Source organism: Castor canadensis, chromosome 7 (genome assembly GCF_047511655.1).
Source record: "Castor canadensis chromosome 7, mCasCan1.hap1v2, whole genome shotgun sequence".
NCBI classification, from domain to species: Eukaryota; Metazoa; Chordata; class Mammalia; order Rodentia; family Castoridae; genus Castor; species Castor canadensis.
The window spans coordinates 75,775,542-75,846,811 of NC_133392.1; the positions used below are offsets into that span (position 1 = coordinate 75,775,542).

At 45.7% G+C, this 71,270-nt stretch overlaps 2 protein-coding genes across 2 annotated transcripts in view; both read right to left on the minus strand.

The window, feature by feature from the left end:
• LOC109684767 (annexin A8) overlaps window positions 1–12,242 on the minus strand; it is a 14,012-nt gene extending 1,770 nt beyond the window's left edge. The window contains exons 1-11 of the mRNA XM_020161311.2: window positions 12,085–12,242; window positions 9,662–9,752; window positions 8,454–8,548; window positions 7,091–7,204; window positions 6,384–6,474; window positions 5,848–5,927; window positions 5,302–5,361; window positions 4,666–4,759; window positions 4,353–4,448; window positions 2,987–3,045; window positions 1,667–1,789 (exon numbers count right to left, since the gene is read on the minus strand). Coding sequence (XP_020016900.2) covers window positions 1,667–1,789; window positions 2,987–3,045; window positions 4,353–4,448; window positions 4,666–4,759; window positions 5,302–5,361; window positions 5,848–5,927; window positions 6,384–6,474; window positions 7,091–7,204; window positions 8,454–8,548; window positions 9,662–9,752; window positions 12,085–12,105 — 924 coding nt within the window. The 5' untranslated portion in view covers window positions 12,106–12,242. The remainder of the gene's footprint in view (window positions 1–1,666; window positions 1,790–2,986; window positions 3,046–4,352; window positions 4,449–4,665; window positions 4,760–5,301; window positions 5,362–5,847; window positions 5,928–6,383; window positions 6,475–7,090; window positions 7,205–8,453; window positions 8,549–9,661; window positions 9,753–12,084) is intronic.
• Window positions 12,243–21,639: 9,397 nt separating this feature from the next.
• Window positions 21,640–58,001, minus strand: Antxrl (ANTXR like). The gene is made up of 18 exons (XM_074079552.1): window positions 57,751–58,001; window positions 54,145–54,216; window positions 52,640–52,711; window positions 50,761–50,842; window positions 50,631–50,664; window positions 49,625–49,704; window positions 49,480–49,548; window positions 49,044–49,124; window positions 48,892–48,952; window positions 39,967–40,065; window positions 38,157–38,226; window positions 37,523–37,598; window positions 35,563–35,661; window positions 34,408–34,446; window positions 33,336–33,423; window positions 31,734–31,805; window positions 30,965–31,076; window positions 21,640–21,949 (listed from the first exon to the last, which is right to left on the minus strand). The coding sequence occupies exons 1-18, from the start codon at window positions 57,999–58,001 to the stop codon at window positions 21,640–21,642; spliced, it is 1,767 nt and encodes a 588-aa protein (XP_073935653.1).
• Between the last annotated feature and the right edge of the window lie 13,269 nt (window positions 58,002–71,270).

The following is a 71,270-nucleotide window of genomic DNA, read 5'->3' on the forward strand; positions in this document are numbered from 1 at the left end:
AACGGCTCAGGGAAATTTGCCTGAAATCTTGTTGATTTTTAGATACATCTTAAAATTCCTTTTTTTGTCATTTTAGGAAAACCATTCATCTTGCCTGCTTTATCAAATTTATGAGTTCTATGCAGAGTTGTTATACATTTTCTATTAATTCCTATATAGGAATTTTAATGCTAGTTTCACTATTGATCTTCATTTTTGCTTTGATGGCATCTATGGAGAGTGATAAATATGCAAAAGAAAATGTTTGCCCAACTTCTTCACAACTTTAGCTGAATTTTATAAAGTGAAGACATTAGACAAAAATCTGAGAGGGATGGTTTTATGTGTTGCTGGAAAAGCAGCTTATTTGGATTCTTCAGTCATTAGCCTACCTGCTGGGTCTGTCTCCACAGTGGCTCTGTGTTTTACAGGTTGAAAGAATCATTTTTATCTAACAGTGTTTTTGTTTTCGAGAGTGTGACTGTGGCTCTATCTAGCTGGAATGTTGAGAAGGAATAAAAAACTCTCTGGTGCCTTAAGTCACCAGGTGTGGTTGAAAGAATTCATGACAATGAACCTGTGAGTGACCTGGAAGCAGCCCAGGTTGGCTTATGTTTAGTCCTCCTGTCTCCTGGTTGGGTTGGCTGGGAAGTCTAAAGTAGCACAAATAATTCTATCCCTCCCTCTCAACCCTTCTGCCTCCCTGCTGCCCCATTCCAAAACATCTTAAAGCAGAAGTGATTTTTAATCATACAGTTGCCCTTCGGTATTCAGGGGGGTTGGTTCCAGGACCCAACATACTTGAGCATCCACAGAGTATGCTCTGTATAAAATGGCATAGTGATTGCGGATAACCTACATAATTCTCCCATATACTTTAAATCCTCTCTAGATTACTTATATACCTAAGGTAATGTCAATGCCATGGAATGCTATTTAGGGAACAATGACAAGAAAAAAAGTCCATACGTGTTCAATACAGACACAATTTTTTCCTGAATATTTTGGTCCTCAGTTAATTGAACACACAAATGTAGAGGGCCAACTGTGTTGTATGAACTATGTGATTCTTGGATAATGTAGTTAACATCAGCCTTTGTAGGAAAGCTTAGTGACTTGACTCAGTAAAAGTGAAGACTTTGGGCACATTTGTCATGATTTGGTTTCTGTGACTAAAATTTCAAGGCCTCATTTTGCAGCAATTGCAAATGAGTTATTTCTCTCAGAGTTATAGCGGGGTAATGAGCACTCTGCATTTGAAGACACTAAAACTTTCACTAATTGGAATCTGGTTAGGCAATCCAGTTGAGTTCCTGAAAAGATTGCTTTCAAAATTACTTAAATCTAGATTGAGTGGGGACACTGATTTCCACTAAACTATTCTCATTGTCTCTTCAGATATGCTCCTTTCTGCATGGATGTGATGCATTTTTCAAAGGGGCAACCATAACTCAAATGCAAAGCCAACTTTTGGGCCAGACACAGACAGTCCTCCATACTTTGGTCTCCATGTGCTTCCCATGGGCTCTAGCCACACTACTCTCCTTCCTGTTCCCTGAACATGCTATATGGTAACCAATGCAAGTGTGATGTCCACTGGAAGGGATGGACACTTGTGACAGCATTCAGGTCTCCCAGGAATGTCTATACTACAAATTGGCATTAGAATTGGGAACCCATGACTTACCATGATCATGCTACTGAGAGTCTCACCATACATCTTCTGGAATTGTCTTTTGATAAGATTTAAGTCAATCTCACTCCTTGAAACGATGTTCCTTATCAGAGTTCCATCATGTGTCCCTATTCCCTGGACAAGACAGCAGCGATTAACCATCACAACTGGACGGGCTTTCCTGTCTACCTCTGTAATGACAGACAAACCTGTGTGGTCTGGTTCTGGGGCTTTATAGAGGGAGGGAGATGCAGGACAGGCCTCTGTTTCAGTGGAGGACACACTAGGAGAGTTGATTTTGTGGCACAGGGTTTCCATTCCCTCAGTCTCTTCTCACTCACTGCCCGTCTTTCTCCTTTTCAAAACCAAATGCCCCACACTGGAGTGTGCATCCAGTCTGCCATATTGGATTCTAGACACAAAATACTTACAGTGTCCTTAAAATCAACTTAGCTGGCTATATTTCATGAACAGAGTCTTCCTGCTCTCTATCTCCAATCAGTCTTGTGTCAGATGGATCCACATGGCCAAGGGAATCCCACACCCTCTCATTTCTGGGGCAGATGAGGCCAGAGGACCTGGGGTTTCTGGAGTGGCTCTTATTTTAGGTGGTGTCAGAGAAGGTGGGAACTGACTTTAGTCTTGGGATACTAATTTAACTCTCTTCTAGTTTAGTTCTAGATACCAGAAACTCCATCTGCAATGAATGGCATGTTTTTTTCCACTGGGGCAGCCTTTTTGGATAACAGTGGTGAGAGATTGGTACCCTGGGCACAGGTACAAAAACTGAACTGCGAGATGTGGCAACCTCCCTTGAGCTTATCAATGCCAAGGGTGCCTTGGTTCCCAGGCTGTGACATCCAGCAGCAAATCTGCTGTCAAGGAGATTTACATCTCCTTGCTGTGTAAATACCACAATGTACCTACACCCAGCACGACAATAAAGGAAAAAAAAAGGAGGCCATGTGGTGCAATGAAAAGCACAACTGGACATGTTTCAGTTCAAGTCCCAGATCTGCCACCTGTCAGCTGTGTGACCTTGAACATGAGCCTGTTTCACCATCTCCAGGATGGCAATTAGGACACAGGTTCATAGGGTTGTTGTGCGATGACATTGTTAAGGTACCAGTTCAAATTCACCTTTAGGAGATGTGGCTTCAGCCTTCCCTAGACTCGGTTTGCCCTCTGAGAACTAAAACTGTTCTGACACAGAAGAGGTTAGGACAAGAGGAACCCCATTGTTGAAGGCAGCAGTGGCCCTGAGCTCCTTGGCTGTACAGTTGGTGCTGTGTAGGGCTGGTTGTAAGGGAGGCAGTAGACAAGAATGGTTACCTTCATGGCATAGTAGAGTCTTTCTGCAAAGTAGCTGTGGAGGTTGCAGGTGCACTTCACTGACAAACAGAAAAGCTCTGTTAATGTCTGGAGGTTGTAGGTAGAGCTGCATATATCTTTTATTTATGTCTTGCCACAGGGTTAGCATTGTGCAAGGCTTGGCACACTTCTTTGTACCTTACCCACTTCCAAAATGGAGGCTTTGTGACAGGTGGGGTGGAGCAGGGAAGAAGCCTGAGGCACTGGGCACAGCTCCAAAGGCCCAGATATGAAATGTACTGAGTGCCTGTGGGGCTCTGATAAGTGGAGCTCAGCCCTAGAGTACTAGGGTACCAGGGATCTGGTCCAGATCAGACCCAGTGTTTGTTCTTCTATGGATGCATTGCTCATGGATGTTGATGCAGAGGCTTGGCACCTACACGGGAGGTAGCTGCTGAAGGAGCGTTGGCTTTGAGAGAGGGAAGTAGACATGTGTCTAAACTCTGCCTCGATGGTGCTGTGTGACTTTGTTACTCAACCTTCTGACTTATCTATGATGTGAGAGTGAGTGAGGCTTTAAGAAGAAATGAATAGGAAGTGCCCAGCACAGCAGGGCCTGCACAGCTTCTCTGTTTAGGAGGTGTTATTTTCTAGGATCTAGGGACAGGCTTTGGAAGCTGAGACTGGAGCAGGGGGCATGCCTAGATACTCCAACATAGACTGGATTTTTTCACAGTCATCAAAGTTGGCATGGGAGTCTCAGATGTTAACATCTATTAGGGAGAAAGGGATGCAATGGGGAGCCCCCTGGCTGCTGGGATCATCTCATCTGGGGAGGTGACCTGCAGTGACTCTTTCCATTTTAATCTTAGTTCTGGACCCCAAGATGTGCTCTGGGATGGGTCCTACTGTGTTGGGGAAAGTTCTCAATGTTCCCCAGTATCAGACCATCAACCTTTTGGTTGGGACTCAAATCACACATCATCATTTCTCCAATTGGCAACTGAGGTGGGGTCTGGGTGTTTAGCTCAGGTTCAGAGAGGTGGCTTTGCTCAGAGCTACACAACCGAAACAGAATGCTCCCTATGTGACTGCTGTAGATGGGCTCAGGACCTGGACCTGGTATCATCATGGACATGCATGTTCTCTCTCTCTCTAACACATACTCACACACTTGTGTACATGTGCAGATATTCCTGCAGCACTGGGGACCACGCAAGTAGAACAAAGAACAGTTCCAACAGGACACACTGAGACTAGGGATGGAATAGTCCTGGGGTCCTGGGGTATAGGCTGAGAGCATCAGGGGTGGGGATCTAGTCATTTGCTATCACCTCCTTGGGTCTGCTGACACATGTGTCTCCAAGCACCAAGCCCTGGTTCTTACCCACGGTGAGCATAGCCTCCTCCAGCGAGCCATGAGTCTCACTCTTGATGCTGTCTTCAATGCTCTTGTTGGCGATTTTCTCATACTCCTCAAACACTGTGGGAAGAAGGCCAATTTAGGGGACATGCAGATTACAGATTGCACACCAATGTGCTATCTTCCCTCCCTTTTGGTGGCCAGGGGAAGAGTCCTGGGCTTGCTGGCTCTGTCCCCACCTCCAAGACTGGACAAGACCACACCCTGGATGTCCAGTATGAAGGGAGAGGCTCTGCAGAAGGCCCGGTACCCAGCACAGCCTTGCTGCATCCTGTACCTCTCATCAGGTGAGTGGCACTGCGTGTGCACAGGATGGTGATGAATTTCATCTCGTCAGTTCCGAGAATCTTCTCACCTGCTGCATGCAGATCCTAGGATTGGGACATAGCAAGCCAGCGAATGAGACCATGGAGGTGAGGGCCAAAACCCAGAGCTCTGGAATTGATCAGCTCCTGTCCACTTGGCCAGGCCAGCATTCTCTTTGACAGGGAGTGCACAGTCCCAAGCTCTTTGTCCTCCAACAGCTCTGCTTTCAAAGCTCTTCTCCACACTGAAACCAAAGGTACTTTAGGGGACACACCCCTTCCTACCTCTGGGAGCACTGCACATCAACTCTCTACCAGCAGACGGATACACAGAGGTCTGGATATGCATGTCCCGCCCTAGGCTCAGAGCCCTCAGGTTGGTGGGCTAGTCCTGCCAGCACCAAGCTTTATCTTCCTTCTCTCAGCCTCTCCCATTCCTTCTTTGGAGTCTCTCTGACAACCTCAGTTTCCCCTTAGATACCAGAGGCAGGGAGCTGGCTTGTCGAACCCCAGCCTATGTCAAAAAAAGACCCCTAAGCAGAGGGGTTGGTGAGGCTCCCAACAGTCTGTCCTTGAGTCCAGATGGCAGGGGCAGGGCACAGCCTCACCTGTGCATCTTGGAGGGCCAGTCCTGAGTCCACAAAGCCGCTCACATCATCCCTGCTGCCCTAGGAGTAGAGGAGATAGCTCTGTTAGGTAGGCCAGAGCATAAGAAGCTGAGGGGACAGTGCGGCTCAGAGGATAGGCAGAGCAGTATTGACTGCTGTTTTTTGGTCATGGGGCCTTCAGCAAGCCAGCTATCCTCTCCAAGCCTCAGTTTTCTCATCTGTATGACCGGAGTAAAGGGCTGCCTCATGGGGATTGAGGATTTGGCAAGCTCAGCTAGGCGTAAAGCCTGACATGGGGCTTACATGAAGGACCTTCTCGGTAACAGGGTGCACTCCTCTCATTCCCAAGATGACTCACTTGGCTGAGTCAGGAGAGGTACAAGGGCTCTGAACTCCCACCATGCTGAGATGTACCCAATGAACCCAGACCACTGGGTTATCCCATGGCCCTGCCCTCACCTTAGTGCTCTGCTTGGGGGCTGCTCCCGGGGGTGGAGCTGTTGAGAGCCCCAAGCCACATAGCACTGGGAGCTTAGGTTGTGATACCTGTAGGAGGCACACCAGCATCCGCTCCAGGTAGCCTCTTGTGTCTGCTTGGATGTCTTTCTCCAGGCTGGACCCATAGTCTGCAGGGATACAGCACCAAGAGGCATAGGCCCAGGGTCTGACCAGGGGTTACTTTCCTCCTCCAGACCTGTTTCCCACACTTCTCCCTATAAAAGCCTTCTAGGAAGGACAAGACTTTGCACAGGGTGTGCACACAACATATAGGTGCCAAGAGATCTGTCAGTTGGTTGATCATTCAAAACCAGAAGTGACCTGGCACTCAAGGTACAAGCTCAATGCATAGAGATGGGGTCAGAGAGCAAGTCTAGGAGCTACCGATGGAACTGAATTTCATCTACAGGCTTGGCAAAGTCATAGCCTTCAGGCAAACTCCCCAGTAGGTACACACAGGGAGGACTAGCTGGCTTTTGCCCCAAAGGGTCCTTTCCAGTGTGGCCCAGTTTCCTGCCAGGCTGCCAAAGTTTGTGCCATTTCCAAGCAAGCATTTAAACTCATCCATCTTTACAGCCCCTTACCTTCCTTGTATGCCTTCATTATCTCCTGCAGCTGGTGTTTGGTCCGAGAGGCCAGGATCTCAATGATGACCCCCTCGCTGGTTCCTAAGCCCTGGGGAGAGAAACCTCTGTGTGCTGGAGTGCTCTGCTCGTGGCCCTCCTGTTCTTATCCACACCCTCTCTTCTCTAATTGCCTGAGCTTCAGGAAGCATTGGCCACTGCTCTGCCTCACTCTGAGATCTGATGGGGCCTCTGATGGAGGGTGTTACTGGGGAAATCCTCACATTTGTCTCTAGTGATGGATACTGAGGTCAAGCTCTGCCTCAATTTTCCCTCCTTAGGTGGGTGATCCTGTACAGGCAGCTCCACCTGTGGAACCTAAGCTTCCTAATCGGAAAGTAGGGATAAGTAAGTATCCCCACCCAAATGCAAAGTGCCTGGAACCACTTATACAATAAGTACTCTTTTAGTGGAAATGATCCTTGTACTGGGGCCCCAATCCCTCAATCTTCAAAACAAAAGGGGTGGTGAGAAGTAAAGGGGGCTAGAGAGGCTTGTGCATGGAACTGCACTCCTGGTCTAGCCTTATTTTGAGAAGTAGTGATTTGAGCTTCCTTGTGACCTATCAGTCTTGGTGTTAGGTAGCCTTCTGAGCAGCTGGCTATAAGGTCACTGGACTCAGCCAGGTCCCAGGTGCCCATTCCAAAACGTGGCTCAGGGGGAGTTACCTTCATGGCATCGTGCAGTTCCTTGGCCTCATATCTGTATGGTGGGTACATGAGGGCAACCATGAGTCTCTCAAAATTGCCCCTCAGCTCCAACTTCAAGGTCTCTGTGAGGTCCTAAGGCAGGAGCAAGGGAAGGTGAGATGACCTGTCTTCTAGGGTGCAGGTGGCAACTGTGCCCAGGGGCTTGAGCTGCATTCCCACATGGCCTCTGTCAAGTGCTGACTACAGTCTCTTGGGCCAGCTGCCTAGTCTCTCTGAGCATCAGCGTCCTCACGTGTTAGATGAAGATAGTGGAACTTCTGCTTCATTCCATTGCTTAGGGGGTGATGGAGAGTGCAACTCAAGCAGTGCTGGGCACATGCTAAGCTCATATAAGACAAAGTTGCCATGGCTTCCAAGACTGCAAGCTCTGAGGATGGCAGTGTGTTACTTAGCTAACCATTAAATGCCTGTCATTAGCATACAGACATTCAATGAAGGAAGAGAGGGAGGGTGGGAAGGAGCAAAGGAAGAAGGAAGAAAGGAAGGAAGGAGGGAAGGAGGGAAGGAAAGAAGGAAAGAAAAACTGTGACTCATATGTGTCTTTTTTTCTAAGGACACATGCCACAAAAAGCCAGCAGGACACACCCATCTATCTGCACAGAGCAGCAGAGACCACGGGTTTTGTTAGACCTATTGGCTACAACCTTTGGGACCTTGGGCAACTTACTCAACCTCTCTGAACTTCGGTTTCCCTAAGTGTTGGATGTGGAGAATAATGCATAGCTCTGAAGATTAAGGGAGAGGGACTGTAAAAATGCATGTCGGTTTCTCCAAGGAAATATTTGGGCTTCATCACTGATCTTCCCAAGTTAAATCCCAAAAAAGAAATGGCTTAAGCCAATGGAGACTTCCAAGCATGGTGGCTGTGCATGCATTTCTTACTGCATTCAACATGCACCTCCAAAGGGCTCTGTGCTAGGGGCAGTGGCCGAGTAGAGTGCTTGTAGAGTTTCCTGGTGGCAGAAGAGATGAAGCACAGTACAAGTAGTGCCAACATGAAAAGCATGTGACAGCAGGCAGGGAGGCAGAAAACAGGGCTCAGGATGGACCCTGAGGAGCACCTGTGAAGATCACAAGGAGAGAGAAAACTGAAAAGGAAGTGGGGCTGGGTTGCAGAAGGCCAGCACCAGGGTAGGGCTCAGTAGCTATAACTAGGTCTGCCAGTTAAAACAGAACAATCAGTTAAACTTGAATTTCAGATGGAAAAAACCCCAATAGCTTTAGTGTAAGAATGTCCCATATACACGTTTCCAATGAGTTTCAGTGAAGGATCTCCTCCAGGATGGAGCTGCCCCCATCTGCAGCCCCAGCACCGCCTTACCTTGCCAAACTGAGCCTTGAAGGACTTGGCGATCTGCTGCCGCTGTGCATTGCTTCTCTTGGTGAGCACATCGATGATGGCCTGCTCATTGGTCCCTGCAGGGGTATACAGTATGAGAACCCCTCTACTTCCAGGTGACCAGCGAGGGCTGGTGAGGGCAGCTGCTTCGTGGCTGAGCAGTGGGAACATCACCTGGATAGCTCTAAATGCCTGAATGGCTTTTTTTTTTCATGGTGTAAACAAGACAGAAAATCTACCTCTTTTTCCCCACATCCTACCCACATGATGTTGGGGTATGACTCAGGTTTAGCTTCACAGCAATAGAATCTGAGCACTAAGAGGCTTTGGATATCATTGCCCCTGGGCATTGCAGTTTGGCCAAGTGAGTTTTCCCTACCTGCCTTCCCTTGTGTTGGTCATGGTGGAGAAGGTCATGACCAAGAGTTCAGACCACTGGGTCTGAGATCCACCCCAGTCACTTGTGGACTGTGCAGTGTTGGACAAGCATGCATCCCTTTGTTCATGTGGGAAGTAGGTTTAACAGCAAAGATTTCACAGGAAACAGAAGACATGAGGATGCTCATCTAGGAATGAGCCTAGGAATGGTAGCTCTTCTCAATGCTTACCAGGCAGAGCCAGCTGAGGGGTGAAACCTGGCTGGGGTGAGACCAGGGCTTATACTGTGGGCTGGCCATCCCTTTACCACTCATGGTCATGTGGAGGTTGGCACTGGGCAAATACTGGATACAGGAAGGAAGTGATCTCTTTGGCCAGTCAACGTGGGGTGGAGGCAAGCTGCAGAACCTACATGGCTAATGTGCCACGGACCCTTGGGCAGCCCTGGTGAACTTGGGAATCTATACACCCATGCCGGGCCCTGAGCCAGGACCATCTCATCTAAAAATCACAGTGACACAGGGAGTCCAGAATTCCTAGGGTCTTTTTACAAGTAAGAAGGCTCAGACTGGGGGGGTGAAGCCACCTGGTCAAGGACACAGCAAATATCTCCCCTCACATCCCCGCTACTCAGGAAGGAACAGTCACCCACCCTGGTGCCTATGTGAGGTACTGAGTAAAGGAGTTACTCTTAGAGTAAAACAGGGATACCTTTGGCTATCCCTTGTCATCTACTTTTCAGGGCTGTTAGTAGACATGGAGCCCCAGATAGGTACAGCCATCCAATGGCAAGGCCGAGGATAGTCACTCACCGATTCCCTTCATGGCTTTGTAGAGGATTTCTGCATCAGGGTCTGGGTTGAAGTGGGAGCTCTCCTTCACTGTGATACCCTCCTGTTCAACCTGCAAAAGATCCATGCTTGCCCAATTCAGGATGGGGCAGGGAAGGTGGGGAAGTCTCCTGGCCCACCTTGTAGCCCCCCCGGGCAAGGTAAGTAACTTCCCTTAGCACTGAGCCCAGCTAGGCCAGTGCAGGTCAGTGGCTGAGCCCCGACCAGAGCCTCTGAGGAAAGATCTTGCAGGGAGAAGCCACTAAGTCTCTCCTATCCTCACCTGGGCCACCTGAGGGTAGGCAGCAAGTTTACTGTCTCCAGTGCCATCGCAGCAGGAAGGGTGGGAAAATCAGTGCATAAGGAATGGCTTCCTGGAGCTGAATGACTGTCTTGAGCATGCATCTTGGCATGGTTTTTTGTTTGCAAGGAATGGCTTGAACTCAGCCTGCCCTCTCCTATGCTCAGGGGGTTTACGAGTCCACAGGCTCATGGAGGTCAGAGGAAAAGGTTTAGAAAGAATTGCAGGACACTCTGTGGATTGCAAAAGTAAACTAGACAACCTAAAAATAAACCAGATAACCTGGGCCAGTGTCTTGCAAGCATCCAATTCAGGGTATGCCTGAGGGCTGCTTAGATGTGTGCCCAGCATGGTTTCTCTGATGCTTAAGATGAATGACCTCTAAGGATATGCCTTGTGGGGACAGATGGTAAGGGGTGGAGGGGAGTTGTAGATAGGCATTTAACCTGAGGGAGATTCAGAAATCCTTCAAATGGAAAGGAGCTTAGTCACATTCAATCTGATCTTCCACTTACCTATTCACTGAATTCTTTCATTGCCTCCACCCACCTACCTGCTTTCCCACCCACCCACTCATCCAGTCATCTATTCATCCATTCTCCACTTAGTTATTTAATCACTACATCCACCCAGCTACCCTCCATTCCTTTCCTCTCCTCTGCTCTCCTCCCCTCCCCTCCCCTTCCTTTCCCTTTCCTTTTCCCTTCCCTTCCTTTTCCCCTTCCCTTTCCTTTCCCTTCCCTTCCCCCTTCCCTTCCTCTACCCTCTTTCCTTTCCCTTCTCCTTCACTTTCCCTTTCTTTTCTCTCCCCCCTCACATTGGATACAAAGTGTAGCTTAATTTCCCAGCAATTGCACTAGATAAGTAAGCATTAATGCCTTTTTTACAGGACGGGAACCTGGGCTTGGTGACAAAGCTTCCTGCCCTGCTCCCTTTCCTTTTCTCACTTCCTTCTCCTCCCCTCCCTTTCCTTTTCCCTCCCCATATCTCTTCCTTCTCCCTCTCTCTTCCCCTCCCTTTCCCTTTCCCTCTTCCTTTCCCCTCTGTCAGGTGCATTGGGTACAAAGTATAGCTTAAGGTCTTTCCCAGCAATTGTACTAGATAAGTTAGTGTTAATGTCTCATTTTACAGGCCAGGAACCTGAACTTGGTGACACAGCTAGTAAGTGGTGATGTTGGCACTTTACCCACAGATTGATGCAGAATCTCTGTCCACCTCCCCCTCCACTAATGAGTCAACCTTTTCCAGACTCAGACTCAGACAGAAAGCTCTCGAATATCTGTCAATGCAGCTGGCAATTGCAATGTGTGGCCCCCAAGTCCCTGGTCACCCTAGAAGGTGTGGATTTGAGCCACACAGTTCTTCCAGGCCAAGTTCTCCTGCTTACCACCCTCCCCGCCTGCCATATTGGAAAAGAAATGCCACTGATCCATCCCTGGTGCCTATTTACTCTCCCATGCTCCAAGTCATGGATATTGATTGGCTCCCCAACAGCAGCATATTCCCCCAGGTTACTCTCTAGGTCAAAGCCCTTCAATGGCTCCCCATTGCTGTTAAGATTAAATGCAAACTCTGCAGCTTGACATGTGATTCTAAAGGATCTGCCCTGCTTGCTTCTCCAGATTCATCTCTAACTTACCTAGGGTATTCAAGCCATATTGAGCTAATTCCCCCCAGAGCCTAGCCTCCCGCCCTCCTTCACCTCTCATATACTCTTCTCTGCAAGGAGGAGTGTGCTGGATTCTCTCCAGAAGCAGGCACAAGTACATACACCACACATTCACACAGAAAACTCAAGCAGGAAACCCCTTCTCAAGTGGTCTTACCTCTCAGGGGCCTACCTCTGGACTCCCCCTGTCTCTCAATAACCCCATTGCATGTCAAGGTTTCTTTGTTTGTCCACTTCAATCGCCCCAATCCCCAACCCCTGCCTCCAGTCTCATCTCTGCCAGGAGCTCCTCTAGGCATGGGCAGTTTCTTCCCTGTTTTCTTTCCAGGGCTTGGCGTAGCAGTTTCTGCCTTTACATTCTCTTGGGCCCCCCCAAGTTCCCATCATCACCCAGCTTGGTACAGGAACCTGACTCTCCCACTTGCCCCTACTTACCCAAGCTTTCCACCAGGCCATCTTGTTCACCTCAAGGCCACCTTTCCTGGGGAGATGAACAGACACTAGTCTGCTTCTATACAGCTACTGCCCAAGTCAGCCCCTGTTGCACACTGACCTGCTGATCAGACACGTCAGCGGGTGTGGTGGTTTAAGTAGGCTCAAGCCCCACCCAGGCCCACCCCTACCCACCTCCACTCCCTCTGTGCTCTTCTTGGCTCTGGGCCCCTCCTGAGGCTCCAAGGAACTGCCCAGGCCTGCCCTGAGGATCAGAGGATTCAATGCTGAATGTTTGGGCGGTGGCAATCCCACACACTGGAAATTCTGAGGAAGTCTTTGAAAGCCGACTTAGTAAGCAACCACTGTAGTTTCAGATGAGTTCAGCTAATGTGGAACAAAAAAGTACACATGTGTTCATTCCAAGTATTGCACTTGTCCTACAAAATCAACAGTGCCATGGGAGTTCGGCAAAGGACAAAAGGAGACAACAGCCTCCATTCATGGGGGATGTGCTATGTTTAAACCTCTTTTCAGTTGCTCTGTGAACTCTGTCCTCTCAAAGTGTCAGCTTCTTCACAGCCCTAAGAAGGAGGTCTGAGCTCTGTGTGCTAGAGAGTAGGACTGAGAGGCTCCAGGGCTTCAACAATTTGTCCAAATGACACATCTCATGAGCAGCAGAGGCATGGTCCACCAGGCCTCTTGGATTTCAGGCTTCCATCTCTGCTGGGGTGCTAAGGGAAGGGGGAATCTCCTCGGGAAGAGGTCCATTTTTGCCTCTCTGGGGTTTGCCTATGAAGCTTAGCATGTTCCCCCAACACAGTTTTTCCCACACCAGCCACAGCCCAGCCAACTCCTACTCACTCTTCTGTGTAAACACTCTGCTTGTGTACACCTGGATCCTTCAGTGAAAAATACCTCCTGGTGGAGTGAATTTGTTTCAAGTCCAGTGAAACCTTGCAGGTGACACATGCAATTTGTCTGGTGATACAAAATGCTCAGGTTTCCTGACCTGAGGTCCAGTGCTCTTTGCTCTGCTCAGGCGGCTACTCTTGCTGGTGGAGGCTGGTGTGGGTGGAACGGAACTCAGCCAGCAAGCAGAAGGTGTGGAGGCAGCCATGCCCTGGGTGAGCCACTGCCCAGATTCGCCTGGAAATTTGGGGGAGCCATGATGTGCACAGTACATGGGACATCACCAAAGGGGAAGATTGTGGCTGCATCTGGTCCCATGGGTCAATGGAGGCCCAAACTCTCCTGCCGTCTCCTCAGGAGGAGTTTGTTTCAGGACCAATGTGCCTGCACTGCTCTTCCCAGGATCTCAGCCACCCTGGGAGCAGGTGTACATTGAAGTGTGGCCACACAGGTCCAAAAGTGTGGGTGCCTGGACCCAGTGAGTCTGTGAGCAGACTCCCTCCAGGAGGGTCTGCCCAAAGTCTAGCTATAGATGGCTGAGATGTGCCTCTTGAAGTAGCAGCAGTAAGGAGGACCCTAGGATGAGCCCAGACAGAAATGCCAGCCACTGGGTGCAGGAATGGCTCCAGGGGTGGGTGTAGGGAGTGCACCAGACCTAGTTCTCTCATTAGAGGCCACAGGAGAGGGCTGGTCCCTGCATGGCCTTCTCCCACATGTTTTCATGCCCTCTTCTCAGGCCTGGTCACAGCCAGCACTGGCAGCCAGAGGCCCACTTCCTCAAGCTCTTTCCTTGACTGGCTCTGTGAAGGTCAGCACCTGGGCCCATTCTTTCTGGTCTTTCTCTTGGCAACTTTACTGGTCCCCCAGGACCTGGTCCCTTCGGCCAGCCCTTCTCCCTCTCCACATCTGTAGGTCTGACCCTGCCTACCATTTGGGATCACGTTTTGAAATCTCTCAGCAAAGAGGGCCCTGAGTACCATAAAGGACACCCAGTCCTATAAGAATTCTTGGCCTCAACTCTCCCATCCTCTGTCAAGTCCCATGTCATCATGGGTCTCTGGCATGGTGAGTCATCCTTGCATCCAGTTGGGAGCCCTACACTCACTTACTAATGCCCATATTCTGCTTCATGTCTGTTTCCCCTACTTGGGTGGGCACTGGGGAACTGGGCAGGCCTGACCATGGACCTCTATCCCATCTGTAATGATCCTCTTCCCATGGGTAACCCAGCTGACTATGGCCATGTGATGTTACTAAGCCAGGCCAGATGAGGGCATCTGGAACCTTTCTGTTCCTCTGAGGCCTGGGGTCAGACTGTCTAGGCACGTTGGGCCAGGTCCTCATAAAAAATTAATTAAATCTCGCACTTCCTGCCACTTGGATGTGCCCTAGGAGGACCATACCAGGCTGTGAGAATCTTGCTCAGGGCTTGAGGGTGCTTAGGATTCAGCCTGGCTGAGCTGCTGTGGGTTCCCAGATCCCACTACATGTGTCACTCGGGCCTCAAAGAGTGCTGGGTTATGTGTGCTCCAGGCACTGAGTTGAGTGTAGGTATCTGGTGTAGGCTCTGGGAGCAACCCTGCAAACTGGGGACAAGAGTAGAAGGGAAAGCATGGGATGCATTTGAGCAAAGGGCAAGGGTTTATCTAGCCTGGGACCTAGGGTGCTGGGGAAGGCTGTTCTGACAAAGAGATCTTTGTGGGACCCTGAAGAATCCTAGGAGCTAGCCAGGGAGGGGAACGGAGGCTTGGCCTGGTGCTGGTGTACAGGTGAAGCATGCATGCAACAGGGCAGAGTGTGTTGAGCCTGGGCACGGCATCCAGTCTATACTGCATGGCTCCTTTCCATGTGTATCATCACCAGGAGGGAAAAGCATGCTCTTACTGTTAGAGGATGTGACCCATTGCAGCTTAGAATGGCTGCAAAGTCAGCACTGTAAGACACAGGTGGGGCTGGGAGTACTAGGAGAGGCTTGCAGGCTGGTAAAGGATGTCTGAGTTCAGCCAGAGTTCATGGAGATGGTGTCAGGGCTTGTGTCTAGTGCCCAGTGTCCTCCCAGGACCCATCCAAGGGAAGTGCAGGGTGCAATGAGTTCCTCCATGAAGATCCAGCACAGGGTGCTTAGGTGTCTTCCAATCTCAGTGTGACACAAGGGCTGAGGTTGCTTCTGGCAGTTTAGAGGAAGGGAAGGGAGGTGATAGGATGAGGTAAAGTTGTGAAGCTGGTGGTTGGCAGGTTAGAAACAGTCATGTGGTGTTGGTAGAAATGTTGGACAGAGGCTGACCCCAGTGTACCAGATCTGAGTGAGGACTGCCCAAGTCCCAGGTGACAGGCCGGCTTTCAACCATCCATGCACAGACCAGGAATGTGGTCTTCCCTGTCAGTGAGCCTGTTCTCCACCTTTGACATTTGGAAGGTACACTTGTTTTCCTTCCAAGTGTTGCCCTGGTTCAACACAAGTGTTAGTGCAATGGGAACTAGGCAAAGAACACAGGAGATAACAGCCTCCATTCATGGGGGATGTGCTATGTTTAAACCTCTTTTCAGTTGCTCTGTGAACTCTGTCCTCTCAAAGTGTCAGCTTCTTCACAGCCCTAAGAGGAGGTCTGAGCTCTGTGTGCTAGAGAGTAGGACTGAGAGGCTCCAGGGCTTCAACAATTTGTCCAAACGACACATCTCATGAGCAGCAGAGGCATGGTCCACCAGGCCTCTTGGATTTCAGGCTTCCATCTCTGCTGGGGTGCTAAGGGAAGGGGGAATCTCCTCGGGAAGAGGTCCATTTTTGCCTCTCTGGGGTTTGCCTATGAAGCTTAGCATGTTCCCCCAACACAGTTTTTCCCACACCAGCCACAGCCCAGCCAACTCCTACTCACTCTTCTGTGTAAACACTCTGCTTGTGTACACCTGGATCCTTCAGTGAAAAATACCTCCTGGTGGAGTGAATTTGTTTCAAGTCCAGTGAAACCTTGCAGGTGACACATGCAATTTGTCTGGTGATACAAAATGCTCAGGTTTCCTGACCCGAGGTCCAGTGCTCTTTGCTCTGCTCAGGCGGCTACTCTTGCTGGTGGAGGCTGGTGTGGGTGGAACGGAACTCAGCCAGCAAGCAGAAGGTGTGGAGGCAGCCATGCCCTGGGTGAGCCACTGCCCAGATTCGCCTGGAAATTTGGGGGAGCCATGATGTGCACAGTACATGGGACATCACCAAAGGGGAAGATTGTGGCTGCATCTGGTCCCATGGGTCAATGGAGGCCCATGCCAGACCTTTGTGTGTCCAAACTCTCCTGCCATCTCCTCAGGAGGTGTCTGTTTCAGGATCAAGTTGCCTGCACTGCTCTTCCCAGGATCTCAGCCACCCTGGGAGCAGGTGCACATTGAAGTGTGGCCACACAGGTCCAAAAGTGTGGGTGGTTGGACCCAGTGACCCTGTGAGCAGACCCCCTCCAGGAGGTCTAGCTATATAATGGCTGAGATGGTGCCCCTTGAAGTAGCAGCACTAAGGAGGGCCCTAGGATGAGCCCAGAGAAAAATGCCAGCCACTGGGTGCAGGAATGGCTCCAGGGGTGGGTGTAGGGAGCCTACCATACTTAGTTCTCTCCTTAGATGTCACAGGGCACACCCATGCAGTAAGGCCACAGAAGAGGGCTGGTCCCTGCCTGGCCTTCTGCACACCTGTACTCATGCCCTCTTCTCAGGCCCAGTCCCAGGTGACAGGACTGCTCTCAACCATCCATGTACAGATCAGGAATGTAGTTTGTCCTGTTAGAGGGTCTGTTCTCCACTTTTGACCAGTTGACCTGTCAGGACTCCCCCAGCCTGCACTTCTGCATCCTTAATCCTGATTCCTTCCCTCAGCAGCAGACACCTCTTTGGATTTCTCAATTGTTGGCAAATCAGAACATACAGCAAGTGTGTGTGTGTGTATGTGTGTGTGTGTATGTGTGTGTGTTTGTGTGTATGTGTATGTATGTGTGCATGTGTGTATGTGTGTGTTTTTGTGTGTATGTATGTGTGCATATGTGTGCATGTGTGTGTATGTGTATATGTGTATGTGTGTATGTGTGTGTGTGTGTGTGTGTGTTCCTGCTACCTCTGACTGCAGAGAGGAGCTTTAGCTCCTGGGTGCCACTGTCATGTCTGTGGCTTATCCTGGTTTTCTGTACTTTTGTACACATTGCAGACCCACCTTTCCCATCATTCTGATGAGGACTAGGCATGTAGTTAGGAAAACTTGTGGTTGAAAACCATGACTTAGATGTTGATAAGGAAAAATCCCATCCCGGACTGCTGTCTTTATCAAAATGACTTGTGACATATGGCTATCTTGGTGACCTGCAACCCCTGGAGCCCACATAAAAGAACAGCCCCAGGCTGACTATTCAGGCATCTACCTCCTCTGCTCAACATGTGGGAGGACATGTAGCCCAGGCTTAGAGGTAATTACACACAACCCAGTTTTCTAGGACCAACCACTCCTATCTTTGCAATAAAATCGTGCTGTTCGGTTCCTCCAGCACACGCTCCTTCTTGGTTCTGCCCCTGCTTGATGGTGTGTCTTTGCTTTCCTTGTGTTTCACTTTACATCAACAATCCTGCCTCAGCCCTTATCAGAGCAGCACCAGCTGCACCTCCTGTGCTCAGATGCCTGCTGCTTCAGTTCCTGTAAACTTCTTGCTTTCTGTTTGATAAATTCTTTGACCAACCTGTGGTACTGAAAACCTCCAATAATTCCTTTTTCTCTTCAGCTCTGCGCTTTGCTTTTATTCTTTGCAAATTGCCTTTTTCACAATTCGCTGTTCCTGCCTTATATTTTTATCCTCTCCTGTATCTTTTTAAAAACATTTATACTTATTTTAATGTTCTCTGTAGATCTCTCTATTCTCTCTACTTTCTTCCCTCTGAATCTCATTTCTTATATCTTGTTTCTTGACTCTTTTTGGATCAGTACTGAGGATATTTCTTTCTGCCTCCTTTTCAGCAGGAAGTGGGTTTCCTTATGAAAACCCTGGTTGGGAAGGTGATTTCAGGGGAGAGTTTTGCTGAAACCTGTCACACACCCTCAGTGTAGATGGGCTATCATGTTAACTTCTCAGCATAGATTTTCTGCACTAACTCACTGAAAACTTAGGGCAGTGCTTTTCCTCAGGTGTCCAGTGCAGGTGGCTCTGTTCTGAGCTGTGTCCTGAGCTAGGGATGAGGTTTCTGGTCCTTTTTTAGGAGGCGAGGTTGGGCAGGGAGAATTAGCCATCTGCAGCTCTGGCTTATGAGGGCTAAAACCTCAGCTCAAAACCCTTCCAAGAACCAGGCATCTTAACCTTGGAGGCATAAGCCCTGTCCTTATGTCCTTGGTGGTCTAGCACCCAATGGCTGATTTGGCTTCCTTCAAGTTTCCTCCTTTAACAAACGTTTCTTAAAACTTTTCTGGCACTTAGAAAATTGATTTTCTTGATTCGGCTGAATTTTGGATTAAAAAGTTATGCTCAGCCTTGAAGTTTTGGTTGAGATTGGTGGGCATTCACCTAGATGGGTGCCCATATGCCTAGAGGTGTGTCTTCTTCCAGTAGCTTTCAGTTGCTCAGGACAGGCACAGGAAAGGTAAACAATTGTCTCCATCCATCTGAGTCTGATTTATCCCTGAGCATGGGACAGGGGTCAGGGACAGGTAGTGTGTTAGAATGAGAGTGGGCATTGGAGAAAGAAACAGAGATGTGGATGGATTGGAGGTTAAAATCAGGTTAGTATTGAGATGGGAGTGAAAAGTTACAAACTAGAAGTATCCTGTGTGGGTTAAAGAATGTCTGAATTGCATGTTCAGCAGATGACAGGGTTCGGGATGTGTTTGGGGGGTAGAGCGATAACTCAAGTCCTAGGTCAAGGTCACCATGTTAGATGGGTTGTCTCATGAAAGTAGAGGCTCCCTGGATAACAGCTGCCCTTAGGTTGGAGAGCATGTCACCCAGGTGCCTAAGTCTGCTGGGAGTGAGAAGGAGATGGTCTGAGAGTGTGAGAAGGGGTGGGGGTGCAGCATGGTTGGCAATCTGGTGGAAAGTAACACATTGAAAGGGGAACAGCCAGGCTGCCCTAAAGATGGCTATGAGGGGGTATCAGAGGACTCGTCTTTTTCCCAGAAGACACTGACAGGACTACCGAGGATGAGGGTGTTCTTCAACTCTTTAGTGCTGGTGGTCAACACGTGAAATCAATCAACAGGAGACAGCCCCGGGTGCTCCTAAGGGGATGTGTGTGTGTGTGTGTGTGTGTGTGTGTGTGTGCATCCCATGTGGATGAAGTAGAATCCAATCAAAAACGAAGAAGGGGAGAGAGTAGGGGGAAATAAAAAGGAAAGCTCCCGGCACTTCATCGGACTACTTGTTTTCGGGTCCCCTTCTCGCTGGGAGAAGTCTGTACTTTCACTTTCAATACTTTCTCTTTCAATAAAACCCTGCGCTGAGCTGTTTGTTTCCTGCCTTTTAATTCTTTAATTAGCAGAGAAAAAGAACCCTCCTCAGCCTTCTGATGGTATCAACACGATGGGCACAAAACCAACAGAGTGGCAAAATCTCCAATATATTTAGTCCATGATTCTGCAAATATTGATGCTTTAAAATGATTTTGAATGCTGGTCTAATAAACAAATGTTAGCTTTGAGTGCCACCTTCTGGAACAACTGACCATTGTTGGTCAATTAGTGTCCCCCTCATCCCCAGGCCTCAAGGAAGTTCTTGGGCACCTAATGCCTGAGGCAGCCAAGTCAGAAAGCCCTGGTTGGGGGGCGGGAGTATCTAGGAGATACCCCTCAACACATCACCTTGGGGACAGGGATTTCATTTTGTAAACACATTTCAGACCATACATCTAGACTTACACCTCTCCCTATTCCCCTTCCAAGATGGCAGATGTGGGACTTCTCCATCGCCATAACCGAGTGAACCAGTTCCTACAGTAAGTCTCCTTTTATAGATACCTATACTTATCCATTGCTTCTGTTTCAATGCTAATACACAAACATCTGGGTCTGGCTACCTGTTTTCTTGGAATGTGAAATAGAAAACAGAGAGGAGGGAGTGGAGCAAAAGGAGAGAGAGAGAGAGAGAGAGAGAGAGAGAGAGAGAGAGAGAGAGATGGAGTCTTTCAGGGGCTATCTTACCAAGGTGTGTGAAGTGTGAATTTCCCAGCTCAGTATAGAAGCAAGCAATAGGAAATGGGATTTCCTTCTGACACTCTAACCTCCTGGTGCTCAGTCAAGGGGATGGGGGAAATGCACCAGGTTGTAGCTCTGTGTGGGCACACGTTCCAGCAGCGGTGTTCCCTGTGTCCCTAGAGGAGGCTTGCACTATCCCTAGTAGGAGTCTAAGGAAGGTTCCCAGCTTCAAGTAACCTAAGTACCAACCCAGACTTGGAGATTATGCTGAGGGATAGCAGGGAGGAGCTGAGCACTGGAGTCTAGGAGAAGCCCAGCCTGGTGAAAGTTGGGGGAGCTGACTGCTGACTTTGTCACCAGCAACCCCAGGGGATTGCTCGGTAGATAGTTGGTCAGAGATGGGAGAGGCCAGGAAGGATAGGGGACGTCTGTTCTGGAAGCTGGAAGGATTCAGATGTGGGACACAACAGAGAAGTTGAGGAAGGGTCAAGAAACTCCCCAAAATGAGTGCTTTGAAGGGCAGTTATGTGATCTAGAGAAAGCCTGAAACCAACCCCTACATGCATAGTACGTGACATACCATTTTCTTTGGAAACATGGGAAATAGTATGGTCATCACTTTCCATCCAAGTCAATCAATACTGATCATAAACCAAGACCTGCCATGTTTTTACCTGCACTTACCTTAGAGAAATTCAGGAAAATCCTGACTATTAACCTTTAAGAAGATGGAGGAAGGTGGAGGACTGTCATTCCATTAACTATCAAGATGAACTTGGGATGACTCAGTAACCTGGGCCATGGCCTCCATGGGGGCCCTCCAGAGGACCATGGTATGCCTTGTTGGGTTCTCATGCCTCTGTGCCTGGCACCTAGGTAGTCACACAAACATGCTGGGTGGTAGAATGCTGTGTGCAAAACTCAGCTGTCAGTATCTTGGTATTTTTCTCTGATGACTCAGGACACACGAGGGAGGTTTGCCTGTTCTGGTGAAATGCAGATGGTTCTGTGAAATCCCCTGGGTTTGAGCATTCTGGGGTGTCTGGAAAGGGAATTAACACTTCCAGAAGGGGTTTTACTTCTTTCTAGAACACATTCAGAATTTGGATCGTGAAAAAAAAAAAAAGAAACCAGAGACATGAAAAACAGGATATGAAAACTTTAAATACTTCTTTTTGCCAAAATTTAGAGAAGGAGACCGAGGATAAAATTTTTATTTCAAAAATTAAGGGGGAGGTTTCATAGAGAATTTTGCATAAGACTCTATGTGTCCATCTCTTGGGGACAGGTGAAGAGAAGGTTGGTAGGGAGTGGGACTCATCCATGCTTAGCATCCCTATAGCACCAGGAAGCTTTGTCCTGACAGTACAGTACAAATACGTCCAGACAGTGGAGCATCTCCCCATCACAGACTCCTGTTGATCAGCAACAAATGCCAATGCCTTTGGACTCAAAACCAAGACTCAATACATATGTCCAATTCAACAAACAAAAGCCTCTTAATCTTAGGGCTTGGGTCCTTTGGAGGTTGGGCGACAAGGGTTGGGATGACCAAGGGATTCTGCAGATCGACGGGCATGGGGAGAGAGCAATGGCAGCATCCTGGAGGGAGACCTGGAGCATGGGGTTGGGAGGTAGTGGTATTGTGAACTAGTGCTGAAGGAAGGGCATGGCTGGCTGGGTGGTACACACATCCTTGGGGTGCACAGTGTCTGTGCTATGGGTACGTACTCCCTGGTTGGTCGAAGGCCGATCTTTGGGGAGCAGGGTGCCTGTGGGATGGTGCAACACTCCCTGCTTGGTTGAAGGCAGATCCTTGGGATGCAGGGTGGATGTGTAGGATAGAAACAGTTCCTACTGGGTTGGAGGCAGATCTTTGGGCTGCAAGGGTTTTGTGTGCAGCTGGGACTTACAATGGTGAAGTTGCTGCATTGCCTCTATAGGAAGAAGAGAGAGAAGGTCACCGAGATGTCATTGGAATTGGGCTAGGAGGTTGCAGTTGGCTGACTTAAGGTGGTAGTGTCAGGACCTATCAGGATTGACAGCATTGGCCTTGTGAATCAAATCAAATCATAATCAAAATGGAGTCATGTGTGTCAAGTCCTAATAAAAACAAAAATTAAAGTTGATAAAGCTGAGAGTTTATGAAGGAGGGGATCTCACACATGCATGCCTGATAAAAACTATTACAAAAGACTGTGAGAACCACAAACTTGCATGAAGGACACCACACAGATTTCCAATTAAAGTCTTTACAGTTAATTTGAATATAGCACCTCCATAGTAACCAATAACCCAGATGCTTAAAGACACATTCCTTTTTCAAATCCCTTACACAAAAAATACTTCTGCAAGGACATCTATCAACTGCCCGTTCAACCATGGACTGTTTTCTCCCTTGTTGTTGATCCTAGAATACCCTTTTATGAGTCCTTGTGGCCAAGGTTATTGTTTCAAAATAAATTATGTAATTCTTCTCATTTTGCCTCTAGAATTTCCCTTTACTTTGTTTTAATATGCACATAGTTATCAAAATGCATCTCCACTGCCATGCTCCCAAATAAATTATTATCTTTGGAGAAACTCTCTGATACTGAGTTTGGCATATTTTATGTCAGAAGATGTGAAAAAAGACCACCTTTTGTGGAAATTGGTGACTCCTGGAACTGGGTATGGTTTCAGCACTGAGTCTTTGTTCTCTCCATTTCTATGGTTCACCTTTCTGTCCTAGTGAATCTTCTCTTAGGTTGAGCCCCTATTTTTTGATAAAGTCCCTACTGACTCTGTTTGAGATCTGTTTTGCTTAAGGCTGCCTTAACTAAAGAATCTTGTACCCCTCTTTAGACTATACTTGAGTTTTTTTGGGATTTTTTTCAAGCTCTTTCTAGTATGAGGACAATATCCTTCTGGTTTGAGTGTTCTTGTTCCCAAGAACTTATGTTCTGTCTTTAAGGACCTCATATCTTTTCTGGTGAATTCACTCTTGGTTTTTCATGCTTGATTAAATGTCTTACTTTTGTCTGCACCCTTAATTTCTTTGTGGGAACTCTTCTTTGTTTAACCTGCATTTGCAAATAATTTATGTCCTTTACTCCTTGATTGTGTCTGAACTTCTTTCAAGAGCAAAAAATGAACACTAAATGCTAGGCATCAGTCATTTAAGAGCCACTTGGACATTTGCCACCATCTGTGATGTACTCTGACATTTGAAAAAAGTCTTTTATGTTTAGGATAAAAAGGTCATGGGAAGGCAAGATTACTATTGAGAACCTGCCAGTCTCAAAACAATCTCCATGCAACTAGGGAAAACTTGGTCACAGGTCAATACCATCTACCAAACAAACAAACAAAAAGGATCCATGCCAGGTACACCTGTCAAAGCAAAATACCTTGCCAAAATCCTTAAAATTAATCAATAGGACTTAATGGATTTTCTTTCTTTCTTGAAAAATTAGTAAGAAACGAAATGGCTCATAATTCCAAAGCATGCAGTAAGGTTCCCTTTGGAGAATCCCACTGGCTTTATTATAGTCCTTTCTAAGCAGGCACTCTACCACTTGAGCCACTCCACCAACCCTATTTTTTTGAACTGACTGACAAATTACACCAAGGACAAATTCTTAAGCCACAGCTATAGGGCTAAACAATCTGGATGGGACACTGGTGTGCTATAGTGCTTGGTAGGAAGAATTCTAGAGAATGGAAATGGGGAATCTACCCTTGTCCTTATTTCCTCCTCCAGTCACAGTTCTGGGGAAGAGATTGTCCTCTGTGTGCTCACGGTGCCTCTTGCCTCACCTTCCCTCCTGTATTTCTTTATCTATTCATTGGTTGTTGGGCACATAGGCTGATGATTCCACAGCTGGTGCATTGTGAACAGTTCTGTAATAAACATGGTGTGCAGATATTTCTCTTGTATGTTGATGTACACTCTTTTGGATATATGCCCAAGAGTGGTATAGCAGTGTCTTAAAGTGGGTCTACTTTTAGTTTTCTGAGGAACCTCCATACTGTTTTCCTTAGAAGTTTCACCAGTTTACATTCCTACCAACAGGATTTGAGGGTTCTTGTTTCCCTGCATCCTTGTCAGCATTTGTTGTTTTCTTGATAGCCATTTTGATGGAGTGAGATGGAATCTCAGTGTAGTTTTGATTTGTATTTCTTTATGGCTAAGGTGTTGTACATGCATTTATTAGCCATTTGTATTTCTTTTTTTGAGAGCTGTTGTTCAATTCATTTACCAAATTATTTATTGGATTATTTGTTCTCTTGGTGTTTAATTTTTTGAACTCTTTGTACATTCTGATATTAATCCTTTATCTGATGAATAGCCGGCAAGGATTTCTTCCCATTCTATAGGTTGTCTCTTGAATTTGGTAATTGTTTCCTTTGATGTCCAGAAACTTTTTGATTTGATGCAATTCCATTTGTCAATTCTTGCTCTTATTTCCTAGTTAATTGGTGTCTTATTCAGAAAACAGTTGCCTGTATATTCAAGTATTTTCATATAATAGTTTGGAAGTGTCAGGCTTATATTAAGATCTTTGATCCATTTTGAATAGATTTTTATTCAGGGTGAGAGATAAGGGTTTAGTTTCAGTGTTGTTCATGTGGATAAGCAGTTTTCCCAGCACAATTTGCTGAAGAGGCTGTCTTTTATCTAATGTATGTTTTTGATTTCTTTGTCAAAAATCAGATGGTTGTAGTTATATGGTTTTATTTCTGGGTCTTTTATTCTGTTTCATTGATCTTCATGTCTGTTTTTGTGTCAGTACCATGCTGTTTTTGTTATTATGACTCTGTATATAACTTGAAGAATAATATTGTGATGACCTTTAGCATTGCTCTTTTTGCTTAGGATCAATTTTGCTATTCAGGGTCTTTTATGTTTCCCCATGAGTTTTAGGATTTATTTTTCTATTTCTGTGAAGAATGATAATAAGGTTTTGATGGGAATTATGTTGAATCTGTAAATTGCTTTCTGCCGTGTAGCCATTTTCATAATATTAATTCTGCCAATCTGTGAATATGTGAAGTCTTTTCATCTCTAGAATCTTCAATTTCTTTCTTCAAGGTTTTATAGTTTTCATTGTAGAGGTCCTTCACTTCATTGAATTCCTAGGTATTTTCTGAAGCTATTATAAATGGTATTATTTTCTTGATTTCTTTCTTAGTCTGTTCATTGATGGAGTACAGAAAAGCTACTGATTTTTGTATATTGATATATATCCTACTATGTTGGTGAAAGTTTTTAATGTAATCTAAGCATTTTTTGGTGGGGTTTTAGGATCTTTTAAGTATATGATCATATCATCTGCAAATAAGGATAATTTGACTTCTTTTCCTATTTGAATTCCTTTTTTCCCTCCTGTCTTATTGCTTTGGCTAGGAATTCCAGTACGAGATGTAATAAGAGTGGGAAAGTGGGCACCCTTGCCTCATTCCTGACTTTAGAGGAAATGGTTTCACTTTTTCTCCATTTACTGGGCTGTTGGTTATGAGTTTGTCACAATAGCTTTTATTTTGTTGAGGTATGTTCCTTCTGTTTCTATTTCTATTCCTAGTTTCTTCATCCTGAAAGGATATTGAATTTTGTCAAAGTCTTTTACTAAGTCTATTGAGATGATCTTGTGGTTTTTGTTCTTAATCCTTTTTATGTGCTGTATATGTTTTTTGATTTATGTATGTTGAACCATACTTGCATTCCTGGTATGGAACTAATTTGATCATAGTGAATGACATTTTAATGTGTTATTGAATTCAGTTTTCAAGTATTTTATTGAGAATTTTTACATCTATATTCATCAAGGAAATTGGCCCACACTTTTCTTTTCTTTTTTTTTTTGTTTATGTCCTTTTTGGATTTTGGTATCAGGCTAATACTGGATTCATAGAATGAGTGTGATAGCATTCCTTCCCTTTCTATTTTATGAAATAGTTTGAGGACCACTGGTGTTAGTTATTCTTTAGTGGTCTGGTAGAATTAGGTAGTGAATCTTTTGGTCCTGAGTTCTTTGTTTGGAGATTCTTTATTACTGCTTCAGTCTCATTAGTTATTATATATCTGTTTAAGTGGTTTGTATCCTCTTGGTTCAGTTTTGGTAGGTCAAATACATCTAGAAATTTATCTATTTCTTCCAATTTATTACAGCATAAGTTTCTGAAGTATTCCCACTAGGGAATTCCCATTAGGATCATTAGATCCTCTGGATCTCATTTGTCCCTTTTACAGCTCTAATTTTATTAAATTGGGATTTTTACTTCCCTCTTTTGGTTAGTTTGTCTAAGGGTTTATTAATTTTGTTTACCTTTTCACAGAACCAACTCTTTGTTTCATTGATTCTTTGTATTGTTATTTTTAGTCTCTATTTCATTATTGTTTGCTCTAATCTTCATTATTTCTTTCTGCCTACTAATTTTGGGTTTGATTTGTTTTTGTTTTTCTAGAAGTTTGAGGTGTATCATTAGGTTATTTATTTGAGATCTCTGCTTTTTAGATGTAGACACTCATAGCTAAAAACTTTCCTCTTAGTATTGCCTTTGCTGTACCTCAAAGCTTCTGGCAAGTTGTATTTTCATTTTCATTAGATTTTAGGAACTTTTTGATTTCCCCCTTATTTCTTTGATGACCTACTAGTTGTTCAACAATGTATTATTCAGTCTCCAATCTTGCATAGTTTCTCTTGCTGCTGATTAGTTGTTTTCCATTGTACTCTGATAGAATGCAAGTGGTTATTTCACCTTAGATTACTGTATCCAGTATAGTTGCTCTTCATAATTGGAGAAGAAATAAAAACCTTCCATGATAAACACAAGCCAACACTGTAGATGATACTTAAAGGAATCCTCTTGACATTGTGATTCAGGATTTTATATTTTCAAATATTCCCTTATTGCAACAGGTAAAGTTTTGCACTTTCGTTTCATCATAGGTGAGTATATATTTTTTTAAATTTATACATGGGCATTTTGGGTTTTGTTGCTACTATGAATATAATGGAATCTTTTATGCTTACTTCTGACTCATTCCTTTTGGCTTATTTACTCCATAACATAACAATTATTCCAGGTCTGTTGTTGATAACCACTACAGGAAGCAGGACTGCGGTGCTGAGGGGTGGACCTGCAGGTGTACTGGTGGAGGGGACCTAGGGGACTCCACAGAGAAGGGGGCGTTTACAGTTAGCTGCAGAAATCTAGAGTGGGTCTCAGTGTACAAAGATGGCCATAAGTTAGAATTTTGAGCAGCTGAGAGTCATACCCCAGCTTTATCACACTGCTGCTTGGTCCAGTGCCCTCCATAGGCAAGGTGAGGAGGAGAAGCCAGGAGCCCCTTGGTCACAAGTGTGTCCTGCAGCCCATTCATTATCAAGCTTTATACCTTGGCCAGAATAACTGTTTTCCAGCAAACATAGATGAGTTTGAGTTTAGGAGGTCTTTAAGTAACACAGTGTGAAATTAAGATACAAATATCCATACATGGTTTGCATACATCACATTTTGCTCTGCGGAAAGATGTACTTTCCAGATGTTTCTGTAGATCTCCCTGATAGCATGACACTTGGTCAGAGGCTGGACTTGAAAGTGAGCCTTCTCGATCTACCATTTGATCCAGCAATACCACTCTTGGGGATATACCCAAAAGACTGTGACACAGATTACTCCAGAGGCACCTGCACACCCATGTTTATTGCAGTACTATTCACAATAGCCAAGTTATGGAAACAGCCAAGATGCCCCACCACTGACGAATGGATTAAGAAAATGTGGTATCTATACACAATGGAATTTTATGCAGCCATGAAGAAGAACGAAATGTTATCATTCGCTGGTAAATGGATGGAATTGGAGAACATCATTCTGAGTGAGGTTAGCCTGGCTCAAAAAACCAAAAATCGTATGTTCTCCCTCATATGTGGACATTAGATCAAGGGCAAACACAACAAGGGGATTGGACTATGAGCACATGATAAAAGCGAGAGCACACAGGGAGGGGTGAGGATAGGTAAGACACCTAAAAAACTAGCTAGCATTTGTTGCCCTTAATGCAGAGAAACTAAAGCAGATACCTTAAAGCAACTGAGGCCAATAGGAAAAGGGGAACAGGTACTAGAGAAAAGGTTAGATCAAAAAGAATTAACCTAGAAGGTAACACACACACACAGGAAATCAATGTGAGTCAACTCCCTGTATAGCTATCCTTATCTCAACCAGCAAAAACCCTTGTTCCTTCCTATTATTGCTTATACTCTCTCTACAACAAAATTAGAAATAAGGGCAAAATAGTTTCTGCTGGGTATTGGTGGGGGGAGAAGGAGGGGGCGGAGTGGGTGGTAAGGGAGGGGGTGGGGGCAGGGGGGAGAAATGAACCAAGTCTTGTATGCACATATGAATAATAAAAGAAAAATGAAAAAAAAAAAAAGAAAGTGAGCCTTCCCTGGGTTCAGTTCACAGCCTGGCCATACTATTCAACAACCCTATCACCCCCCAAACCATACTAAAAGCCAGGACCTCAATTTCCATAGCTGTGAAATGCAGGAGTAGTGATGCCCTTGAATTGGAGAAGATCCTAGAGTTAGGATGTTAGGTGCTGATCTCATTGCCTTCTGGCTGTGTGACTGTGGGTAGGCTACTTGACTACATAGGACCTCTAGCTTCCTTCCAACAATAGGATTGTTGGATTGATTAAAAATGTTGGTTTGCGGAAATACTTAGAACAGTGTCTATATAAATGGGAGCTATGCTCATCATAGAGTGAAATTAGATCAGGATTCTAACAGGCCCCTGCAGTGGTACACACACAGTTGATGTATAGTGGGTACATGGATGGTGTGTGGAATTGGAAAAGCTGTACCATTATTGTTGACATTCCATTTAGGACTGATTTTGGAGTTCTATTTTGATCAAGTTAGTGAGTTGCCATAAGGTAAGGAAGTTCTGACCTAGATGGCGTGTGGGGTTTGGCTCAAAACTGAGACACTGACTAAGTCTTGTAGCTTCATTTTGCATGTGTGGTGAAGAGATGGTCCCAAACTGGAAAATACCTTTAGGAAATTGAAGTCAGTGGGACAGACAGACATTAATCTAAAAAAAAGTTGAAAGTAAATAAGACAGCTTACTCTTGCTATAAAAATACCTAAGTTTTGGATAAATTGAGCCTTTAAAGGATTTCCTGAGTTACGATGTACTGAAGCATTAAAACATCTAGATTTGCTGAAATGAGCAACTAAATGAGATTGTAGGAGGCAATAGCTTGTCTGAGTTCAAGACCAGGTTCCATCTGAATAGGTTCACTAATTTCCAGAGCTCATTCATGTCTTCAGGCCTGCCTGCTATTCCCAGTCAGAAGGAGGAGCTCAGAAATGGCCTTTTCAGACTGGTAGAGTTAGGACAGGCATGTACCAGTTCCTTCAGGATCCTAACCCTGCTGTTTCCATTTCCCACCAAGCCTGGCAAGAGGGCCTGGATGAGGCTCTGCCTGAGTGGAACTTAGGGAAGAGGGGTATGATGCACGCAGGTGGTCTGCATTGAATGATGGACAGGTGACACCTGACTGCTGCCTCTACCCCCCTGTACCAGGAGTTGGGCTGCTAGGATGGGGTTAAGTCACCCAGGCTGGCTTCAGGAGTGTTCCCACTGAGACAGTTCTTCCCTTGTTTAGGCAGGAATGATGTTCCCCAGAGCCTTCATACAGGAACCTGGCTATGCTTGCCAGGAAGGGTGGTCCAGTGTCTGGCTACAGGCTAACTCTGTGCCTTGCAGGAAGCTGCAGGTCCCAGTTGACACCCACCCTCTTTAGCACATGGCTCACTGTAAGGTGTGGGACAGGTATACTGAAAGCTTAATGGGGGAGAACCTGGAACTCCTGCCAATCTGCTTAAATATTTGGTTGCCCATCGCAACCTTATAAGCACTCAATAGGGTCTCCAGCAGTATGGCTGAGAGAGACAGGACAAATTAGATGGAAGGTGAGGAGCCAGAAGGGAGCCCAGGTCTATGAGGCACAGCTCTGGGCCTCAGGGTTCAGGAGGAAGTTGGAGCTGATTTCACATTGCCCTGGATGCTGCCCCTGGGTATCTGGGTGGCCTTTGGAAACTTACTGGTCCTCTCTGGGCCTCTGTTTTGCTATCAGTGACACCAGGTTGTCACACCTACTCACAGGATTGCAGGGTGGATGTGCTGAGATGACAGTGGAGGGACTAGGCAGGGCTGGTCAGTTTTAAGTGTGCTGTATGTACCATTGCCCAGATATTACCTCCCCAACTTCAAGTTTGGAAGGCTGCCAATGGGAATCAGCCCCCTGCAGAGAGTTGCTCAATCCCCCACCCTAACCTTGCTGGGCAGAGACATTTCTGGCTTCTTTCCCATGTCCTCCCTTTGGATCTGGATCTTTTGCCTTCTCTCTGCTTAAGGTGCTCAACTTTCACATGCTCCACCTTGCTCAGGCCCTCCCACTTGACGGGACATTTCAAGCTTGGTATCTCCTCCATTCAGTGCACAAGCTGGTGTGGTGCTCAGGAACTACCTGGGCTGTGGTAGTGGCAGGAGGCGCCAGGGGAAATCACATGGAGAATGGACATGCATGGATGCATGGAAGCGTGGCTAGGCCCAAGAGCCCTGTTCAGAGACACAGACAGAGACTGTGACCAACTGCTGGAGCCTCTGACATCTGGCTGTGCCCTGTTGTGTGTCAGCAGGCCTTGGGGTCTCCTAGCTCATTTCTCATTAACATCATTCAGAGGCTTCCTGCCAGCAGAGACTTCTTAAACACCACACGACTAATCACTGAGAGCCTAAATTGACCTGATTCAGGGAGGGTGCTGCCCTCACACAGACCCTGGTGAATGACCATCCTCCAGGCCCTGCCCTGTCTGTACAGAGCTTAGATTGTGGGAGTCCAGGCAGATGAGCCCCAGGCCATTTAGGAGGGGGCTGTAGGGATCTAGGGCCAGAGCAAGGCAGCCTTCCAGTGGTTTTGGAGTAACCATCCCAAGGTCACAAGGCTGACCCAACAGGGGGCCAGGTAAGGGATGAGTAGGAGCCAGGCCTAGGTTCAAGTACAGATCTGTGAGTTCCATGCCTTTTTTGATCTGGGACAAGTCATTCAACCTCTCTGGGCTTCAGCCACCTCTGTGTAACCTGGGAAATACTAGCACCAATTGTGCAATTGCTGGGAGGATTAAAATGAGGACACAGAAAGAGTCCTTGGGTCAGCAGCTGGCCCATAGGAAGACTCACTGCGTACCAGCTGTCAGTTCTGACATTCCAGTGAGGAAAATCCCAATGATGTGGTTTCTCCCATAGTCACCAGGTGATGACACAAGAGGGAACATTTTCTACCTGGTAAATGGGTCAAGATTAGGCACCCAGCACTATCAACCATGCCCCCCCCAGGCCTTTCTGGTTCCCATGACCGGCCATGGTAGTAGATGGGTGCCACATCTGGAAACTGCCTGGGAGGGTCTTAAACATTGTGTTCCATATCTTGGACATCACTCGTCAGCTCATGCCAGAACAGGGCTCTGAGCCACAGCCCCAGATGGTACCCAACAAGGGCAAAAGCAGTGGCCATTTTGCCCATCACTTGTGTCCCACTCACCTGGACCCTGGGTGAACAGCAGGTAAATGGCATCTGCTGGCAGCTGGGGGAAAAGTTGCAGCAGCAGGAACCCTGCAAAGTAGATGAGGCCATAAAGAAGCAGGTTGGTATGGCTGCTTTCTCTGGAGGGTGAGGGGACCTGAATCTCCCCAGGACTCCGTCCCCAGGTACACGCTGAGACAAAGCCCAGCCTGCTCCTGGGGAAGAGCCTGGCAGCCTGGTGTCTGAGGGTGGGCATTGTGGGACACAGAGAATTTGGGAATTTGGAATGACACCGTGTTTTGTGTAGGAGGAAAAGCCAGAAGCCAGTTTTGGAGAAGTCATAGGCTCGAGTGGTGTGTGGTGTCAGGAAGAGACCTCCAGATATACCCAAGGTGGGTATGGGGACTATGCAGAGCTCCAGAAGAAGGGCTGCACTTGGGGGCTTAAACAAGGAGAAGGACAGGAGAGGCCTCATGTCCTGCTCAGAGCAAGGTGCCTAAGACCAGAACAGAGAGAAGAAAAAGATAGAGAGGAGGCAGAAGAGGTCCTGGGTCCAATGACGTTGATGTCCTGGTCACAGCCCTATAGTTCAGGTCCCTGTGGGCCCTGTGGGGTGGGTGGAGGCAGGCCCTGACATTCAAAACAGGCCACTGACAGTGGCCTCTTCCCCCTCTGGAGGGCAGATTTTAGCTTTTCTGTGGCCCACAGTCACGAAAGAGACAGGGGGCTCCTCTCAGCTGGCCTGTGAGGCTGCAGAGTGCAGGAAGCTCCCAGAAAGAAGTGATAGGTTCACCACAGCCAGAGCTGAGACAAGGGAGGAGGAGTGGGGTCTTTTCTCCTCAATGCCAGACTCTGTGACTGCTCCACCCTTATGGCACAGCCCATGGCTACTACTTGGCAGACTTCTCTCTCAATCTGTCCTCTTGAGCGCAGAGGAGGGGTTGTCAGGCCCAATTGCTCTGTGTACCTCCCAGTGCTCAACTCCTGCACAGAGAACTTGTCACATCCTTTAGGGTCTCCATCATGGCCACTTCCTTCTTATAGCTCTTTTTGTTGCATCTCAACTGGCAGTAGGGCCACTGGGTCAGCACTTTTTGTCACTCTGTATGGAGAACCCAAGCCAGGGTTCCACTGACATTTTTCCATCTTTTATGGTGGGAAAAGGTGGCTAAGGACTGACCCTTGTTGTTTTTATTGTCCCTGATGTTACAAGCCTCTTTGTCACTCAGTGTCTTGACTCATCAACCTATAGACTAGGGACTCACATCAAAGATACTGCCGAGGCTCTGGACCTCTGAGGACCAGAGACTTGCGAAGGTCATTCAGTGATCACTGTCCAGAAACTGGATATTGCCCCAGGGGTGGCAGGTGCTGGGGATAAGTCAGGAGGGATAGGGAGATCTCTCATATGTGCTGCCCTCCCTGGTAAGAAAGTGGACCAGAAGGGGTCTGGTCTCCACTCCAGGTGTCCAGGTCTAGTTCCACAGAGCCATGTGCCTTCTCTTGCCCAAGCCTCCGTAATGAGAACTGACTGTCCCTTTCCACCTGAGCCCAATCAGGGGCCTTAACACCCCCACCAAGGGGCCCATGTCACCTCTATTGCTTTGTTCCTGCACCCACAGCAGGAGATGATGACAGTGGGGTATGTATTCACACACGGTGGTGGTGCTGGGGGAGGCGGAGGAGGAGATGGCTCCTCTTCTGGCTCCTAGAAGAAAAATACACCTGACTGTGTCCTTGTCTGCAGCACCTGGTGCAGGTACATGGTGTCCCTTGCACAGCCTGGATGCCCAGCTAATGTTGTGGGTTGAATGGAAGGAGCACTAAGAAGTACCCCTCACTGTGGGGAGGGTCCCCCATGAGAAGGAGGCTCCTAGTTTGCAGATGTGGCATGTTTACAAACTGTTCTCAACTGTTTCTGTGCCCTTGGCTCTCCCAGACAGTCTGTGCTGGGAGAGCCTGGCCTGGAGGCTGTGTAGTGGTTCATCATTGGCAAGTGACTGTCACCTTTACCTAGCTCTGCCTCTCTAGGCAACTCTGCAGTCAGCACAGGTCCTACCTTGGAAGGAAGGTCCATTTCTGATCCTATCCCAGCCCAAGTCTTCCCTGCCCCAGCCACTCACTAACCCTTCTGGTTCCCACTCCAGATGAGCCATGGCTACTCACCCAACTTGGTTCCTGTGCTAACTTGGGGCATCTGTCACAGCTCAGGGTCAGCTGTGACACCCTCCACCCTTGTCTGCTCTGTCATCTCCAAGCTGGCCCCGCCTAGGCCCTTGGCCCTGCCAGATCACAGGGAATAAGATAAATCCCAGAGCTTCAAGAAGGGGACCAGGGCCTCATGAAAGGACTTTTCCAGAAGCCTGGCCATGTCCTCTGTATTACATAGAGTGTCCTATGGATATAGTGAAAGTCCATTGGTTCAGTAAGGGCAGCCACACATGCAGAAAAAGATCCCTATGGAATCAGTTCTGTGACCCAAATTCCCGATCAGGAGGTGCTGGGAACCTGGGGGGGGGTAGGGTGAGAGTTGTCTGTGTGACATCACTATGAGTCCATACCCTCTGAGACCCTTCCTTGACCCTCTGTCCTCTGTTCGTTTTTCAGCTAGGTGGGAGGTCCTGGGCTCAGGTTTCATGATGCTCTGTGTCCTCAGACATGTGACACTATCAGCACCCATAATAGTACTCACCTCTGGTGGTGGTGATGGTGGTGGAGGCTCCTTGACAGGCTGTAATGTGAAACAGACACAACAGGGGCTGGAGGGGTGAGGTGGGCTGCACCTCAGTCCTATAGACAGAGGGACGCTCCCGAGGGCGTCAGTATGGTTGTTCTGTACCTGTGGTGCTGTGGCCAACTGACCCAAGAAGAGCCCAGTACCTCCCTGTAGGGGGTTGGGAGATGAGTGGCCTTGGATATTGGTCCTTATAGAGAGGCCCTGCTGCTGCAGCACTGTTCATCTGTCTACCCACCTATAGCAGTGCCCCTCTTCCTCTTTCCTCTGGGGAAACCTCACTGTCCTTGGCCCTTCCTGACCTCCCTGCCCTCTAGTGTGGTCCTCCAGTTTTCTCTGCTGTGTTTTCCTGAGCAGAGATGGGTCCTGACTGGTCTGTTCTGGGTTCTTTGTCTTTCCCATGCTTGCTCTTTCTTCTTCTCCAGCTCTCTGGAATGTTCCTTATAAATTCAGGTCACCAGTACTTCTGACTTCCCTTCCACCTAGTACTGGTTTTGTCCTTTGCCCTTGTCCTGATTTATCCAGGGCCATAGTCAAATCCTAGGATGGATGGCATTTCATGCTTATGCCCTGAGCAGATGCCTGAATCTGAGTTCCCTGTAGGCAGGATGCGCTGCTCCTTTGTGCACCTCACAATCCAGCATAGGGCCATACACACTGGTGACAGATGAAGGAGTGGTGGAAGGTGCTAGAAACATGCATGGTGTTAACAGCACAGCTGTCCCAGCAGTAACTCATCCTTCCTGGTCAGAACCACCCTGCATTTGGGGCCATTGGCCTTGTCCTCTTCTCTTCATATAGAAGCTATCCCTGGATCCCTGTCTACCTGAGGCCTGCTAAGGAACAGCTTCAATGTACTAACCTGGTGTCAGGGGCCTGTGGTGGGCTGGCCAAGGCCCAGGGCCACCTTTGACCACTTCTCCATGCTGGCCTAGCAGGACGCCCTTTGGGAACCCAAGCTGGAAGTTGGGTCTGGGTTTGTGATGGTAGAGGCTTGGTCAGAGTTGATGGGAAAGTGGCCATAAGCTGGTTCATGGGGTGTCACATGTCCGTGTCCCTGAGAGGGAGGGTGTGTCCTTGCACTGCAGGGCTGGGCAGGTGGGGGACACTCACCTTTCTGTAGCATAGCCTCCAGCAGCACCACAACAGCAGTGGAATCAGTAGCAGCGCTGGCAGGAATGCAAGTAAAGGCAGTCTTGTGACTGTCTCTGCCTATAGGAGAAGTATATGGCAGACAGCACCTCAGGCAGAGGCCTGGGGGACTTTCAGTGGTGTGCCTACCCTTTGCTTCCCATCTGCTCCCCCCACCTCCCTGGTTTTATAGACTTGAGGGACCTTGTGGGGCAAGAGTCTGGGCTGGTCTCCACAGCAGCAAACTCTACCTCTCACCGTTTTCTGCTCCAGGAAGGCCCAGGATGCTCTGGGCCTGAGCATCCCAGTCTCCACTGTTGGTCTCTGCTAATAGTATGGGGCCTTTTGAAGATGACAAAAAGCTATAGGTGCTCAAATGGGGGAGTGTCAGGCTACTGGGCACCTGGGAGATGTGCAGGCCCAAGAGCAGAACCAGGAGACTAGGGTCCTACTTCCTGCCTCTCTCTGCACTCCTGCAGCCTGCCTGCTGATCCATGAGTGGATGGGTGTGCAGGATGAAGCAGGAAGACCCAGAGGAGACTGTCACTTCTGTGGGGGTGCTCATGACTGAGAGACCCAAGGCTGGAGACAAATGTGCACCGGCTTCCCTCTCTCAGGCCTTTCCTTCCATCCTGCTGCACTGGGCTCAGGTGCCTGGATGGCATGGAGCTGGGTAAAAAACCTTGGGAATAGCACCATCCTTTGTAGGGAGTCCTTGCTAAGCTGAGCATAGCTTATACCTGAGAGCTTCCCTTGGCAGTGGGAGGGTGGACCTTGCAAGTGAGAGAGTGAATAGAGAGGCACCGAGAGGGAGGAAGCAGGGGAGACTGGCTGAGTACACTGCACATGACAGAGTTGTCATCAATAGGTTTGGAGTCACTCCAGAGGCACCTGCACACCCATGTCTATTGCGGCACTATTCACAATAGCCAAGTTATGGAAACAGCCAAGATACCCCACCACTGACGAATGGATTAAGAAAATGTGGTATCTATACACAATGGAATTTTATGCAGCCATGAAGAAGAACGAAATGTTATCATTCGCTGGTAAATGGATGGAATTGGAGAACATCATTCTGAGTGAGGTTAGCCTGGCTCAAAAGACCAAAAATCGTATGTTCTCCCTCATATGTGGACATTAGATCAAGGGCAAACACAACAAGGGGATTGGACTATGAGCACATGATAAAAGCGAGAGCACACAAGGGAGGGGTGAGGATAGGTAAGACACCTAAAAAACTAGCTAGCATTTGTTGCCCTTAATGCAGAGAAACTAAAGCAGATACCTTAAAGCAACTGAGGCCAATAGGAAAAGGGGACCAGGAACTAGAGAAAAGGTTAGATCAAAAAGAATTAACCTAGAAGGTAACACCCACGCACAGGAAATCAATGTGAGTCAATGCCCTGTATAGCTATCCTTATCTCAACCAGCAAAACCCCTTGTTCCTTCCTATTATTGCTTATACTCTCTCTACAACAAAATTAGAGATAAGGGCAAAATAGTTTCTGCTGGGTATTGGGGGGGGAGCGGGAGGGGGTGGAGTGGGTGGTAAGGGAGGGGGTGGGGACAGGGGGGAGAAATGAACCAAGCCTTGTATGCACATATGAATAATAAAAGAAAAATGAAAAAAAAATAGGTTTGGAGTCACATCAATGGAGTATTGATTCAGCAGCACACACCATGACTGCAGCTGGTGGAAACCTCTGGTCCCTATGTCTGGCACACCCATGTGGACAGTCCTGGACAGTCTCCTGGCATCCATCCTCACTGCTTCCCCGTTCACTTAGCTGAAATTGGAACAGGCATCCCAGGGGCCTGTGTGCACCAGGTGTACTCAGTGTCGGCTGAGACCCTCTGGTTCTTGGGCCTCCCCAGGAGGATCCACAACAGCACAGGGGCACAAGACAGCCAGAGGACTGTATCTTACTGTGTTACTCACACAGGAGGTGCTGGTGATGTTCAGTTTCTCAAAGAAGGTGATGCCATTATTCAGGCTGACTTCAATGGAGACCTCCCTGATGCATAGAAAGGGAGTTGTTGAGAGGAGGCCCCTAGAACTACAGCTTAGCACTTAGGTGAAATTGTAGCCCTCAGTAACTGTATTGATAATGATTCTGAAATTCAGCACTTGGACTTCAAGAGAGTAGACAGGTTGGTAGTAAGACCACATTCTCCCAGGCACTGGGAGGTCAGGCTTTGTTATGATGGCCAATGAGCTGTGGATGGGCCACGCAGGGCCTTTATGGTGTATGACTCCATTGTGATCATGGGCAAGGGATCAGACAGGTGTTCACATCATTTTGACATTCATTAGAGAATATGTTGTCTTAGCGCTAAAAGGTGGCTTGGAGTAAAGGGACTGACTCTTGGGCACACCATCTTCAGCATTTGGTCTTTGTCAAAGCCTGGCTACCGTGCAACCCTGAACACCACCAGGAGCAACAAAGGCAGGTGAGTAAGTACCTTCCACCCATCTGCAGATAGACATGAGCTGCTAGGCGGAAAGGACACCCCACTTTCTGTATGCATAATGGCAACACTGACCCCCGGTACCTCCAACAAGGGGTACTTACTCTCCAGGATTTTCTATCTTTGGTGCAGGACAAGTAATGGTCGTATCAGTCATATTGATGGCTTTCTTATCTAAAAGGAAGTGACAGGAGATTGTCCATGGGCATCCCATCCACTCTGTCACCCTCCATCCTCTGCCATGAGCAGAGATGACACTTTGCCCAGAGACCTGCTTCCCCTTCTTGCCTTCTTCTACTTAAAGACACCTTCTGAGCACTGCTCTGCCTAGCACCGAGCAGTGCCCTGGTGTCCATCATGGCTGGGCAGCAGTGGCCGTGCTCAAGAGCTCACGTGTCAGGGACTGAAAGGGGCAGAGGACAAAACAAAACATGGAACAGCACAAATGGCAGAGTGCAAGGTGGTGTCTCATCCATGGGCAGAGGAAGGGACAGGAATGCAGAGGCAAGGATGGCTGCTTAGTTATGGGTGACCTGTCCGTTCTTTTAGAGATGGAAGTTCTCACTTAAAGAATCTGAGATGGCCAGGCATGAAATGGTGTCCTGTCTGGAACTTGATGAGAAATGCTGTGGGTGATGGTGTCAGGGAACACACGTGGTATGGGCTGGGAGTTGAATAGGGCGTGTGAAAGTGCTTCAAGTTCATACAGTTCTTGCTACCTTTGCAAGATATGCGCCCAATCCATTAATATCAGTTCTCTCTAAGGAGCTGAGGTTTGAGCTGAGACCAAGCAACTGACGAGAGTCAGGAAACGATCCTAGTGAAGAGTGTTCTGGGTTGTGACAGTGGCATGTGCCAAGGCTCTGAGGCAGGGTCTACTGAGCTATTGAGTTGGCAAAGATGTGAGTAAGGATGTGTGGACTGGGCGCTGTGAGGGCCTTTGTTTTTTTATTCCAAGTTTGATGGACATGTTGGGAGACTGCACAGATTCTAGATACATAGAAGTTGGTGGACTAGGTATGGGGATAGAGCTAAGAACAATCAAGGCTAAAACTGGGATTTTTGAGCAGAGGTTCTGTGGGATGTAGACTTTACTGATATGGGGAAGCTTAGAGGAGGGAACACGGATTTCCCCCTCCCTCCCTTCCTCCCTTTATTTTTCTTCCCTTCCTCCCTTCCCCTCCCACACTGTCTCCCTCCCTCCTTATCTGCCTCCCTCCTTCCCTTCCTTCCTTCCTGCCTTCCCTCCTTCCTTCTCTTCCTGTGGGATCTTGGGAGCTCAGGTGATTCTATAACAGGCAGCTGTGCAATCTTCTCAGTCCTGAGCCCTCATTCCCTCCATCCTGCCTGTGTTGTGATGAGGAGAGCTGAGAGCCAAGCTGCATGGTTGATGACTCTCTACCTGTCTGGCTCCAACTTCCCAGGTTCCTGGGTTCCCCCCAATAACATGGGATGTATCACATCTTGGGAAGGCTCTGTGTACCCAACTAGACTCAATACCAGGGAAAGGCATCCATGAAGAGAGCTATGGCTCACCTCAACCCAGCAGTGATATGTCCCACCCCCGCCGTCCCCACGAGGTGGAACTGCAGGTTCTGATCCTCAGTTTTAAGGGAAGGGAGCTGAAGATGGAGTGGGGCAGATGCTGCTATAAGGACATTCCAGCACCAAGCCAACCTCACTGAGGGCAAAGCCTTCTCCCAGCATCTCAGGCTGCTTGGCATATATTGTTTGCTGTGTTTAGAGGAAGGGAGAGGAGGCTGGGAATCTCAGCCAAGTCCCCCCTTCCATTCATCGATCTACACTCCTCCAACCACACAGCACCCACTGGCCACAACAGCTACGAATTTTGAAGGCAGAGGGGAAGGATGTATGGGAAATGTGTAGCTCACAGGGACCAAAAGGGCTACTTACCCAAGACCTTGCTGTCTTTGAACTTGAATCTGCAAATAATTTCATCCATGCTTTTTGCATTATGAAAACCTTTTCCATTAATGACCACTTCATTGGATACTGCAAAGACAGCATTCAAACATCTGTGTGTTGGAATAGTTCTGGTCTCTACTGTTCATGGTGGCCATCCCGAATGGAATATCCAGGGAACCCATATGAGGCAGCAGCTGTGTCTGAGCCCCTATCTGTGGGTCCCGCAGGCCACATACTTCTGGTGTCACCTGGGTATGTACTAATGCATCCGGGATGGAAACTGCACACTTGGGAGCTCTCTACCTACCATCCCTGAGCCCTGAATCTTCTGAAAGATGCTCAACTCCACACCCACATCAGACCAATTCAGCTGAAGTCTTAACAACCTGAAGTCACCAGTTCCCTTCAGCCAGGGAGCAGCTGTGCAGTGAGCCAGGCCCTCCTGGGAGGTGGGGCAAGGAGCTCCCACAGCACAGGCTGAAGTTGCCTCACTGATATGAGAGATTCTCCTTCCTTGTATTTTCTGTGCCTAGGATCAGGGGAGGCCCTTGTTCCTCCCACCCCCAATGCCACCACTCCAAAAGATTGTGTCTTGTCTTTGGTTCTAGAGGCCAACACACTTTTCCTTATAGGACCACGGTCTGCCTACCCTGGTGGCCAGTCAGCTCTCCCTTCCACCCATGTGGGGCCTTCCTGTTGAGGCCAATGCACAGGGAACAGTGAGGGCAGCTGGGTGTCAGCACTGCAGGTTTTCAGGCTCTAAATCCACTTTCATTTGCTTACATGGCTGCCCTGTGGCCCATGCCTGGCTCATTCCATGTCCAAATAGCATTTGCGATGCCTCTGGTCAGTTTACCAAAGGACCCTTCTCTGCCCCTTCCCTCCTTCGTTGACTCCCTGGTACCTGAACTGATGCAACATCGGCCTGAGGAAACAGTCTATTTGTTTCATTTGGGTCCAGGTTCCTGCCTTGGGATTCCCCTCTAAGTGACTTTCATCCTGTAGGTGGCAACTTTGTGCAAGATGACCAATAATTTCACAGGTCAGTGGATAAGCCACCTGTCACCTTGGTTCAGTTGCAGCAAGGAAAAAGTGACAAGTCACATCTTCACCTGTAGTTTGTCACATCTGCACAGAGACCTAGGCTTGTGTGTGCAGGGATATATTCAGAGATGTGCAACAATCAGGCTGGCTACATTGCAGTACCCAGATGAGAAGAGACTCTCAGGGTGGAGGTGTCCTCTGTGGAGAGTGGATTATGAGAAGCCTATGAGAACTGGACCTAGGCACAGCTGTGCCCAATGTTCTGTAGGCTGAGTTCATCACAGCCCCAGCCACAGAATAAGGCTAGAGTAAGATGCAGAGCAGCTGTTTTTCCTAAGAAATAATCTGTAGGCTGAGATTTGGCACAGCTCCAGCTGCAGAAGAGAGTTAGAAGGCGAGATGCAGCTCAGCTGCTTTTCCTAAGTTGTTTAAGTTCAGAGAAGCAGAAATGCAGGTTTCTCTCACGCCCCTCCCTGAGAACTGTTGCTCCACCTTGTTTACCACTGGATATAAAAGACTTGCTGAAGGAGGATGTGAGGGTTTTGGCTTTTGGCTTTGTGATGGGGAAGGCTTTTTGGATGTGGGAGGATTGCTGGAGGGAGATTGCTAAAGGGGAAAATGAACTGCTGAAGGGAAAGTGCTAGAGGGCAAAGAATCGCTGAAGAGGAATTGCTAGCAAGTCTGAGGGCCGAGACTTTAAGAAAGCTAAAGAGAGAACATGGGATAGTGCAAGTCTGGGGGAAAAGACTTTAAGAGAGAATATGCTAAAGAACTGCTAAGAGTTTTCCCACAGCAAAAAATTAGTACAGGAACCAGAGGGGAATGAAGAAAATAGATACTCAGATCCAGACTCCAACAAAATTAAGATAAACTGTGCCAAAGGACCCAATGAAGCCCACAAGAATAATAAAAGAAGACATACTACAGGTACTCAATGAGAATTTTATAGAAATGATACTGGATAGGGTCAACCAAAATGTACAGGAGACACTCAAGAAATTCCAAGACAACAAATATAGAGAATTTGAAAAAGCAAAAGAAGAAATAAAGGAAACCATAGAAGCACTGTATAAACACCAAAGTGAAACAGAGAACACGATGAATAAATGGATAAATGAACTCAGGACAAAAATAGACAACATTAAAGAGGAAACCACCCAGGATATGGAAAACCTCAGAAAAAAGAACAAAACAGAACTGCAAAACAAAACGGAAGGCCAATCCAGCAGAATAGAACAAACAGAAAACAGAATCTCAGAACTTGAAGATGAAATGGTAATTAAAGGAAAAACCAAAGAACAATTAATTAAACAACTCAAGACCTGTGAAAAGAAAATGCAAGAACTCACCGACTCCATCAAAAGACCAAACTTGAGAATCATGGGCATCGAAGAAGGAGAAGAGGTGCAAGCGAAGGGAATGCGTAATATATTCAACAAAATAATAACAGAAAATTTCCCAAATCTAGAGAAAGATATTCCCATACAAATGCAAGAGGCCTCCAGGACACCAAACAGACCAGATCAAATTAGAACTACCCCATGACATATCATCATTAAAACAAGTTCAGAAACTAAGGAAAGAATACTGAAGGGTTCAAGAGAGAAAAAACAAATAACATACAAAGGTAAACCCATCAAAATCACAGCAGACTTCTCAACAGAAACATTAAAAGCAAGAAGAGCGTGGGGTGAGATCTTCCAGGCACTGAATGAAAATAACTTCAACCCCAGTATAATCTACCCAGCAAAACTATCATTCAAAATAGATGGAGCAATAAAAGTCTTCCATGATAAGCAGCAACTAAAACAATATGTGACCACAAAGCCACCACTACAAAAGATTCTGCAAGGGATTCTGCACACAGAAAGTGAAACCCAACTTAACCATGAAAAGACAGGCAGCACCAAACCACAGGAAAAGAAAAAGCAAGACAGTAGAGAGTAACCTCAACTTAGGTACACACAATCAAACCTTCAAACAACTAAAACAACTAAATGACAGGAATCACCACATACCTATCAGTACTAATGCTTAATGTTAATGGACTTAATTCACCCATCAAAAGGCACAGCTTGATGAAATGGATTAAAAAGGAAGATCCAATAATTTGTTGCTTACAGGAGACCTATCTCACCGACAGAAATAAGCATAGGCTTAGGATGAAAGGCTGGAAGAAGATTTACCAAGCCAATGGCCCCCCAAAACAGGCAGGAGTAGCAATACTTATCTCTGACAAAGTAGACTTCAAACCTACATTGATCAAACGAGATAAAGAAGGACATTCCATACTGTATGCACCCAATGTCAACACACCCAATTTCATCAAACGTACCCTGAAAGACCTAAAAGCACATATAAACGCCAACACAGTGGTTGTGGGAGACTTTAACACCCCATTATCATCAATAGATAGGTCATCCAAACAAAAAATCAGTAAAGAAATCCAAGATCTAAAATATGCAATAGATCAAATGGACCTAGTTGATGTCTACAGAACATTTCATCCAACTTCTACACAATATACATTCTTCTCAGCAGCCCATGGAACCTTCTCCAAAATTGATCATATCCTAGGGCACAAAGCAAGCCTCAGCAAATATAAGAAAATAGAAATTATACCGTGCATACTATCTGATCACAATGCAGTAAAAGTAGAACTCAACAACAAAAGTAAAGACAAAAAACATGCAAACAGCTGGAAACTAAATAACTCATTACTTAATGAAGAATGGATCATCGATGCAATAAAAGAGGAAATTAAAAAGTTCCTGGAAGTCAATGAAAATGAAAACACAACCTACCGGAACCTATGGGACCTAAGGCAGTCTTGAGAGGAAAGTTTATAGCCATGAGTGCATATATTAAAAAGACTGAAAGATCCCAAATCAATGACCTAATGATACATCTCAAACTCCTAGAAAAACAAGAACAAGCAAATCCCAAAACAAATAGAAGGAGAGAAATAATAAAAATAAGAGCTGAAATCAACGAAATAGAAACCAAAAAAACCATACAAAGAATTAATGAAACAAAAAGTTGGTTCTTTGAAAAAATAAACAAGATCGATAGACCCCTGGCAAACCTGACTAAAATGAGGAGAGAAAAAACCCAAATTAGTAGAATCAGGAATGCAAAAGGGGAGATAACAACAAACACCATGGAAGTCCAGGAAATCATCAGAGACTACTTTGAGAACCTATATTCAAATAAATTTGAAAATCTAAAAGAAATGGACAGATTTCTAGATACATATGATTATCCAAAACTGAACCAAGAGGAAATTAATCACCTGAATAGACCTATAACACAAAATGAAATTGAAGCAGCAATCAAGAGTCTCCCCAAAAAGAAAAGTCCAGGACCTGATGGATTCTCTGCTGAATTCTATCAGACCTTTAAAGAAGAACTGATACCAACCCTCCTTAAACTGTTCCACGACATAGAAAGGGAAGGAAAACTGCCAAACACATTTTATGAAGCCACTATTACACTTATCCCAAAACCAGGCAAAGACACCTCCAAAAAGGAGAACTATAGGCCAATCTCCTTAATGAACATTAATGCAAAAATCCTCAACAAAATAATGGCAAACTGAATTCAACAACACATCAAAAAGATTATTCACCACGACCAATTAGGCTTCATCCCAGGGATGCAGGGATGGTTCAACATACCAAAATCAATAAATGTAATAAACCACATTAACAGAAGCAAAGACAAAAACCACTTGATCATCTCAATAGATGCAGAAAAAGCCTTTGACAAGATCCAACACCATTTCATGATAAAAGCTCTAAGAAAACTAGGAATAGAAGGAAAGTACCTCAACATTATAAAAGCTATATATGACAAACCTACAGCCAGCATTATACTTAACGGAGAAAAACTGAAACCATTCCCTCTAAAATCAGGAACCAGACAAGGATGCCCACTATCTCCACTCGTATTCAACATAGTACTGGAATTCCTAGCCAGAGCAATTAGGCAAGAAGGAATAAAAGGAATGCAAATAGGTAAAGAAACTGTCAAAATATCCCTATTTGCAGATGACATGATCCTATACCTTAAAGACCCAAAAAACTCAACTCAGAAGCTTCTAGACATTATCAAAGCTATAGCAAGGTAGCAGGATATAAAATCAACATAGAAAAATCATTAGCATTTCTATACACTAACAATGAGCAAACGGAAAAAGAATGTATGAAAACAATTCCATTTACAATAGCCTCCAAAAAAATCAAATACCTAGGTGTACACCTACCAAAAGATGTGAAAGACCTCTACAAGGAAAACTATACACTTCTGAAGAAAGAGATTGAGGAAGACTATAGAAAGTGGAGAGATCTCCCATGCTCATGGATTGGTAGAATCAACATAGTAAAAATGTCGATACTCCCAAAAGTAATCTACATGTTTAATGCAATTCCCATCAAAATTCCAATGACATTCATTAAAGAGATCGAAAAATCTACCGTGAAATTTATATGGAAACACAAGAGGCCACGAATAGCCAAGGCAATACTCAGTCAAAAGAACAATGCAGGAGGTATCACGATACCTGACTTCAAACTATATTACAAAGCAATAACAATAAAAACAACATGGTATTGGCACAAAAACAGACATGAGGACCAGTGGAACAGAATAGAGGACCCAGATATGAAGCCACACAACTATAACCAACTTGTCTTTGACAAAGGAGCTAAAAATATACGATGGAGAAATAGCAGCCTCTTCAACAAAAACTGCTGGGAAAACTGGTTAGCAGTCTGCAAAAAACTGAAACTAGATCCATGTATATCACCCTATACCAAGATTAACTCAAAATGGATCAAGGATCTTAGTAGCAGACCACAAACTCTAAAGTTGATACAGGAAAGAGTAGGAAATACTCTGGAGTTAGTAGGTAATTAAGAACTTTTCAACGAAATCCCAGCAGCAGAGCAACTAAGAGATAGCATAGATAAATGGGACCTCATAAAACTAAAAAGCTTTTGTTCATCAAAAGAAATGGTCTCTAAACTGAAGAGAACACCCACAGAGTGGGAGAAAATATTTGCCAGCTATACATCAGACAAAGGACTGATAACCAGAATATATAGGGAACTTAAAAAACTAAATTCTCCCAAAACTAATGAACCAATAAAGAAAGGGGCAAGTGAACTAAACAGAACTTTCTCAAAAGAAGAAATTCAAATGGCCAAAAAACACATGAAAAAATGCTCACCATCTCTAGCAATAAAGGAAATGCAAATTAAAACCACACTAAGATTCCACCTCACCCCTGTTAGAATAGCCATCATTAGCAACACCACTAACAACAGGTGTTGGCGAGGATGCGGGGTAAAAGGAACCCTCTTACGCTGTTGGTGGGAATGTAAACTAGTACAACCACTCTGGAAAAAAATTTGGAGGCTACTTAAAAAGCTAAACATTGATCTACCATTTGATTCAGCAATACCACTCTTGGGGATATACCCAAAAGACTGTGACACAGGTTACTCCAGAGGCACCTGCACACCCATGTTTATTGCAGCACTATTCACAATAGGCAAGTTATGGAAACAGCCAAGATGCCCCACCACTGACGAATGGATTAAGAAAATGTGGTATCTATACACAATGGAATTTTATGCAGCCCTGAAGAAGAATGAAATGTTATCATTTGCTGGTAAATGGATGGAATTGGAGAACATCATTCTGAGTGAGGTTAGCCTGGCCCAAAAGACCAAAAATCGTTTGTTCTCCCTCATATGTGGACATTAGATCAAGGGCAAACACAACAATGGGATTGGACTTTGAGCACATGATAAAAGCGAGAGCACACAAGGGAGGGGTGAGGATAGGTAAGACACCTAAAAAATTAGCTAGCATTTGTTGCCCTTAATGCAGAGAAACTAAAGCAGATACCTTAAAAGCAACTGAGGCCAATAGGAAAAGGGGACCAGGAATTAGAGAAAAGGTGAGATCAAAAAGAATTAACCTAGAAGGCAACACACACGCACAGGAAATTAATTTGAGTTAACTCCCTGTATATCAATCCTTATCTTAACTAGCAAAAACCCTTGTTCCTTCCTATTATTGCTTATACTCTCTCTTCAACAAAATTAGAAATAAGGGCAAAATAGTTTCTGCTGGGTATTGAGGGGGTGGGGGGGAGAGGGAGGGGGCGGAGTGGGTGGTAAGGGAGGGGGTGGGGGCAGGGGGGAGAAATGACCCAAGCCTTGTATGCACATATGAATAATAATAATAAAAAAGAACTGCTAAGAGAAAACATGGGACAATGCCAGTCTAAGGAAAGAGGTTTTAAAGAATAATGAAGAAAGGTTTTAAAGAAGACTTTAGAAGCAAGTTTTTAAAGAATTGTAAAGGAATAAGGCCTTAACGAATAAAGATGGAGAAAAGAAGCAGAGTAAATGAAAAGAATAATAGAGAAAAGAGGCAATGAGGCTGTGTGCGTTTCCATCTGAGCACCCAGCACACCTGACCCAACTTTCTGTCTGTCTGTCTATCCTGTGTCCTTTCTGCATCTCCTGTTGCCACCCAGTTAGGCTCAGTTAGGTTCAGTAGTAACAGGAGCAAGAAAAAGCTTACTTCAGTTCTCTACCCACCTTTGCCTTCAGTGCTGCAAAGTCCATGGCCTTAGTTTAACTGTGTAAAGAGGGGGCAGGCAGGAGCATCCCAGAGCCAAGGACCAGAATGGACAAGTCAGGACCATCTCTCTGAGAACCTAGCAACTTCCAGATGCTGCACCAATCACAACATCACCCACTGTCCACATCTCCTGACAACACCAATATGCTATTTCTGTCTGTTGGAGGCCACAGTGCAGTCTCTTAGTTATGTGGTCCAGCCCCCAGCTGTGGTGTCATGGGTAGCAGAGCTGATGTGAACTCTGTTTTCTGTACCCAGTCTGTAATGATGGGGTCCCCCACAAATGACTGGTGGCCAGGAACAAGCACAGGACAAAACACTACCAACACCATCCACACATTACAAACACATATCATACATTCCACACACACACCCAAACATGGACTCACCACACACCTCTCACACATGCCATTGAACCCCTTGCAATTCATACATATTTCATTTTCACAAATGAAACACACACAATACAAACATCACACATTCCACTCACACATAATAAATACCAAGAAGACACATCACATGCCACATACCACATGCAAACTCAGAGACACAGCACACATCACATAAACACACCATACTGTACAGCATACCCAATACCCTCCCACAACACAGCACATCACAGAAACCCACCATACAGACATACTACACACACACACCACACCACAGACTTCACACACATCACAAACACCACATGAACACATACTGTAAACACTCATATCACACACCGACCCACACATGTGCGAAACCCACACACCATACTTTCCCCCACATGGCACAGGAAGACATAAAATACACATACACCACATATATGGCATAGCACACACAACACACTAAACACACATGACACATATGACCCCCTTCCCACATCATGCCACACACAAACACCACACTCACACAGGCCTTCATATGCATACACCTGCATACCACACACACCATGAACACATCATGCCCACACAAACACTTACCACGCTCCCCATCCATGCACATTCCTGTATAAACCACACAACCTGACAAGCCTGTACACAAACCACATGCGGCACCTACAGAATATGTGTACATGTCACACACACCACACACACCCTGGAAACACCACACCACACAGACACACTACACAAATCACACACACACGAACAATACCACAGACACTCACTCAAACACTCATACAAATATACATATTAAAGTGCCTGCTTGCCTCAGTGGCCCTCGGCTTACCTCCTGTGCACAAAGCGGATGGCTCCAATGATGTGACCTCAGTGCAGGTTTTGGATGCAACCTGGAAGGGAGGGGGAGGAGGGGCAGGAGAAAAAGGCTCAGAGCCCGGAGAGATGCCTTGCCCAGCCCTGCTCACATCCAACCCCACTCACTGCGTCAGCGATGCCTGGCAGAGCCTGGAATCCATTGTCCACCCCAAACATTTTTTCTGGGGAGTCTGCAATTGCCCTCATCTACAAGGGAAAAGAAGTGGCTTGAGCTGCCCCTGAGGGGTAGAAGGAGCAGCAAGTGCTCAGACCTGGGACACTGCATTTTGCCCTCAGGCTGTGCGTACAGAGTATCAGGTGCTCAGAGCCAGATGCTGGCTTTGCCTGCAGCCCAGGCTTATGCAGTGGGAAGGTCTCCCACCTCCTGCATAGGGGCAGCGAATTTACTCAAACTCCTAGGTCATTCTTCTGCAGGTGCTACCCATTGTCCATGTCACCTGGGAAGGATGAGAAAGTCACCTTCTGGCAGGCTTGAGAAGCCACCTTCGAGACCTCTCACTGATAGGCTTCAGAGGGTACCTGGTCCTCCCACCCAAAGTACCTGATCTTTATTATAATCCAGCACTCCCACGGTGTACACGACTGCCCCCATTTTCCGAGACCTGTCAGCCTAAGAGAAAAACTATGCTAAAGAATAAGTCTCCAAACACTTGGGTGAAGTGCTGGTACCCATCCACTAGACTTACCGCCTGCTGAGTCTTCTCAAATGCTTCTGGCACCAGTGTTCCATCAGTCAGAGCTATAATCATACTGGGAACTTTTTTGCCTACAGAAGAAGCAACAAGTTGCCGGGCAAATTTCCAAGAGCGCTCTGATGAGGTTCAGGAACTGCCACAGGCTACCATGGCTAAGCAGAGCTCACTGCTGGCAGGCAAGTTGCTCCCTACATCTACATCCATGGGAACTGGTAGCCACACCCCACCTCAGCCACCCAGAGACTCCAGAGTCAAAAGGAGATTTTGTCCATGACCCATTTTATAGAAGAAGAGATTGGGGGTGGGTGTTTCAGGGCCCTGCCTACCATTGGCCTGGACTCTTGCTAATCCCACTGGGGAATCTTTGTCGTGATGGAGCCTAGTCACTGCCCTATGAGTCGCAGCCTGCATTCTGGGTAGAGGTGAGCATCCAGAGCCCCTATAAAGGAGCCTCAGAGAGGCAGGTTACAGCCTGTAGGTGGCACAGACCACAGATGGTTGTGCTGTTCACTGAGAGCCTAGAGGTTCAGATCTCCTGGTTGGAGGGCATTGGCAAGGGATCCTGCATTCCCATCTATTCCAGGCAAAGCCCCGAGGGCCTACAGTCCACAGGAGCATGAGCCCTGGATGTGCACAGCTCTTTGCACTGTCTGACATAGGAGGCAGACCCAGTGAAGGAAGACATGGAAGAAGAGGACCTGGTCAGCCAGGTGGAGCCAAGCTGTGGTTTCCACACACCGAGCAGAAACAGAGGCTCACGGGTTTTCCTTTTTTCTGTTCACAGGGCCCATCAGTAAGTCGAGGACCTCAGCGTGGCCAAGAACCACATATGTCCACAAGTGGCCCCCTCAGCAGCATCCTGGGGCAGGGGAGCTGTGCTCACTGCACAGGGGGCCCTGCTGCTCACACAGGTGAGCATGTGGCTCTAAGAGCCAGGCCAGGAAAAGGCCCCGGACTCAGAGTTTTCCCCATCCCAATGTAGGCACAGGCAGCTTACCTCCTGAATTGGCTTTTGTCATCTGCAATAATGCCTGAAAGAGATGAAGGCACATGGAGGAGATTGTGAGATACTCCAAGTAATTCTCTAAACTATGAGCCAGCATCTGTGGAAATCTCTCTCTACGAACCTTTTCAAACCCGAACTGCATGTTTGTGTATCCCTCAGGCACGACTTGCTCCAGAGTGCTAAGTCCCTTATGAATTTTTTCTCTGAAAAATAGTGAAAGGAAATGGACAGCAATGAAGTAGCTCCAAAACTGTAAGATGTAGCTATGTCCACTGTAAAGAACACTTGGACAAGAGAGGGTGTCAGGCAATAGCTTACCCTGCTCTGGGTCTTTGACAGGAAGTTTTGTGGCCTTCTGTGTCCCTGGTCTCACAAATACTGTGGCAGGTCAGGAGGGGGTACGGGCTGCTTAGCAGGCCCCCTGGGAAGGTCTGGCTTTCTCTGAGCTTAGTCCTGTCTCAGGGTACTAAGGGATTGGGGGCCACTCCAGGAAACCTACCGGGACTGCATCTGTTGTGAATGGGAGCAATCCAGGGATGTGCATCTGTGTGTCCCAGTGGCACTGTCATTCTTAATCCTAACCCTCAGGCTAGGATCACCCTCTTTTGGAGGACTCTACTTTTCAGTGAGAAGGACTGAGGTTGCACAATGTCATCCTATTTGGCCCCTGCCAGCTGTCATCGCCCAGGGCCACAGACCCCTCTGTCACACTCCTCCCTTACCTCACTGCAGGAAGCAGCTTATGTGCTTAGAAATAGCCCTGAGCTCCAGGACCTCATGTGTTCATGGACCAATGTACCTAAACTGGCAGAAGTGCCTGTGAAAGCTGGCCATGAGGCAGCCCAGCGCTGTTGTCCAAGATTGGCTTAGGACAGATGTGGCAGGTAGGCCAGCCTCTGGTGGCAGTACTAGGACAGGAAGGTGGGCAGAGTCTCCATTCTATCTAATCCAATGTGACAGAGTTTAGGTGGCTCAGCAAGGAGATCCGCACAGTGGATGCTGAGGTGGCTTCCTGCTGGAGGCAGAGTCCCTGCCTCTGAGGACTGTAAATCCAGCCCCACACCCCAGTAGAACCAATCAGGGTCTACTCATTCGAGCCTAGTTCCCTGATCGGTACCTAGCCCAGCTCTTACTTTGTCTCTGGGCTCTGCCGCAGTCCTTCCCTTCACCTCATTGCCTCCCACCTAGTTCTCTCCCTAACTCAGGAGTAGGGCACACCCAACCAGGGCGTCTCTGGGCCACACAGCAAGCCCCTATCTGCTCCTCTCCACAGTTGGACCCGAGGTGACTTCTGCATATGCCATTGGCCTCTCTGTCCCTTGGGGACTTGGCTTGTCCTAATTCACATCCTGTTCCTTGCTACTCTCCAGGTCCCTGAGCAGAGGCTCCCAGAAACCTTCCCTCACCCACCTAGTCCTCAATGTCCCCTTCCCTGTTTGTTCTCCTCTTATTCTTTATAGAATCCAGGCATTGCATGCAAAGTGCCCCTCCTTCCCAGCCATCCCAAAGTTCCCTGCTTAACTACTTTTGTGACTCTAGGCACAGATGGGCCACCTCTGCCCTGCAGTTATAGCTCCATGCAGCACTTAGCTACGGACGGACTCAGGGCTTCACCTAGAACTCCCCTCTTCAGTCACACATGGGGGCCTAGCAATCTCCACAAAGCGCCTAGCCCTTCTCCCTGGTTCCCAGTCTATGTCCTTACTCCCAGAGTGACAAATGACCATAGGCCCTGGCAGTTCCTATCTGTGCTACCCCAGTTCCTGAACTGTTGTCATAGTCAATTCCTCAGGTAGAATTTGGGAGTGGTGGATGACTGGGGACCCTCTGGATTCACAGGGCTGGGGGGCCCACTTAAGATGGGGTTTTGGGACTGGGATATTTAGACTGGAGGTCAGTGTGGGTACTTTGGGAGGCAGATGGTGCATTGAAACCCTCAGCCTCCCAGACAGCCTATGACCTGAAACTCCAAAACACATTGAGGATCAAAGTGCCCATACTTGTCTGAAGTGAGTGGCAGGAGAATGGTGGCATCTGTAGAGTACAGAATGAAGGACATCCGCAGATTTGGGCTGGGAAGGAATCACAGCTGGTGAGAAGTCGATGCCCTAAGTCAGAGGACGTCAGGAGCAACAGGGAGAGGCTTGGGCCAAAGCCTGGCACCCACTCCACTCTTCTGCACTCACACACTTCACAGATGGGCTGTTGAGGTGACTGTGAAGGCTATAGAGACTGAAGCCGCTAGAAAGGGAGACTGCCAGGATCCCCTCCAGGCAGTGTGTGCACACATATGCACACATGTGCACCCCAACTCCCCACACTCACACATACATACACTGATCCACATGAATGCACAGACATGTCTACACACACTGACACAGAGATACACACAGATGCACATATTTACACACAAACACACACATGCAGGCAAACACACCTGTGCACACCCCCACCCCTGTGCATACACACTCATATACTCCCATTGACACAATGCACACATTATACACAGAGACACATAGGCACAGACATGTGCACACACTGACACACATATGCACACACACACTAAACAGGCAAGAAGATGCTCACGATCCTCAGCCAGGGCTCCCCTGACCCCTGGCCTCTCTGTACTGCCTCCTTCTTGCATCTTTAGCTTCCTTTCCTCTTCTGTCTCCCCATCTCTCCCAGGCCATAGAAATTACTCTCCCTCTTGACAGCCATTCAGACCCATGCCCCTCTTCTCTCTGTTCATTGGTCAGGACCCTCAGGCCTCTTAGCAGATTCCTGCACACCTTTTTCGCTGAGCTCCCCAATGTCCCTGCCCTTTTCCTGACTCAAGTCACCCACAGTTATCACACTTTTCATCTGGGAGCATAAGCCTGGTCTTGTTCTTTCCCTGCTCAAGAACCTGCTATGGCTCCCAGTGGGAAGTCCAATGTCCTTGTCATGGCATGATGAGTCGCTGTGACCTTGGCCCTCAGCTGACCTGTGCAGCCTTTTCCTCGCAGCCCTCTCCTGAGTTACCCTCACTCCCTAGCCTCACCTGACCACCCACTCACTAGGCTGTGGTCTTGTCTTTTCTCCATCCTTGGAGATCACGTTCACATTTCCACATTCTCTTGGATGCTACCCTGGAATTTTAATTTAGAAATCCTTGCCTTTTCCTTTATCCTTCCATGGCAAGGCCTCTGCCATTTCTTTTGGCCCTGAGCAGGCTGTGATAAGATGTGAGCTATTGAATTACTGGTCTGCCTTCTTGGTGTCCTTCTTAGCTTGAGGGATCTGCGAGGGCAAACTGGGACCCTCCACTATGCCCAGGCTCCCCGATAGAAGCATCTAACACAGTGGAGACCCTGTAGGACCCGTGCACTCTGTTTCCTGCTCTGCTCAGAACACTGCCTTGGATGTGGGCTCCCATACAAGGGCTCCTACTCCCACCAAGTCTAATGCATGTGTCCTCTGCTTCTGCCCCAAGCACTAAGGAGCTGGTGGCATGGAGAAGTCATACTTTTGAAGCTTCTTCACCAATTGCTCCACAAATGAATAAATTTCATTCCAGTTGTTGTCCACACTGCCTGACCTGTAGAACAAAGGAGACATGAGTCATGGGAAGCGAATCCATCAGGAAGCACAGTTCTTGCCTCCCCAGCCTCCAGCAGGCTCCTTAACCAGAGGCAACCACGCCAAGGCAGTCACCACACTGGTGTCATTTTTCTTTTGATTTTACTATTTTTCCTCCTATATCCTTCCCAGTGTGGAACTGGTTTTGGTCTTGAGCAGTGGCCTAGTTCAAAGGTGTTGTCCTTGAGCCAGTGGGAACAGTGCAGTCCTTACTTCTGCTTTCACATGGCTTGGGGACATTTCATGAGCTGGCTCCCTAGACTTCATCTTGCATAAGTTGGAACACAGGTGGGATAAGGGGCAAACTCAAAGGAGATACTCAGAGATGTGGAAGACCCAGAAAAGAAATTGGATGAGAATCTGGGAGTTTAGATGTTCAAAAGCGGCCATGTACACAGGGAACTTTAAAAAGCCATGCATATGTAAAGATAAAAAAAAAAAAGAAAAGTGTCGACAGTCTGAGTTGACAAATAGAGACATTGTGGGAATATAGGAGGATAAAGGAGAAGTATTGGAAACAGTCCTTGAAGAAATGATAGCCAATAGCATCCCCAAGTTCATGAGATAGCCAATCTATAAATCTAAGAAGATCAACAAACCCCAATAAGGATAAAATAAAAAGAACCATACCAAGACACATAACTAAACTACCCATAGCCAATCAAAGAGGGAGTCTTCAAAGAAAGAAAGAATGAACTTATTTTATACACTATATCCCTTAAGAAGACTATGAACTGATTTCTTATCTGAAACTTCAGGGCTGGAAAGTAGCTCTGATTTCCAATAATCTCCCCGTTTCCAGAGAGGTCTTCAAAGACTTGCAGGAGATGCTGAAATAGTTGAAACCTATATGTACTGTTTTTTCTGTTGTAATTTAAAATCTTTCACTTTTTCACTTATAGAAATCACTTTCTTTGGCAAATCATAATTACCAGCATCACTATTCTTGTGCTTTGGGGCCATTATTAAATCAAATAAGGGGTACTTGAATAAAAGTACTATGGTAACATAAGAGTTGATCTGAAAACAGAGATGGCTATTTTGTGACTAACAGGTGGATAGGATGTACTGCACAGATACAGTGGACAAAGGAATCATTGATAACTCAAGTGAGATGGAGAGGGATGGTGAGAGATTTCATTACACTATTTAGAATAGCATATAATTAAAAACTTATAAATTGTTTATTTCTGGAAGTTCTCATTTAAAACTTTCTGACTGTGATTGATCATGATAATTGAAACTATAGAGATGAACGTATGGGTAAAGGAGGACTACTAAATTTAAGGAGCTGATAGAAGAAAGCTGTTAGCCAAAAATCCTATATTCTGCAAGGCTATTCTGCAAAATTGAGAAAAAAATGGCACATTCATAGGTAAATCAAAGCTGACAGAGTTTATCACCTCTAGAGCTACCCTTTAAGAAATACCAACAGAAGCCGTCCAGGTTAAAATGGAAGACAGTAGATGATCATAGAAAGATTTTTGGTAAAGATAAAACATGCACAAACATAAGTGCCAGTACTACTACAATCTTGGTTTATAACTCCATTTCTTTTCTACAGCATTTATAAGACATGAATCTATGTTACTGGGCATACAACATGTAAAGATGTAATTTGTGACATTAATAAGAACAGTGCATGATGTCACACATAGTAGTGTTTTGAGTGCAATTGGAATCAAGTCAGCAGCAGTTAAGACTGGATTGCAATAACATCAGGCTGCTATAAAAATAACCATGTGTTCATAATAAAACATCCATAGTAGATTACACAAAAAGGAAATGATACTGGAACCAAAACGTATCATTATGAAAAAAATCAGTTAAGCACAAAGGAAGAAGACATGGAGAAAAAGAAGAACAAAAAGTAGGAAACATAAGGAAACAAATATAAAAAAGCAAAAACAAGACCTTCCTATCAGGAATTAAATATAAACGGATTAAACAAAAACTTCCAAAGACTTAGGTGTTCAGAATGGATTAAAGAGAGAAAGAGAGAGAGAGAGAGAGAGAGAGAGAGAGAGAGAGAGAGAGAGAGAGAGAGAGACATAGAGGTGGTGCTCTAACTCTATGCTGTTGATAAGAGATTCAACTTGGATGTGAAGGCAGCAACAGGTGTGAAGTAAAAGCTATTCCCTGCAAACAGAAAGCAAAGGAGAACTGCGGGTGACTGCAAAAGTATTAGACAAAATGGTATTTAGGCAGAAAATTGATAGATGAGACAAGGGATAGCATTCTATACTGATAAAAGGGTCAATTCCCCAAGAAAATAAAACAATTGTAAGCACATCTGCACCAACAATCTGAGATCCAAAAATTATGAAACAAAATTGGCAGACTGAATGAGGAAATAGGTAGTTGGGGGACATCAATCCCCTACTTTCCAGAATGGACACAAGTATAAAGAGTGGAAGGAAATAGAGAAACAAGAAAATAGAAGACTAGAACATTACTAAAAACAACTTATCCCAAACAGATATGTGCAGAACACTCTCACTGACAACAGCACAATACACATCTTTACATTTTTCTTAAGTGCACATGGAACATTCTTCTTCATAAATCATGTTAGACCAAAAAACAAGTCTTAAAAACTCTACAAGTTTGAAATCAGACTTAACATAATGGAATAAAGCTAAAACTGATCCTAAAATAGGAGGAACTGAGCCTGATAGGAAAACAGCCCAGCCAGGAGCTTGTCTTGTCCCCAACACCTACACTGGGGCACCTTGCCCACCCAGTAGCCCACTGCATACCAGGGCACCGGAAAGAAACCATTTGTGTTCTCAGCAACCCGGGATGTTTGCAGGAAGCCTGCCATGTAGGGGAGGAAGAACTGTGGGGACCCCAACCTTCTGATGGCTGCACCTCCACTCTGACAGCTAGGAGCATGTCATGCTCAGCCCAGCAGGAGGGCTGAGAAAGAAGCCCAGGACATCTCTCCAAGACCCAAGGCCACCCATCTCCCTTCCTTGACAGCCTATGGACAGGCACCTAAGGGATATCCTGGCTCAACCAAGGCCACAGTGAGACAGACCCAAATGCTCCCGACAGTTCAGGAGGGGAATCTTGTCTCTGCCCCTGATGAAAGACAGAAGCAAAATACATAAGGACAGGAAAGCAAAGAATGCGAAGCAGTGACACTGGCACAGGGGCCACCAGAGATAGCTGAGCAATGACTCCAGAGCCCACATGTGAGCTTCTCACATGGCTGAGAAGGTATCTTCTAGGGGTCAGCGGGCTGCCCATGCAGCACCAGATCCAGCCAAGGTTCTGGAGTGACAGAAACATCTAGAATCCTATGTTGGCTTCCCTACCTTCAGAAAGTAAGTTAGTCACAGAAGCTTGAGACTGGGGTCTGACCACAGATGGGCTCTGCCTGTCCTGTTGCAGAGCTGAAGTCCCTCAGGTGGTCACCTGCTTAAAGTCACTGGGGGACTGACCTCTGCTTCCCTTGGTTATCTTGGGACAATGTAGGAAGGCGACTCACTTGTCCAGGATTAAGTAGAGGTCGAAGGCTCCTTGACATTCAACCTTTCCTTGCGCCTGGCGAAGGTGCTGCTTAGCACCCGGGCCACGGCGGTGGTAGGAGCTTCTGGAGCCCTTGGCCAGGCGGTGGAATATTCTCCAGCCAGGGCCATGGTACTTGAGGCTGCCTGCTCTACAAAATAGGGGAGGCAGCAGCAAAAGCAGCAGCAGGAAGAGCACTGAGCAGGGTACCCGGGGCCCGTGGAACCCCATTTTCTCATTATCCAATGGCCTTCTTAAACTTTGGGGTGCTGTGCAGGGTCACATGTAGACTGAGCGACAGCCACTTCTGGCCTCCTGCTCTGCCATTTCTGACTATGCCCAGAAGCAAGGCCCCACCTACCCTCCCACCAATGCTCACGGGCCCTCCACCAGGTTCCCACTCAGAGCTCAGGAACTGGGGGCAGTAGCTGGCTCTGGGGCATCCAGTCACCAGCTACCTGCACAACCTGCCCCACCCAGGCAAAATACCCTGGGTTATGATGGACAGGAAGGTTGACATGGTGACTTTGTGACCTGCAGTCCTGCTCAATGACCACATTGACAGTGCCAAGTGAAAGTCTTAGGACCTTTGGTGGGGGGAGGGGTGTCAGATGAGGCCTTCTTGTCTCTCATAGGTGGACCTTAAGGAGTCAGCTCAGGAAATCCAGGAGTTTTGTCAACTGAGAGCTGGTGGCTGTGGCACAGATGAGTGTCACTGTGGATGAGGAAATCCAGGGAATGAGAGGCCAGTGTGTTGGAAATGGTGAGGTCATCTGTGTGCACACAGAGATCAGCCAGGCGATGGCAGGATCTGGAAAGGAGGAAGACCACGCACTGTGACCAAAGTCCTGGGGGAGTGAGGGACAGTGCAGTTACCACTACAAAGCCAGCCAACCCTGGGGATGTAAAAGAAGAACTATTTTATTGTGCACACAGGTGGCATGTGGCAGACCATCAGGGGGTGGGGGGATGTGGCAGAGTGGGGAGGCCGCCGTGTTGGGGGACGACCTGAGCAAGGGGCAGGAATCCTGTGAGGGAGCAGAAATTATCTGGAGGATTCCCCACTCTGGCCTGGGCACATGAGCTGAGGCCTCCGAGGGTGGCCCCTTGGGACTGTTCACAGAGACCCTACACATGGCCATTCGAGGCTTCCTCACAGATTGGTGGCATCAGGGTTGGTGGTCTTGTTTCATGGTGTCTCAGAGCTCCGGGATTTGCAGTGAGCGAGGCAGACGCTGTGGAGCCCTTTATGACATCATCTCAAAGTCACATAGTGTCATTCTGCTCTACTCTAGTCAGAGCTGTCACCAACCTGCCAAGGCTCAGAGGGAGGCCACAGACCTGAAGGTTAGGGGCAGGGGTGTGCGTGGGCTCAGCCTGTGCCCTGACACTGCCGGATCACAGTGCCTGGAATGGCTGGAGGTGCCATGGTGAGGAGAGGCACAGACAATTTGCACTGAAAGGCAATGCAGAAACTTCAGACTGGGAGGGGAGATGAACGATTTTGTTCTGTATGCACAAGAGTGATTTGAAATCCTTTCCCTAATAAATCCAAAATAGATCTCAATATGTGTAACTAAATTACAGGTGATACACTGCAATGGGTTTGTGGGATTTTTTTGCTGTTTTTTCCTTTGAATTTGTCTTTAAGATAACAGAATGTCTGAAGAAGTGGTGTGTTAAAATCGATGAAAGTACAACTTCTTATTGAGTTTCTCTTTTCACATCCTGCATGGCACTTCTTACTGTCATAGTTTATATATTTTCTTGTTGCTTAGACATGGCTCTGTGGCCTTATTTTCCTGATGGGCCTGCTCACCAGTTCCCATGACTTGGTCACTTGTTTCCTCCTTAGTGAAGAGCCTGATCACATCTGTGCATACCGTCTTTGATTGGGTGTTCATTTTCTTTTCATATTGTTTTGTAAACATTTTGTACTCTGGATAGTAATCTTTTATCAATTGTTGCAAATATCTTTTTCTATTGTTGGCTTGCTTTTTCACCTTATTTTATTTTATTTTTTTTCCCCATAAAGCTATGTTGTTTATTTTCAGAAACATTTTTTTTTCATTTTTCTTTTATTATTCATATGTGCATACAAGACTTGGTTCATTTCTCCCCCCTGCCCCCACCCCCTCCCTTACCACCCACTCCACCCCCTCCCTCTCCCCCCCCTTAATACCCAGCAGAAACTATTTTGCCCTTATTTCTAATTTTGTTGTAGAGAGAGTATAAGCAATAATAGGAAGGAACAAGGGGTTTTGCTGGTTGAGATAAGGATAGCTATACAGGGCATTAACTCACATTGATTTCCTGTGCGTGGGTGTTACCTTCTAGGTTAATTCTTTTTGATCTAACCTTTTCTCTAGTACCTGTTCCCCTTTTCCTATTGGCCTCAGTTGCTATAAGGTATCTGCTTTAGTTTTTCTGCGTTAAGGGCAACAAATGCTAGCTAGTTTTTTAGGTGTCTTACCTATCCTCACCCCTCCCTTGTGTGCTCTCGCTTTTATCATGTGCTCATAGTCCAATCCCCTTGTTGTGTTTGCCCTTGATCTAATGTCCACATATGAGGGAGAACATACGATTTTTGGTTTTTTGAGCCAGGCTAACCTCACTCAGAATGATGTTCTCCAATTCCATCCATTTACCAGCGAATGATAACATTTCGTTCTTCTTCATGGCTGCATAAAATTCCATTGTGTATAGATACCACATTTTCTTAATCCATTCGTCAGTGGTGGGGCATCTTGGCTGTTTCCATACCTTGGCTATTGTGAATAGTGCCGCAATAAACATGGATGTGCAGGTGCCTCTGGAGTAACAGTCTTTTGGGTATATCCCCAAGAGTGGTATTGCTGGATCAAATGGTAGATCGATGTCCAGCTTTTTAAGTAGCCTCCAAATTTTTTTCCAGAGTGGTTGTACTAGTAGACATTCCCACCAACAGCGTAAGAGGGTTCCTTTTACCCCGCATCCTCGCCAACACCTGTTGTTGGTGGTGTTGCTGATGATGGCTATTCTAACAGGGGTGAGGTGGAATCTTAGTGTGGTTTTAATTTGCATTTCCTTTATTGCTAGAGATGGTGAGCATTTTTTCATGTGTTTTCTGGCCATTTGAATTTCTTCTTTTGAGAAAGTTCTGTTTAGTTCACGTGCCCATTTCTTTTTTGGTTCATTAGTTTTGGGAGAATTTAGTTTTTTAAGTTCCCTGTATATTCTGGTTATCAGTCCTTTGTCTGATGTATAGTTGGCAAATATTTTCTCCCACTCTGTGGGTGTTCTCTTCAGTTTAGAGACCATTTCTTTTGATGAACAGAAGCTTTTTAGTTTTATGAGGTCCCATTTATCTATGCTATCTCTTAGTTGCTGTGCTGCTGGGGTTTCATTGAGAAAGTTCTTACCTATACCTACTAACTCCAGAGTATTTCCTACTCTTTCTTGTATCAACTTGAGAGTTTGGGGTCTGATATTAAGATCCTTGATCCATTTTGAGTTAATCTTGGTATAGGGTGATATACATGGATCTAGTTTCAGTTTTTTGCAGACTGCTAACCAGTTTTCCCAGCAGTTTTTGTTGAAGAGGCTGCTATTTCTCCATCGTATATTTTTAGCTCCTTTGTCAAAGATAAGTTGCTTATAGTTGTGTGGCTTCATATCTGGATCCTCTATTCTGTTCCACTGGTCTTCATGTCTGTTTTTGTGCCAGTACCATGCTGTTTTTATTGTTATTGCTTTGTAATATAGTTTGAAGTCAGGTATTGTGATACCTCCTGCATTGTTCTTTTGACTGAGTATTGCCTTGGCTATTCGTGGCCTCTTGTGTTTCCATATAAATTTCACAGTAGATTTTTCAATCTCTTTAATGAATGTCATTGGAATTTTGATGGGAATTGCATTAAACATGTAGATTACTTTGGGGAGTATCGACATTTTTCCTATGTTGATTCTACCAATCCATGAGCATGGGAGATCTCTCCACTTTCTATAGTCTTCCTCAATCTCTTTCTTCAGAAGTGTATAGTTTTCCTTGTAGAGGTCTTTCACATCTTTTGTTAGGTTTACACCTAGGTATTTGATTTTGTTTGAGGCTATTGTAAATGGAATTGTTTTCATACATTCTTTTTCCGTTTGCTCATTGTTAGTGTATAGAAATGCTAATGATTTTTCTATGTTGATTTTATATCCTGCTACTTTGCTATAGCTATTGATGATGTCTAGAAGCTTCTGAGTAGAGTTTTTTGGGTCTTTAAGGTATAGGATCATGTCGTCTGCAAATAGGGATATTTTGACAGTTTCTTTACCTATTTGTATTCCTTTTATTCCTTCTTCTTGCCTAATTGCTCTGGCTAGGAATTCCAGTACTATGTTGAATAGGAGTGGAGATAGTGGGCATCCTTGTCTGGTTCCTGATTTTAGAGGGAACGGTTTTAATTTTTCTCCGTTAAGTATAATGCTGGCTGTAGGTTTGTCATATATAGCTTTTATAATGTTGAGGAACTTTCCTTCTATTCCTAGTTTTCTTAGAGCTTTTATCATGAAATGATGTTGGATCTTATCAAAGGCTTTTTCTGCATCTATTGAGATGATCAAGTGTTTTTTGTCATTGCTTCTGTTAATGTGGTTTATTACGTTTATTGATTTTCGTATGTTGAACCACCCCTGCATCCCTGGGATGAAGCCTACCTGGTCGTGGTGGATAATCTTTTTGATGTGTTGCTGAATTCGATTTGCCATTATTTTGTTGAGGATTTTTGCATCAATGTTCATTAAGGCGATTGGCCTATAGTTCTCCTTTTTGGAGGTGTCTTTGCCTGGTTTTGGGATAAGTGTAATACTGGCTTCATAAAATGTGTTTGGCAGTTTTCCTTCCCTTTCTATTTCATGGAACAGTTTAAGGAGGGTTGGTATCAGTTCTTCTTTAAAGGTCTGATAGAATTCAGCAGAGAATCCATCAGGTCCTGGACTTTTCTTTTTGGGGAGACTCTTGATTGCTGCTTCAATTTCATTTTGTGTTATAGGTCTATTCAGGTGATTAATTTCCTCTTGGTTCAGTTTTGGATGATCATATGTATCTAGAAATCTGTCCATTTCTTTTAGATTTTCAAATTTATTTGAATATAGGTTCTCAAAGTAGTCTCTGATGATTTCCTGGACTTCCATGGTGTTTGTTGTTATCTCCCCTTTTGCATTCCTAATTCTACTAATTTGGGTTTTTTCTCTCCTCATTTTAGTCAGGTTTGCCAGGGGTCTATCGATCTTGTTTATTTTTTCAAAGAACCAACTTTTTGTTTCATTAATTCTTTGTATGGTTTTTTTGGTTTCTATTTCGTTGATTTCAGCTCTTATTTTTATTATTTCTCTCCTTCTATTTGTTTTGGGATTTGCTTGTTCTTGTTTTTCTAGGAGTTTGAGATTTATCATTAGGTCATTGATTTGGGATCTTTCAATCTTTTTAATATATGCACTCATGGCTATAAACTTTCCTCTCAAGACTGCCTTAGCTGTGTCCCATAGGTTCCGGCAGGTTGTGTTTTCATTTTCATTGACTTCTAGGAACTTTTTAATTTCCTCTTTTATTGCATCGATGATCCATTCTTCATTAAGTAATGAGTTATTTAGTTTCCAGCTGTTTGCATGTTTTTTGTCTTTACTTTTGTTGTTGAGTTCTACTTTTACTGCATTGTGGTCAGATAATATGCATGGTATTATTTTTATTTTCTTATATTTGCTGAGGCTTGCTTTGTGCCCTGGGATATGATCTATTTTGGAGAAGGTTCCATGGGCTGCTGAGAAGAATGTATATTGTGTAGAGGTTGGATGAAATGTTCTGTAGACATCTACTAGGTCCACTTGATCTATTGCATATTTTAGATCTTGGATTTCTTTATTGAGTTTTTGTTTGGATGACCTATCTATTGATGATAATGGAGTGTTAAAGTCTCCCACAACCACTGTGTTGGCGTTTATATATGCTTTTAGGTCTTTTAGGGTATGTTTGATGAAATTGGGTGCGTTGACATTGGGTGCGTACAGATTGATGATTATTATTTCCTTTTGCTCTATTTCCCCTTTTATTAGTATGGAATGTTCTTCTTTATCTCGTTTGATCAATGTAGGTTTGAAGTCTACTTTGTCAGAGATAAGTATTGCTACTCCTGCTTGTTTTCGGGGGCCATTGGCTTGGTAAATCTTCTTCCAGCCTTTCATCCTAAGCATATGCTTATTTCTGTTGGTGAGATGAGTCTCCTGTAAGCAACAAATTGTTGGATCTTCTTTTTTAATCCATTTTGTCAAACGGTGTCTTTTGATGGTTGAATTAAGTCCATTAACATTAAGTGTCAGTACTGATAGGTATGTGGTGATTCCTGCCATTTAGTTATCTTAGTTGTTTGAAGATTTGATTGTGTGTACCTAACTTGATGTTACTCTCTACTGTCTTGCTTTTTCTTATCCTGTGGTTTGGTGCTGCCTGCCTTTTCATGGTTAAGTTGGGTGTCACTTTCTGTGTGCAGGATCCCTTGCAGAATCTTTTGTAATGGTGGCTTTGTGGTCACATATTGTTTTAGTTTCTGCTTATCATGGAAGACTTTTATTGCTCCATCTATTTTGAATGATAGCTTTGCTGGGTAGAGTATCCTGGGGTTGAAGTTATTTTCATTCAGTGCCCGGAAGATCTCACCCCATGCTCTTCTTGCTTTTAATGTTTCTGTTGAGAAGTCTGCTGTGATTTTGATGGGTTTACCTTTGTATGTTACTTGTTTTTTCTCTCTTGCAGCCTTCAATATTCTTTCCTTAGTTTCTGAACTTGTTGTTTTAATGATGATATGTCGTGGAGTAGTTCAATTTGATCTGGTCTGTTTGGTGTCCTGGAGGCCTCTTGCATTTGTATGGGAATATCTTTCTCTAGATTTGGGAAATTTTCTGTTATTATTTTGTTGAATATATTACGCATTCCCTTTGCTTGCACCTCTTCTCCTTCTTCGATGCCCATGATTCTCAAGTTTGGTCTTTTGATGGAGTCGGTGAGTTCTTGCATTTTCTTTTCACATGTCTTGAGTTGTTTAATTAATAGTTCTTCGGTTTTTCCTTTAATTACCATTTCATCTTCAAGTTCTGAGATTCTGTCTTCTGTTTGTTCTATTCTGCTGGATTGGCCTTCCGTTTTGTTTTGCAGTTCTGTTTCGTTCTTTTTTCTGAGGTTTTCCATATCCTGGCTGTTTTCTTCTTTATTGTTGTCTATTTTTGTCCTGAGTTCACATATCCATTTATTCATTGTGTTCTCTCTTTCACTTTGGTGTTTATACAGTGCTTCTATGGTTTCCTTTATTTCTTCTTTTGCTTTTTCAAAATCTCTATTTTTATTGTCTTGGAATTTCTTGAGTGTCTCCTGTACATTTTGGTTGACCCTATCCAGTATCATCTCTATAAAATTCTCATTGAGTACTTGTAGTATGTCTTCTTTTAAATTATTCTTGTAGGCTTCATTGGGTCCTTTGGCATAGTTTATCTTCATTTTGTTGGAGTCTGGCTCTGAGTTTCTGTTCTCTTCATTCCCCTCTGGCTCCTGTACTAATTTTTTGCTGTGGGGAAACTGGTTTCCTTGTTTTTTCTGTCTTCCTGTCATTGTCCTTGGTGTTGTTACTGTCCCTGTACTGTGTGTAATTAAGTATTTTCTAGCTTGTAATAATAATAATGGTAATATTGAGAATGGAAGAGTGAGCTGAGATGGAAAGCAAGAAGTTAAAGAAAAGGGGAAAACAAATATACAGACAAGAGGGAGAAAGCAGAACAAGGTATCAGACAAGAGAGTTTCAAAGGTATAAACAGGGAGTGTTAGTGTACTAATCGACAGTAAGCTGAACAGACAATAGAGAGACAGAGAGAGGATTGAAAATCAAAGATAAAAAAAATAAAAAATAAGTATATGAAAGTAATATCTATTTATAAAAATGAATTAAAATAAAATGGAAAATAGAAAATTAAAAAAAAAAAAACCAAAAAACTTCCAAGTTTATATGCAATGCAATTTCAGTCTTAATAATTTGGATGTCCGTCTCAATCTCCAGTCCTGGAGTTGGTGCCTCAGATGTTGTTCTGTAGTTGTCTCATCAAAGGGGATGCATAAAGTAGAACAAAACTACACTCACACACACACAGAAGAAAAAAAAAAAGCACCACCAAGTGTCCCCAGTTCAAATGCAATACAGTTTCAGTAAGTTTTTCAGCTTGCAGGTGTAATTCGGTTGTTCTCTCATCAAAGGTAGGGAGAAAAAGAAAAAAAAGCGTCTGGAGGCAGTTCTGAGAGTGGTATCTGCAACTGTGGCTTGCCTGCCTGCTGCTCTCAGCCTGTAGCTGGCGGCGTTATTTATGCAGATCTCTGGGGTGAGCTAGCGCTCACCTGGCTCCACAGGCTGTGTTTGCTCAGAGTTCTCCTGTGCGGCGGCCTCTGCTACAGGCTTTCCCCTTCCCAAGCACTGGGAAAGGTGACACTGCCCCGCGTTGTCAGGCCTGCGTGTTTATTTACAGTTCACGTGGGAAGTGGGTCTTCCCTCCTCTCACAAGCGTCCCTGCTCCTGGTTGCTGGGCGCGCGCCGTTCCCGCCAGAGCCTCTCCTGCCCGCCCGGCTCGTTTATTTACAGTCCCGGGAAGGGTTCCCTTCCCCCAATCTTCAGCGCTCAGGGCGCCCCACCCTCTTTCCAGCGTGTCTTAACTGTTCTTATTGCTTAGTACTCAGTTTCTCTTTTTTCCCCGGGTGGAGGTCAGTCTGTCCAGGGGGCTATGCTGCTCTGGCCAGGCTTGTCTGTGGGGCTACCGTGGTACCGCGAAGCTCACCTGGTCCGCGTCTTCCCAAGCCCTATGGGCGCCGGCCACTGGCGGCCCCGGGGGCCCTCCTCGGTTCTCCGTTTAACGTGAAGTGGAGATTCTCTTCACCGGATGGAGATGTATAGGGGTCAAAGTTATGCCTTTTCTCGGTGATTATGCCTGCAAAGTGTGTCTCCAGCGTCTCTCCAAGATTTCACTATAGGAGGGTCGCTTTCTGCTTCCTACCTCTAGCCGCCATCTTGGAATACCCCAGGAACTTTTTAAATTCCTCTTTTATTTCATCGATGATCCATTCTTCATTAAGTAATGAGTTATTTAGTTTCCAGCTGTTTGCATGTTTTTTGTCTTTACTTTTGTTGTTGAGTTCTACTTTTACTGCATTGTGGTCAGATAGTATGCACGGTATTATTTCTATTTTCTTATATTTGCTGAGGCTTGCTTTGTGCCCTAGGATATGATCTATTTTGGAGAAGGTTCCATGGGCTGCTGAGAAGAATGTATATTGTGTAGAGGTTGGATGAAATGTTCTGTAGACATCTACTAGGTCCACTTGATCTATTGCATATTTTAGATCTTGGATTTCTTTATTGAGTTTTTGTTTGGATGACCTATCTATTGATGATAATGGAGTGTTAAAGTCTCCCACAACCACTGTGTTGGCGTTTATATATGCTTTTAGGTCTTTCAGGGTATGTTTGATGAAATTGGGTGCATTGACATTGGGTGCGTACAGATTGATGATTATTATTTCCTTTTGCTCTATTTCCCCTTTTATTAGTATGGAATGTCCTTCTTTATCTCGTTTGATCAATGTAGGTTTGAAGTCTACTTTGTCAGAGATAAGTATTGCTACTCCTGCTTGTTTTCGGGGGCCATTGGCTTGGTAAATCTTCTTCCAGCCTTTCATCCTAAGCATATGCTTATTTCTGTTGGTGAGATGAGTCTCCTGTAAGCAACAAATTGTTGGATCTTCTTTTTTAATCCATTTTGTCAAACGGTGTCTTTTGATGGGTGAATTAAGTCCGTTAACATTAAGCATTAGTACTGATAGGTATGTGGTGATTCCTGCCATTTAGTTGTCTTAGTTGTTTGAAGATTTGATTGTGTGTACCTAACTTGATGTTACTTTCTACTGTCTTGCTTTTTCTTATCCTGTGGTTTGGTGCTGCCTGCCTTTTCATGGTTAAGTTGGGTGTCACTTTCTGTGTGCAGGATCCCTTGCAGAATCTTTTGTAATGGTGACTTTGTGGTCACATATTGTTTTAGTTTCTGCTTATCATGGAAGACTTTTATTGCTCCATCTATTTTGAATGATAGCTTTGCTGGGTAGAGTATCCTGGGGTTGAAGTTATTTTCATTCAGTGCCCGGAAGATCTCACCCCATGCTCTTCTTGCTTTTAATGTTTCTGTTGAGAAGTCTGCTGTGATTTTGATGGGTTTACCTTTGTATGTTACTTGTTTTTTCTCTCTTACACCCTTCAATATTCTTTCCTTAGTTTCTGAACTTGTTTTAATGATGATATGTCGTGGAGTAGTTCTATTTTGATCTGGTCTGTTTGGTGTCCTGGAGGCCTCTTGCATTTGTATGGGAATATCTTTCTCTAGATTTGGGAAATTTTCTGTTATTATTTTGTTGAATATATTATGCATTCCCTTCGCTTGCACCTCTTCTCCTTCTTCGATGCCCATGATTCTCAAGTTTGGTCTTTTGATGGAGTCAATGAGTTCTTGCATTTTCTTTTCACATGTCTTGAGTTGTTTAATTAATAGTTCTTCGGTTTTTCCTTTAATTACCATTTCATCTTCAAGTTCTGAGATTCTGTCTTCTGTTTGTTCTATTCTGCTGGATTGGCCTTCCGTTTTGTTTTGCAGTTCTGTTTCGTTCTTTTTTCTGAGGTTTTCCATATCCTGGCAGTTTTCTTCTTTATTGTTGTCTATTTTTGTCCTGAGTTCATTTATCCATTTATTCATCATGTTCTCTGTTTCACTTTGGTGTTTATACAGTGCTTCTATGGTTTCCTTTATTTCTTCTTTTGCTTTTTCAAAATCTCTATTTTTATTGTCTTGGAATTTCTTGAGTGTCTTCACCTTATTTTAAAAACATTTTATTAGCATAAATCAGTTGTATAGGGTGTGTGTGGTATTTTCATACATGCTTACAATATACCTTGGTTAGGCTCACTTGCACCACCACTCTCCCTCATCTCCTACCCCCTGCTTAACAGCATTTTGATAGTTTGAAATGTTCTATCTTCATACAAATATACAACCTGGCTTATCCTCTCCATTCCCCCTCCCCTTCCCACTGCTACCCCCACGTAACAGGACCTGCTTTACATTCCTGTCCTTTGTTATTTAGGTGTATAGTCATTGTTCAAAGGAGTTTCACAGTGGCATTTCACCTGAAAACATAGTACTCTTTCATGGGTCTAACCCCTTGTTACTCTCCCTTTCCCTTCCCCCTCTCCCTGTTATTCAGCAGCTTTCAGTGTGTTTCCTTATGCCTCTTCCTAAACACACGCAACGAATTGCAATATTCTTCACTCTTATCACTTTCCTTGAACAAAGTTTATGTTCTTAATTTTGATGCAGAATACTGTGGTGTGTGAGTGTCCCTCTAAGGTCCATGTGTTAAAGGCCCAGTCCTCAGGGTGGCACTATTGGGCGATGGTGGAACCTTAAAGAGATGGGACCAAGCAGGAGGCCCTTAGGTCATCAGGGGCCGCCTCTTGAAGGGTTTTGTGGGACTCCCTCACTTCCACTTCTGCTCTTGGCTCCTTATGTAGCCCAGCGCACCAGATCCTGGCATGATGTATTGCCCTTTACAGAGGCCCAAAGACTTGGGGCCACCTGATCCTGGTAAGTGTTTTCTCTTTATAAGTGAATTGCCTCAGGCATTTTGCTATGGTAAGGAGAGAATGACTAACACAGCTGAAGTGTCATTTTCCACCTCCACTCTAACACACCCTCCATAGAGTTATTCCTGACACAGTCACATTCTCTGCAGTCACTGAGCCTGCTCCAATGTGACACAGTGCTGCCATTCCACAATTTGGAGAGAGAAACTGGGGGTCCAGAAAGGCAGAGAGGGAGTTAGACTCCTCCAGCAAGACCTTGGAGACTTTCTGTGCCCTGGGAAGACAAGCTCCAACAATTGCACCTCTGGGTTGCAGAGGAGCACCTGAGGTGCCGGAGTCCTTGGGTGACCGGCTATGAGCTGAAGGCTCAGGGTGCACCACTAAGCCTGTGATGGTGCTTTGCTGGGCCATGGATCCAAGAGCAGGAGAGATGGGTGAATCAAAGAGGGAGGGATGGGGAGCATAGCCATCACCTCCAGCAACTAGGACTGAACTACAGCTCTGCCCCAGCAGTACTGCAGGCGCCAGAGTCCTGTTTCAGCAGGAGCCAGCTGTAGGCCACAACTGCCCCCAGAGGACTTGACTTAGAATTCTGAATCCTTGGCCTCCTGGGTGCTTTGCAACCTGGCTTTGCCCACAGCTCAGCTCTGGGTAAAGGCTGCAGATCTGCTGGTGGGTGGGAGTTGCAGAGACTCCAACCAGGTGTGAGAGCTGCCCTGGAAGCCTAAGTGCACAGCTAGAGACCTCCAGGGCCAAATTCAGGGTTGTGCTGTCCATGGGGGTCTGTCCTTTCTGCTGCCAACCAAGTGCACAGGTGAAATGCACCCTCTGGTCCTGCCTGGCTCACCGAGAGAGGGCGTGAGCAGAGGGACCATCTTGCTTCTCCACTTTTGTTTGTTTCTCCCCCTCTCCTTTCAGGCTTTCTCAACTTCTGCACACAATGATTCTTCTTTTGATCTCTTGTCTTCCAGGTGAGTTTCTGGACTGCGCTTCTTGCATTCCTCCAACCATGCATCTTTCCATTTGCAGGGTTTGCTCTGATAGTCTACCCAGGGATTGGTGTGTGCTCTAGGGTGAGATCCATACACAGCCTCAGATCCTTCCCCAGCAGATGATTTCCAAAGAAATGGTCTTGTAACCTGTCTCTTCTTGGGAAATACATAAATACTCAAATTATGAATCTGAAATTTCAAGGTGATGAAAAGGAAATACCTGAATTTAGAGACAAGGCACTGACTGAATGCCACCCCCTATTTTACTTTTGCCTTTAGGAGACAGAACCAGGCTGGGCAATGCCAGGTTGGGTGTCTCAAGGGGGTCAGACTGAGAGCCGGGTTTGGGAACACAATGGGAGACCAGGGTTGAAAATCTTTGGATGTGAATGGATGTAAGAATGAAGTGGACATTGCTAAGATAAGATGTGTCAATGCCACTGTTGTACATAATTTCTACTAGCCTTTAGACATTCTGTAAGAATAATTGTGGCAGTTAAAATGAATGTTCTGTGTACAATAGGTAGGAGGACCAACGTGAAAACATTTAGTGTTTTTTAAAAATTTCTTTTATTCATATGTGCATACAATGTTTGGGTCATTTCTCCCCCCTACTCCCCAGCCCCCTCCCTTTCCCTGCACCCCCTCCCTCTCCCCCCTACCCCCTCTCTACCAGGCAGAAACTGTTTTGCCCTTATCTCTGATTTTGTTGAAGAGAGAATATAAGCAATAATAGGAAGGACCAAGGGTTTTTGTAGTTGAAAGAAGAATACTATACAGGGAGTTTACTCGCATTGCTTTCCTGTGCATGTGTGTTACATTCTAAA

Bases quoted from the DNA above. Each gene is read 5' to 3' on its own strand.
- Antxrl (XM_074079552.1), bottom strand. From the start codon at position 58,001: ATGGGGTTCCACGGGCCCCGGGTACCCTGCTCAGTGCTCTTCCTGCTG. The intron at 40,066-48,891 runs GTAAGCCGAGGG...CTGTCTTTGCAG, and splicing joins ATCCGCTTTGTGCACAGGAG to TATCCAATGAAGTGGTCATT. The intron at 31,806-33,335 runs GTGGGTGCAGGA...TCTACTTTGCAG, and splicing joins CACTGTCATCATCTCCTGCT to GGTTCCTGCTGCTGCAACTT.